Raw genomic sequence first — 71,811 nt, 5'->3', positions numbered from 1 at the left:
TTTCTATATCAGTGGTTCTCAATATTTCATGTTAAGGACCCCAAAAATGATATGTATTTGGCCGCCGACCCCAATCTGAAAATATGTAGTTCCAAAAGCAGACCTACAAGCTACGAGCTTGTAGATCAATAGCTAAAGCAGAACAGAATGCTTAAAACACAAAATGGGTTAACAATGAATGGACAATTTTGAGTGTTTGTGTAAACACAAACATTGCCTAACACAGACATTGACGACGAGGGTGAGGGCGCAAATTCTGATTGGCCGAGAATGAGATGATGTACAATGATAAGAGCGCCCCTCACTTCACACGGGTGTGATTTTTGAGAGGCGCTAGCCCCTCCTATGTCCAGCTTTTTGTGTGTGTTCACAAACTTTGTCCTAACACAAGCATTAAATCCCATTGACAATGAATGGACAATTGTACATCATAGTGTAAACACAAACATTGCATAACACAAACGTTGATGACGAAGGTGAGGACGCACATTGTGATTGGCCAGAATTAGATTATGTATGATGATGTACATTACGATGATAAGAGCGCCCCTCACTTCACACAGGTGTGATTGACTGAATTTGAATCATTGGATGCATTGACTGTTATGCAAGGGTTTGTTTTTATGAGTTGACTGATATTTAATCAGTCAAATATTAGTAATAGTGCCCCATTGGCAATGTAATAGAACACAGCAAAATTACATTAAGACATACCATATAAAAACTGTTCTACCACATACAATTCACATGGTTCACCTGGTCATTATAAAAAATGTATAACAACAAAATAATTTGCAATAGGCCTACATATGAACACTGCAATGGCATCCTCTAACCAAAATATATAATCACCAACTGATTGTTGTAAGGCTTTCTAAAGGAAACAGCAAAAGGGCTGGAAAGTCTCTGAAGAGCAACTCCTAACAGAGGCCTCTTTTTACAAGATCCATAGAAATATCCATAATATGTTTGCTTGTCTATCCAACTCACTGCCAACATACAGTTGTTTCATTTGATCACCCCAGTGAGCTAATTTATCGTGGAGCATTTGTTTTCCACCTGTGAATGCACTGATGTCTTTTCAGAGCACTTCACTGACTGAAACTATTTCTCCAGTGTGGACAAGCAGGTGTCTCTTCAAGTCACGTGACTCTATTGTCACAATGTTTACACTGAAATGTTTTTTTCTCCAGTGGACAAGCTGGTGTTTCTCCAGCGAACCTGTTTGAGTGAAGCTCTTGTCACAATGTTTTCACTGAAAAGGTTTTTCTCCAGTGTGGACACGCTGGTGTTGCTTCAGAGTAGTTAGATAAGTGAAACTCTTGTCACAATGTTTACAGTTAAAACGTTTTTCTCCAGTGTGGACAAGTTGGTGTGTCTTCAGCGAACCTGATTGAGTGAAGCTCTTGTGACAATGTTTACACTGAAAAGGTTTTTCTCCTGTGTGGACACGCTGGTGTGCCTTCAGAGTACATAGATCTTTGAAACTCTTGTCACAATGTTTACAGTTAAAAGGTTTTTCTCCAGTGTGGACAAGCTGGTGTTTCTTCAGTGAACTAGATTGAGTGAAGCTCTTGTCACAATGTTTACACTGGAAAGGTTTTTCTCCTGTGTGGACACGCTGGTGTTTCTTCAGTGAACTAGATTGAGTGAAGCTCTTGTCACAATGTTTACACTGGAAAGGTTTTTCTCCAGTGTGGACAAGCTGGTGTTTCTTCAGCGAACGTGATTGAGTGAAGCTCTTGTCACAATGTTTACACTGAAAAGGTTGTTCTCCTGTGTGGACATGCTGGTGTGCCTTCAGACTACTTAGATAAGTGAAACTCTTGTCACAATGTTTACAGTTAAAAGGTTTTTCTCCAGTGTGGACAAGTTGGTGTGTCTTCAGCGAACCTGTTTGAGTGAAGCTCTTGTCACAATGTTTACACTGAAAAGGTTTTTCTCCTGTGTCGATATGCTGGTGTTGCTTCAGAGTACTTGGATTACTGAAACTCTTGTCACAATTTTTACAGTTAAACGGTTTTTCTCCAGTGTGGACAAGATGGTGTCTCTTCAGGTGACTTGACTGACTGAAACTCTTGTCACAATTGTTACAGTGGAAAGGTTTTTCTCCAGTGTGGATACGTTGGTGTGTCTTCAGAGTACTTGGATCAGTGAAACTCTTGTCACAATGTTTACAGTTAAAAGGTTTTTCTCCAGTGTGGACAAGTTGGTGTGTCTTCAGCGAACCTATTTGAGTGAAGCTCTTGTCACAATGTTTACACTGAAAAGGTTTTTCTCCTGTGTGGATATGCTGGTGTTGCTTCAGAGTACTTGGATTACTGAAACTCTTGTCACAATTTTTACAGTTAAACGGTTTTTCTCCAGTGTGGACAAGATGGTGTCTCTTCAGGTGACTTGACTGACTGAAACTCTTGTCACAATTGTTACAGTGGAAAGGTTTTTCTCCAGTGTGGATACGTTGGTGTGTCTTCAGAGTACTTGGATCAGTGAAACTCTTGTCACAATATTTACAGTGGAAAGGTTTTTCTCCAGTGTGAACACCTCCACTTGTCTCCCCCCAATCATCACTGACTTCAGTGTCCGATTCAAGTTCAACTTCAACTTCAGAGCAGTGTGAAGAGATGTCTTCATCAACTTCACTTTTCACTGCTAGTAATGTCAACATTGATCCAACAGGATCCTCTGGTCTTTGAAGTAGTTCCTCCTGTTCATCTTTAATGTGTGGAGGCTCTGGTTCCTCCTTGAGCAGACTGGGGCTCCTCTCTTGTTCAGGAGAAACTTCCTCTTTACACACAACCATGTGCAGGATGTCTAGGAGCAGAAAAATAAGGTGATAGTCAACTCTAGGTCCCTAAAATGCAAATCTATTTTCCAACTTCCATGTACACCTACTAAGACTGACCAAACAGTAAATATGTACAAATTGTTACAGGTGGTTCTGGAAACACAAAACCAGTCTTCAAAGTTTCAGTAAGATTTGAGCAAAATATATATTTAAAAAAAATTAATATGGTGGCAGAACAAATATGAAATTTGAATCATTAATTTGAAAATAGCCGATCTACAAGCTCACAATGTGATGCAATATGACGCATTGTGACCTTGTAGAATTGCTATTTCAGAAGATTTATTTATTATTATTTGTTTCACATTTGAAACTTGTGAAATAGGACATTCTGCATTAATGAGTAGCCTACTACTTTTGGTACTCTACGTACATTTTGGTGCCGATGCTTTTGTACTTCTACTCAAATAAATGTAGAATTCCGGAACATGTAACGGTGTACTTGTAATGGAGTATTTCTACATTGCAGTATTGATAAGTAAAAATGTGAGTAATTTTCCACCACTGCATTTTTTGACTGATAAAGTAGCCAATCAATCAATTGATATACAGTATGAGCTCTGATTTGGAAGTAAGTTATAACCCATTCTGGGCGGGAACCCCTTTTGGTGTTATAAGCATTATGTTAAACTTTAGCTATACTTTAGCTTATACTTTAGCTATAGCCGGGTGGAGTCACTGCCGCCCGTTGCCACTGGGCATCAAACATTTCATTCTGCCTTGATGGATTTGTAAAAGTTAATGGGTCGTAGTTTAGAATCTATGTAAATGTTCGATGTTTATGACGTGACTCTGTACTGTATGTCTAGAAAGGAGTATGAATCTGTCTGTGTGTCTGGGGATAATTTCACAAACAACTGTACTGATCAGCTCCAAATGTCTTGTGCATGGTGCCAGTAGGCCAAGCAGGTATTTTTTGAGGGGTGCCAGCCCCTCCAATGTCCTGTCGACATGTAGACAGGAGGAGCCGGGATTCGAACCGCCGACTCATGGATCATTGGACGACCTGCTCTACCTCCTGAGCCACAGCCGCTTTTGAAGTTTACATGATATGGCAGCCAACTCTATGGGATTTCTAAATGTTTGTTTAGAGCACTTATATGTAAGCTGTTTGCCAGCCAAGTCTATGGACTTTATTGTTTATGGCACTAAATAAGAGGTGGGCAACTTTGACGATGGAGAGGGCACTATATTTCCACACTCACACCAGAGGGCCACATGTCATATAGATATACTGTCGTAGCTAAAATAGCCGATCTACAAGCTCAAAACGCGTCGCAGTGCGACGCGTTCTGAACTTGTAGATCAGCTATTTTTGCAATATTTGAATTGAAATCCTGAAAAGTAACCTAAACCTAAACTAAATACAAATACATTGGAAATTAAAAAACGTATTCTTTCCCCTATACACCAACTATTTTGTGATGCATTGTGAGCTTGTAGATTTTTTATTTTATTTTTTCAATATGCATTTGTTCAAGATGTTTATAAAAAGCCTGTGTCTGTCAAGTCACACAGATCAGACTCACAGACCCATTTCTAGACCTCTCACGGACCTACAGAGACGCCATGAAAATCAGTTTTCATGGTTTTCAACTACTACCAAAATGTAACCAGGCATTTCTGGCTTTCATGGCTGGAGGTGCCTCTGTTTCATGAGCTGTGTGACAGACACACCCTGTTCTAGATGCTTTGGCCTATTGCCAGGAAGGGTTGTTTGATTGAACACTTTATTAGTCAAACAATGTGAATAGCATGCAGGCACAGTGAAACATTCAGGCCAATAAAGTATAACGTATAACTCGTTTCCATTGTGGTCCTATAATGTCCGGATATCATAATTTTCACGATATGTTTTGCCAAGATTATCCTATAGTGAAAATACGTACCGAGTTGTGGGTGGTCTTCAGGTTCCTGTTTAATAGAAATGTCTTCATGTTCCTGTTTAATAGAAATGTCTTCAGCTTCCTGTTTAATAGAAATGTCTTCAGGATCCTGTTTAATAGAAATGTCTTCAGGATCCTCCTGTTTAATAGAAATGTCTTCATGTTCCTGTTTAATAGAAATGTCTTCATGTTCCTGTTTAATAGAAATGTCTTCAGGATCCTCCTGTTTAATAGAAATGTCTTCAGGTTCCTCCTGTTTAATAGAAATGTCTTCAGGTTCCTCCTGTTTAATAGAAATGTCTTCAGGTTCCTCCTGTTTAATAGAAATGTCTTCAGGATCCTCCTGATTAACAGAAATGTCCCTGGCCGAGTCTGGAGAGTTCATCTTCACCTGCAGTACTCTGGACTCCACACACTGGTCTGAAATGAAGTGAATAAGGAAGGACTTTAATAACTGGAGACCTAGTGGTGTTAGCCCAACTCTCCAACATGTGAATCTGGAGATTATGGGATTTATGCATTAGAAGAAATCACACTTAACTACAATGGTGTAAAGTGAATAAGGTGAAACTAAGTAACCCAGAGCTATGGACCAGAGAGTAGCATAGCTCTAATAATGCAGAGGCATTAGAGCTATGGACCAGAGCATACAGCTCTCAGACCAGAGCTAGTGCTTTTCATGGTTTCCTCCTCAAAGTAACAGTTTGTATTGACTTGTGCTTTCGTTTGAAATGTACCCATTCTGCATATTACTGTGAATAACATTTTCAATCAAATTCATCAAAACCCTTCCTCTCTCTCTCCCCCACACCCCGAGTACTATATAAGTACGATTCATGTTCCAAGAGTAAAAACAGAATCAGTTCATCATCTTACCTGCTGTGTTTCAGTGGTTGAGCTGCTAACAAACAAACGTCGACCTCCTGCTGCTTAACGACCACACTGTTTTCAAACGAGACGTTTAAAGTTGTCTTTGTATATTAAAGTGTTGTCAACAGTCAGACCAGATTCACCAGAACACACAGAGGGCTGTGCATACTGTGCACATGCGCACTAGCGCTGCTGGATGTACGGTCCACCTACCATAAACGGTCACTAGGGGGAGCCGTGGTACAGTGTAATTACACTACGAGTGTAATACAGTGGGGAGCAGCTATATACAGTAACTGTGATCTCATAAAAGTCTAACTTCACTTAATTATTGTCTCCACCAGGCCGAAGGCATGGGGAGAGAGTATGTTTTGCACTCCGTCCATGTGTGTGTGTGTGTGTGTGTGTGTGTGTGTGTGTGTGTGTGTGTGTGTGTGTGTGTGTGTGTGTGTGTGTGTGTGTGTGTGTGTGTGTCCTTCCTTCCGTCCTTCCTTCCGTCCGTCCGTTATCAGCTAATTGATTGATTGATTGATTGAAATATGTATTAACAGTTTGCAGAATTACAGTACATTTCAAGCACAAACTCAATACAAAGGCTGTTAACTGTGAGTGGACGACCCAATTAAGCATTACACTTGTTTACAATAGGGTCCACCATGTTCAATTCATCAAAACATTTAGAGACGTACAAATAGACACTTCTATATAGACAAAGAACTGAACAGGAATTCATCATAATGGAGGTAAAAAGGGAAAATAAACATATACAGTGAGGGAAAAAGGGGGGGGGGGGCCGGTGGGGGGGATTCAGATTTTACACTCTTTTTTACTTTTTCATTTATACTGTGTTGTATTGTTGTATTATTTATGTTGCCAAATAATGTTTGATGTTTTATGAACTGAACAGGGGAAGGGATAATACAAAGTAGGGAGATACCTTGACATCACGAGTAGCACCGAACACCAAATCAGCTAGTTGGCCTGTTGTGAGAACACTAAAACCCATACATAAAAATACATACATAAATAATAAATAATACATACATAAAAACCCACATATGATGAGAAAGTCTGGTTGTTTTTGGGAGCCCAAAAACATGTTGAAATTAACGTTGTAGGACCTTTACATTGGATTGAATAATTATATTTATTGGGTAGTGATGTATTTGCTAAGACTTTTATTTGGTACAATCTAATTAAAGTATGGCGAGCAGAGCACTAGAGCAGAGTTAGATGATTAAGAATATAACAAAATTTCAACAAAAGTGGGTTCTGGTTCTAAATTGGAACCTGCATGGTGGTATATATTTGGATGTGATGGATCTGAATCTTCACTGGGAGAGTGTGGAAGTTGGAGTAATCTTCCGTCCGAAAACAGACTGGAGTTGGTCTGTTCAGGTAACAAACAATGACAGTTTGTATGTATGAGGGTTTCAAAATGTGACCATTTGTAGATAATTATGATGTTTCTGTATCTAGATATATTTTTGAGTGGTGTAAACCACTCCTACAACTGGCTTTTGTGTGCAGAAAAAATGAGCATGGTTGCTATGTTCAAAATAATTTCTGACGTAATTAAATCACACCCGGGTGAACTGGATGACCGTAGCAACCATGCTCATTTTTTCTGCACAAAAAAAGCCAGTTGTGAAATCACATCCGGGTGTGATTTCATTACGTCAGATCAGAGCTGATCAGGCTATATAAAACCTTACACCACTCAGTTCACACGGGTGTGATTTTTTATTTAACCCCCACCCTCTCTCTCTCTCTCTCTCTCTCTCTCTCTCTCTCTCTCTCTCTTTCTCCAGGGTCTGTGAGATTGGTGCATGGGCCTAGTTCATGTTCAGGCAGAGTGCAGGTGAAGTCTAATCAGTCGTGGGTCTCAGTGTGTGAAGGTGACTTTGACCAGCAGGATGCAGAGGTGGTCTGTAGGCAGCTTAACTGTGGGACTCCTTCAGTCCTCCAGTTACTCTTCAATGAAGAAGAGGCTGTTTTCTATGGAGACAAGCCTTTTCTCTATGAAGACGAACCTCCAATGTCGACCAAAGACTTCCAGCGTGAAGGTATGGAGTCTGCTCTCCAGGACTGTAGATCCTCAGACTATAGAAACACCTGCTCACCTGACAAGTCTGTTGGACTAACCTGCTCAGGTAAAAGACAAGTTACAGAGTTTGATAATGATTTTATATTCAACGTTCAAGTGTTTCTACTGCTTGTGCTCTTGTCGCTGTACTACAGATCCTGATGTCAGGTTGGTGGGAGGAACCAGTCACTGTGCTGGCAGTGTGGAGATGAGAAGACATGGCGAGTGGAGACTAATTGATTTGAAAAATTGGAACCTGAGGTACACATCTGTAGTGTGTAGGGAGCTAGACTGTGGCTCTGCTGTTTCAACAAAAAAGAGTACTGGTTCAAAGCAATCTGTATGGTCGCTGACATCTGACTGTGTTGGATCTGAATCTTCACTGAGGGATTGTGTTACACATATCAGGCCATCTCAATCTAGCGACGGCAGAGTAGAGGCGATCTGTTGTATTGTTTATTGGATCTTGTTTAGTCGATACACTTAATTGTTTTAGCTCATGCTCATTTGATTTAGCTATTTTGTCTCATCCGGTTAAGGAAATAGGTAGCTGATATATTGCACTTTTACCTTAGCGCTAGGTATACTCTTGGTTGCTTGTTTTTGCAGAAAATGCACTAAAGACTTCTGGTGATTAGTAGTTTTTGTTCCCTACCTATGTTGAATACACTTATTGTAAGTCGCTTTGGATAAAAGCGTCTGCTAAATGACTGTAATGTAATGTAATGTAACCAACAATGACCTCAACAATGACAAATGCAATTGTCTATCTATCTATCTATCTATCTATCTATCTATCTATCTATCTATCTATCTATCTAGCCACATCATGCACTATTCATTGACTTGACCCCCATCTAGTGGTGGCGCACTCGCCATGCATTATATCTCAATGGAGGAGGCTCTCGATTTGAAAGGCGATGTCTCGCGATTGTCATTTAATCCACCCAAAACATACTTTTTGTAAGCAAAATACTATCGTTTAGATAAATCAGCGGCAAAGCCTGAAAAGAAGAATCTGGGATATTCACATTCTATGAATCTGCGTAAATTCTTTATTTTTCTTTCATTATTTGTTTCTTATTTTTATCTGGTGTAATAGGAGACACTTTTTTCTTTACAATTGGAGAATGTAAGAATAATAACCTTGTGCATGCCTACTACAATAATAAAGTACAATTAAAATGTATAAAATAACCTATTTTATTCCTTTGCATACATAACTCTCTCTCTCTCTCTCTCTCTCTCTCTCTCTCTCTCTCTCTCTCTCTCTCTCTCTCTCTCTCTCCAGAGTCTGTACGGTTGGTGAATGGGTCTAGTTCATGTTCAGGCAGAGTGGAGGTAAAGTCTACTCAGTCGTGGGTCTCAGTGTGTGAAGGAGACTTTGACCAGCAGGATCCAGAGGTGGTCTGTCGGGAGCTTGGCTGTGGGGTTCCTTCAGTCCTCCAGGGGGCGCTCTATGGAGAAGGGAAGGCTCTGATGTCGACCAAAGAGTTCCAGTGTGAAGGCAATGAGTCTGCTCTCCTGGACTGTAGAACCTCAGACTCAACTAGAAACACCTGTTCACCTGACAAGACTGTTGGACTCACCTGCTCAGGTAAAAGACAAACTACACACATGTTTGATTTTTTTTTTTTTTACAATACCAGTAATAGTTATCTTTTAACTGCGTATTGTGTTGTCTCTGTACAGCGCCTGACGTCAGGTTGGTGAGAGGAACCAGTCGCTGTAACGGCATATTTGAGATGCACCACCAGGGGGAGTGGAGGACAGTGGATGACCGCCAGTGGGACAGGCAGACAGCGGCTGCAGTGTGTAGACAGCTGGACTGTGGCTCCGTGGATTCAACAAGACGCAAGACGTCCACAACCCGTCTGGCTGATTAGATCCACCTGTGAGGATGACTCCTCACTGAGGGAGTGTTTTCTAAAGGGGAACGATGAATCTAACCACAGGATAAAGGTGGTCTGTTCAGGTGACAAACAATAGAGGCCATGCGTGTGACATCACCATCATACCCGGAAGTTATGCGGTAACGCCTACTGAGTGGCAAAAAATAAATAAATGTGTTAAACAACTCACTTTGCCACTCGATTTTCCACTCGAATTATGCATGGGCATACCCTCTATAACTTGAATAATGACAGTAACCTGTAAAGGATCAAATACAATTCAGATCAACTGCTTTTATCCTTTGCGGTCCTTTGATCGTACCGTTTGGGGCGGGTGGAGGGGGCATAATGGTACTGTATATGGAACCTGCTACTGCTCAACTCTGAATGATATTGACACTACAGTATTATCTTCAGCTTGTATATAGGTCATATAACGTTTTTCTCTTCATTAATGTTGTGTTGCTCATTACCTTTTTAATATTTTTAGAGCAGAGCTCACTCTCCACTGATTTGGGGAATACAAATACAAATGGTTGGTCTGCACCTGACCAACAGGGCACAGTGTCTATGGAGAATTGCCCTGTTGGCCAGATGTAGCTAATCAGTGCTGATTACACCTCAGTAATGGCTGGGCCCCTCTGTGGATTTGTCGATAGGACAACATGACAGCTGAGCGGCCCCAAATGTCTCTGACTCAATATATGTATATGTATATTCTAAAGCTATAAACGTATATGAAAATGTGATGCTAAATCAATCTTTAGGAGAATGTACATGTGCGTAGGAAGGTGTGCTGTTCTTTGGGAAATAAATCATTTGGTCGAACTACAGCTATGTTTTCTTTGCAGCACGACTCCTCAAGAGACCCCTAGAGTTTTAAGATCCAGGCTTTCCCATGCAAAAGTACAGTAGGCCTATATGAAATATCATGGCCATCGAAACTGGCCCCCGTAAAATCTGAATCGCCAACCCCCCCACCCAACCCTTTTCCCCTCACTGTATATGTTTATTTTCCCTTTTTACCTCCTTTATGATGAATTCCTGTTCTGCTCTTTGGCTTTATAGAAGTGTATATTTGTATGTCTCTAAATGTTTTGATGAATTGAACAAGGTGAGAAGAGAGAGAGAGAGAGAGAGAGAGAGAGAGAGATTATGGAAACAAACTAGTCCTCAGTCATTTCATCAATGGAGCACAACATGTCTTTGTTTTTGAGAAGTTTTCTTTTTAACCTAACCTCAAATAAATCCAAAGTCCTTCATTATATTGAGCAATTCTTATCAAAGAAGTCAAAGTCAAAGTGTGTGTGTGTGTGTGTGTGTGTGTTGTGGGGAGGCTATGGAGGGGGCGTGGACCAGACAGTGGGTGTCTGGCATATCTGTGGCGCTTCAGCAGACACAGGAGCAGACAGGGGGTGAAGGTATCTGTGGCGCTTCAGCAGACACAGGAGCAGACAGGCGGTGAAGGTGTCTTCAGGCAGCAGGATGAAGATGGTAACGTGGCTGAGTGTGACCTCTCTCCTCCTTTCCTCCCTAACCATGGAGCTGCACTGTAAGTAGATGTAATCCTTCACCTCCTGATACCACGGTGAGACTGGACCATCTCACACTGATCACATGTTTTAGAGTGTGAGGGCTCCCATGCGACAGATGCTTTTTGCAGCAACAAAGAAACGGTGACGTTTCAACCTCAAAGCTCTTCCTCTGACTTTTTTGTTGTTGCAATAAAGCATCTGTCACGTTGGAGCCCTGAGTGTGTGAGTGTTTATTTGTATACTATGTTTCTCTGCATACTGTACGTCGCTCAGCACCTTCAGTGACGGATCAACCCCTCCTCCTATAAGGCCCTGGCGCTACACCAAATGTGATTTGCGTGTGTGTAACACAATCAAGAATGACACTTTTTGCGTTTGGTAATACGGTTTCAACGGAAGCAACAACTGTACCTATTTGAAATAGTCTCTTGCACAGGGCGCTGCAGACTGCTGCCTGTGGGGCTTAAGCGCCCCTAAATTCCATTGTTAATCCGGGCCTGAGCACCTGCACATGAAGCACATGTCGTTCCCCTTTTTCCATGTTTTAGACTGATGCAAGAGACCAGAGGACCCCCTTTAAGTATACCCCCTTTACCTAAATAGAGCATGTTGTACTAGAATATTGACATCAAAGTCGATGTTTGTTTGTTGTAATGTTACTTTGCACAACTGTTAAACTTTCTGGTTCTAGAAAATATTAGTTTACTACAGGTATATGTTTCATACTATACTGATAACCTCTCTTGTTCTGGAGAATATTAGTTTATAAGATGATGTTAGGTCATGATGTTTGGATTTGTCAACATCACCTCCTATAGATATGATGTGTAGTTCTTGCCTTGTACAGTATTTGTATTTGTTCACCTTTTGTTAGCTTTTCTTTTGCTGAGTTTGTAGAAACGGTAGATTATCGATCTTGTTCAGGTCCTGGATTAATCATTAAGGCCCAAAGTTCACACAAAAACCTGATGAGTTGACTTTTATACTGTCTACGATGCGTCCGTCCGTCCGTCCGTCCGTCCGTCCTATCTTTACAAAAAATAGAAATGGCGCCACCTTAAGTTAGGGCTGGAAAACTGACCCAGTGTTATAATTCAGCACAAACATTCAAATGTGTGTATTGTGTATCAACATAATACAGAGGTTAGGACACCTCTGTGTCCTAATAAATGCAAGTAGCTATAAGGTTGCAGTGTGCGACAGTGCGTGAATAAGTCACCATGACAACCAGTCTGATTGCTTGCAACAACAAATGTGCATTCCATGCATACATTTGTATTAGTGTTAACACAGTCTTGTAGCAAATATGGTTTGCGACATCTAAAGTGAAGAAGCCTTTATCTGTACGATATGTGGAAAAAGCTTCAAAATTCTTCCTGCCTTGATCTCATTGCCCCCCTCCCCCCCGACACGATGGAAACTATGCACAAAAACTAATTTCACCGACTGTTTTACTTGTAAAGACTGTATGATGCATTATAGTTACTAGTGCTAGTTACACTGAAACTCATCGATTTATATAATTTCTCTCTTCAGCTCTCCAGGATCAACCAACAGACAACACAACTGGTAAGCATTAAGCAAACATGAACAAACAACTAAACATTATAGATTGTGGCCTTACACGTTTTGTGTGCTCTCTCTCTCTCTCTCTCTCTCTCTCTCTCTCTCTCTCGCTCTCCCCCCAGAGACAGTGAGACTGTCTGCTCTGCGAGTACAAAGCCTTTGGTCGGGTTTCACAAAGAGAACGTGCGCAGGGAGTTTATGCGTGGTTCTTACGCGCGGTCTTCCACGACATGTCCCTTACGTCGCAGGTGTTTCTGAAAGGCGCACGTAAGCGCCTCTCTCAAAACACACCATGATGTAGCATATACGCACACACGTAACTGGTCAGAGAGCCCTATAGCAATCGATGCCAGACTTAACCGATTGTTCCACGCAACTTCCTAATAAGCTTGCAAATGAAGTGTGGCTGTAATAAGTGAGATTGTACGTGCCAGTCAATAAAATAATGCTGACAATTAACAAGCTTTATAAGCCTGTTGTATTGATAACTGTGACTGCACACTACCCTTGATTACCCCCCTTTTTCCATCATCTAGCTATATATAATCGTTATACTCACAGGGATTCATTCAGGGATAGCAGAGCTGCTCCTTCAAACTAAACTGCAGAAATCTTGTTGAAATGTCATCTCGCTTGTTCTTTTTTGACTGCCTCCTATGTTCAGCTTTGAGGGTTTGTGTAAACACAAACATTGTCCCAAAACAAACATTGAATTCCATTGACAATGACGTTGCCAGTTTAGAGTGTTTGTGCAAACACAAACATTGAATGGCATTGACAATGAATGGCCAGTTGTGATTGTGTGAAACATTGTGTAAACACAAACATTGAAGACAAAATGAGGACGCAAATTGTGATTGGCCGGAATGAGATGATGTATGATGCTGTATGATGATAAGAGCGCCCCTCACTTCACACAGGTTTGATTTTATTTTTATGGTGAGTTGTGCAGCCTGTGCTGCCAAAAGTCCCCTATCTCTCTCTCTCTCTCTCTCTCTCTCTCTCTCTCTCTCTGTCTCAATGCGAGTGAGAGACAACATATGGTCGAGTGACTATCTGTTTGTATTGAGAGAGAGGCCGTATCTGCAATGCGCCGATTATAACCTCTCTAATATGTAGGCCTAGTAACCCACACAGAAGGCAAAGCTCCCTGTTTACCGAGCAATCTTATGCATGTTTATATATATATATATATATATATATATATATATATATATACCCCGTTGTCTCTGTACAGATGGTGACGTCAGATTGGTGGGAGGAACACATCACTGTCGTGGTAAACTGGAGTTGAAAAACGAAGGAGAGTGGAGACCAGTGGACCCTTATCGCTGGACCGCCAATTTATCATCTGTAGTGTGTAGACAGTTGGACTGTGGTACTGTTGTTTCAACAAAAGAGAGTTCCTCTAAAAAGGAACCTTCATGGTATATCAGTGCATCTATTGAATCTAGATGTGATGGATCCGAATCTTCAATGAGGGAGTGTGGACCAAAGACACCAGATACATCCTACAGCAGAGTGAAGTTGGTCTGTTCAGGTAACAAACTGACTTAAAAAATGACAATAATCTCCTGTATGATAACTATGATTTGTATGAGTGTGGAGTGGAGTGAGTAAATATGACAGGACCTGCATTTCTGCCCATGAGTTTGTATTGTTTTAGAGTGTTAGCTGCAAGCTAACTCACTCACGGCCACAATACAACCAGGTGGTCCTTTAAGCAATCACACTGCTATTTACACTGAAACTCATTGATTTTGATAATTTCTCTCTTCAGCTTCAACAGACATCACAATAGGTAAGCAAGCATGAACAAATAACTAAACATTATAGATTGTGGCCGGTTTTGTGCTCTCTCTCTCTCTCTCTCTCTCTCTCTCTCTCTCAATTCAATTCAATTCAATTCAATTCAAAGGAGCTTTATTGGCATGATAAAACATACGTTTACATTGCCAAAGTGGAACAAAACAATAAAGATAAAACAATAAAATAAACGTGTAAACAGAGCTGTGTTACATTAACACTTTGTGTAATACTATCTTGTGAAACTATTAAAAAAAGATTGTGCATTTTCTGCCAGAAATAGTAATACATCCATATAGGAGATGCTTTATACTTTTGAAAGTTGACAGCAGTAATTCAATGTTTTAATTATGTTATAAACATTTGTTGGTTTTCAAACTCTCCTTGGGTGATTGTAATCCGTAGGAAGTACATGTCTCTGATGTCTTGGTACAGACAGCTAGGAAGTGTAGCTCAGTATCTACCTCGTTTTGTGTGCAGTGGGTGCATAGTCTGTCTTCTCTTGGGAGCTAGGTCTGCCTATGGCAGAATTTCTCCATCGTAAGACTGTGTTCACTGAGTCTATAAGGTTTGTAATCCATTTTGGAGTAGTTTTGGACTGGAACCAGTTGGTGTAAAGCACACTGAGCATGTTGATGAACTCATTATGCATGTTGTGCTCATAGGGTGTGATTCTTCCATGTGTGGGTGGTTTCAGAGCTTGGGCATAAGTGTATTGGGGTGTGGTTGGTGGTGCTGGCATGTGCGTGGATGGTGGTGGGTATGTGTAGTATGTGGTGGGCGTGAGGGGGGGTGGGCCTGCCTGTGGTGCGCTGGCATGACCTCCGGGTGGGGCAGGGGGGGCCTTGGCTGTAGGGTGGTGTCCTGTGAATGCAGGCGGGGTCCTTGTTGTAGAGTGGTGTCCTCTGGGTGCTGCTTGGTGTCTTCTTCTCTCTCTCTCTCTCTCTCTCTCTCTAGCACAAAATGAAGCCGACATAATATGAGCCGAAGTTTCCTAAATGGCCTATCAAGCTGATGATCTTAAAAAAAATATGAGAATATGGCAAGTTTTCGGAAATTCTCTAGATGCTGAGATAAAAATATTAATTTAATTTTGACGTTTTTTATTTTTTTATTTAAATGAGATGAAGAAAGTCACCACTCACACCACACATTATTGCTGCGAAGGGTCTTACTAGCGCCCCAGGTCGCTCTGTCAGACTAACTGTAAGACAGGTGTGTGTAGGCTACAAAGGCTTTCGGGAAACGCTTTTGTATCTAAATTAATTCATGCAGGACTGCCTTAGGTGAGGTTTCCCGAAGCCAGTTAATGAGACACGTAAGTCTGTGCTCTAGAGAATCTACGCAATATAGGCATTATATATATATATATATATATATATATATATATATAATTTTATTTTATTTTTATTCCGTTGTCTCTGTACAGATGGTGATGTCAGATTGGTGGGAGGAACAAGTCACTGTTCTGGTAAACTGGAGTTGAAAAACGAAGATGAGTGGAGACAAGTGATCCCTAGTACCTGGGACGGTCATTTATCATCTGTAGTGTGTAGACAGTTGGACTGTGGCAATGTTGTTTCATCAAAACAGAGTCTTGGTTCTAAAAAGGAACCTTTATGGTGGATTATTGGATCTGAATGTGATGGATCCGAATCTTCAATGAGGGAGTGTGGATCAAAGCATTCACAAACTGCCAACAGCAGAGTGGAGTTGGTCTGTTCAGGTAACTTCAATAATGTATGATTTTTACGAGTGTGTGGAGTGGAGTGCGTAAATATGCCTTACTTATACCCTCTCTCTCTCTCTCTAGAGTCTGTAAGGTTGGTGAATGGGTCTAGTTCATGTTCAGGCAGAGTGGAGGTGAAGTCTAATCATTCGTGGGTCTCAGTGTGTGAAGGTGACTTTGACCAGCAGGATGCAGAGGTAATCTGTAGGGAGTTTGGCTGTGAGGCTCCTTCAGTCCTCCAGGGGGCGCTCTATGGAGAAGTGAAGGCTCCAATGTCAACCAAAGAGTTCCAGTGTGAAGGCAGTGAGTCTGCTCTCCAGGACTGTAGGACATCAGACTCAACTAGAAACACCTGCTCACCTGACAAGACTGTTGGACTCACCTGCACAGGTAAAAAAAGAAAAAAAAGAAGAAGAAAACTATACTTCAGGTTTGGATTGTTATTTTACAGTCAATGTAAACTTTCTTTTTTGTACTGCTTATTCTCTTGTCTCTGTACAGAGCCTGTTGTCAGGTTGGTGGGAGGAACCAGTCACTGTGCTGGTAGAGTGGAGACAAAACATGGGGTAGAGTGGCGACCTGTGGGTATGAGCTGGTGGAACTTGAAATCAGCATCTGTAGTGTGTAGAGAGCTGGACTGTGGCTCTGCTGTTTCAATAGAAACAAGTTCTGGTTCAAGTCAAGCTATATGGATGATACGTCCTTCCTGTGTTGGTTCTGAATCTTCACTGACGGAGTGTGGAACAAAGAGGTCTGATTCATCTATAGAAAGAGTACTGGAGGTGATCTGTTCAGGTAACAAACAATGACTATAACAAGGACAGTAATGTTTTTTCATCTCTTATATGTACACTTTACAATTTGAACATTTAGCAAGCACTCTTAATCCAGAGCGATTTACAAAAGTTAAACACTCGGTAATACAACAAATTCATAGAAATGGTCATCTAGGATCGCAGGTAAAACTAGCCGCAATTTGCAACACTAGATTTTTGGTTGAATTTGGAGTTGCAATACCATATATTGACAGCCCATTGATCCAAACAGAAATTTCTGTTCTGCTTGTATTAAACAATGTTAAACATTGCAGCTGTATGGAAAGCATGAATTATCCTTTTTCAATCTGCAAAGCGTTTGTGTCATACAAATCCACCGTAGACATGTTATGAGCTACCTTCTGCTAAGAAACTCTGGGTCGTCATATTTTAGTAGTGTTGGAAGTTGGAAGCACTAGATTGTTTCCATAATGCTCTCTCTCTCTCTCTCTCTCTTTAGAGTCTCTAAGGTTGGTGGATGGGTCTAGTTCATGTTCAGGCAGAGTGGAGGTGAAGTCTAATCAGTCGTGGGTCTCAGTGTGTGAAGGTGACTTTGACCAGGAGGATGCAGAGGTGGTCTGTAGGCAGCTTGGCTGTGGGGCTCCTTCAGTCCTCCAGGGGGCGCTCTATGGAGAAGTACATTCCGCAATGTCGACCAAAGAGTTCCAGTGTGAAGGCAGTGAGTCTGCTCTGCGGGACTGTAGAAGCTCCAACTCAACTAGAAACACCTGCTCACCTGACAAGACTGTTGCACTCACCTGCTCAGGTAAAATACAACCTATGTACAATTTAGGTTTGGATTATTATTTTACCATCAATGTAATCAGGGACGGATTAACCCCATAAGGGTTTGTGTGCGTGCAACGTTTTCATTATTATTATTTTTTTATCATCTCTTTTCACTAAATTGAACCCAATCAACAGCCAATGAAGGTCCTCAGGAGCCCTTTTCAGGGCCTCAAACCCAGTACAGCGCAGTCCAGTTTCCCTGAAGGGCCCCTGAGAGCCAAGGGCCACGGTCCCAACGGCCCAATGGCTAATTTGGCCCTGCTAACGCAATATTTCAGTCGGGACAACTCAAGAATGGATGGAATAAATGTATTGAATATATATGAGCATTATGGTTTGGGACTCCGAATCCCCCGTACCTAAACAGCAGATCCAAAACGACAGGTGGAAGCTGGGGTGGAGGAGGGTTTTAGCATACGGCAGCGCAGCAGAATCAGCAGCAGCAAGCAGGAGGAGGAGTGCAAACCCTTCCAGTTTAAATAGCTGGTATGACGATGGAGTGAGTGTGTGATTGGCTGAGTGAACCATGTGAGTGAGAACGTGATGCTGAGGCGGCCCAATAACGGCCGGCAGCAACTGCACTGAGGTCTCCTGACTGAACTTGCTCTGTGCATGTCTGTGACAGGCGAGATGCTCATAACTTTTTGTACTGTTTTTCTCTTGTCTGTGTGCAGAGCCTGAAGACATCAGGTTGGTAGGAGGAAGCAGTAAGTGTTCTGGTACACTGAAGATGAAACACCAGGGAGAGTGGAGACTAGTGTATAATTATTATGGCTGGAAACTGGAGTCAGCAATTGTAGTGTGTAGACAGCTGAACTGTGGCTCTGCTGTTTCAACACAAATTATTTCTGGTCAGCGACACAATGCTGAACCTGATTGGAGGTTGATATCGAACTGTGATGGATCTGAATCTTCACTGAGGGAGTGTGGAACGGCGTTGTCTGGGTCTGATACTACTCGCTACAGACTGGAAGTGATATGTTCAGGTAACAAACCCCCATTTGATGTAGTTGCATTGTTAACACTTTCCCGCTCATTCATGAGTTACATGAGTTAATTGATTGGAGAACAGCTTCCCTCCTGATAATAAAAGTTACACAAGATACGTTTTCATTGTTTAATTTGCGTTTTTAATACGTTTTAAGCCTTCGCAAAAACTTCTGTCGCACTGGCATGCAAAGGGTTCTTGAAGCCCAATGCATTCCAATGGCGCCGGTGGCGCACAGCGGGCGCGTTTCCTCCTCCGCTCTGTTGTTGTTGATCGCCACTTTATTATTTTTCAACACTACGACAAAGGATCACACCATTTAAAAGCGGATTTTCATGAAAAGGAGCGATGATGTCGGCGCGGTGGTTCTTCAAATGTTAGTGAATTCTAGACAGTCAACGAGGCATTGTGATGTATTCATTCCGCAGTCAAACTGTTAATGTTGATTACCAATTTGTAACAGATCATCTTTACGCTAATCCTCCACTGCATAAATTTGTATTGTATTCTGATACAATCAGATACTGTACAAAGGTTACTCATTCCCAAACAGTGAATGTCAAATAAATAAGTGGAGAAACAAAATATTATCTCCTCGTATTTCAAAAAACTGCTAGAGGATCCATGTACCCAAATGTACAACGGGTAGATTCATTGGTACTCCTGAGGAGGACGGAGTGTGTCTAGTGTGTGATTTGAAAGAAATTGAAAATTAAATTCAGTTTTTGTTTTATGAAGAATTAAGACATGTATTATTTTGTAAAATGACAACCATCTGTGTTAACTGTTGCTGGTTAGAGGACTACGAAAAACTGGAATTTTGTTTTAGGAAAGGTATTTTTGCTTTAGCAGACTTTTTATGCAAAGCATGGGAAAAAAGGCAGAATGTTTTGTTTGTGTAAAAAAGAAAAAGAAAAACTGTTTCTTGTACACAATGCAATATTGAAGCAATGATTTGTATGGTGTGTCCTATAAGTCCATGTGGGCTGGGCGCCTTGGGTGCATGACACAAAAATAAAGAATCTATCTATCTATACGTACTCTGTTAGAATTAAACTAATTTATTTCATCTTCTTTCTCTTCAGCTCTCCATGTTCAACCAACACGCCACAGAACAGGTGAACACATCTTACTCAAACAACTAAACATCAGATTGTACTAGTAGCCTTAAAAAGGGCAAGACCACTTTGGTAGAGGTTTGGGTTGGGTGTTCTTTCCCTGTTTTAACCAAAGTACTTAAAGGGGCATTCCACTCATTTTCAACATTTTACTATGTCATTAATATACCTTAGAGCTGTTGTGTGGAAATAATAAAAAAAAGTCCCCCCATGCTGTGTTTCCTAGAACTGGAGGTCTGAAAAAAATCATTAACATGGTGAAACACATCTTGATGATGTCATCAAGATGTGTTTCACCATGTTAATGATTTCTTTCATACTTTTCATACTAGGAAACACAGCATGGGGGGACCTTTTTATTATTTCCACACAACAGCTCTAAGGTATATTAATGACATGGTAAAATGTTGAAAATGAGTGGAATGCCCCTTTAATGATGTGAACCTAGCTAGTTCAGGCAGACAGCTTGTGAGCGCGCCTACCTGATCAGGTGACTAGTCTCATGCACTCTTTACCTGATCAGAGTGGCTATTTAAACTTCTCTGCCTACCTGCTCATTCCTGGCTTCTCTCCTGCTGTGCGGACGTGCGTCGCTGCTGCTGCTGCTGTCTCCCTGCATCGCTTGCTGCTAAAGTGCTGCTCATGAAGTTTTTGCAAATCCCACCACCTCCCCAGCATCCACCTGTAGTCTTATTCATTCCCTGTAATTCTATTTGGCTTATAACTTAAAGGACCTATAACATAAAATTCAACTTTTTCAATTTATTTTATGTTTTTGGGGCTCCCATATGTGTTTTCTATCCCCACAAATAGCCAATTTTGAACAATCAGGCTTTCATATCATATGGGTGCTTTTAATGGAAATTGCTCTCGGGAACAGCTCAACTGATTTTGTCCTCATCGTGATGTCATCAATGTCACCCTACTTTGTATAATTCCTCCTCTTCTTCAGTCTTCAGTTCCATATTTGCATTTCCACTTTCTTTACAATGTCTGCCATTGTTGATTTTCCAAGCTGGCATGGAATGGAAACAAGCCTGGTTTTATCTAGCATCAGTATTATAATGACTCAAATATTACAATTTAATATTTGAGTGGACATTGTGGTATTGCAGCTAAAACTGCTTTCAAAGTCCAGAAAGAAATGACAAGGACTGGTTATATCAGAGTGGTGATTGAGGCTCAAGCCTCAAACCATTAGAAATACGTTTGAGGGACATAGACAATATGATATTAAATATTAAAAACAGTTTTAAAATGCATGCTATTTCTAAATGTTTATGCTATGGGGAATGAATAGGGACAGAGCCCTGACGCAAATCTATGCTTCATATAGCTATGCTCAATTATGCTCAATATATTCTAAATTCATTCTAAGAGTTGTCTGACTGAATTATGTTTATTTTTGCTTTTATTTATGCTCTCTTGAACATAATTGAGCATAGATATATGAAACATAGGGGTTCGATCCCCGGCCGAGTCATACCAAAGACTGTAAAAATGGGACCCAATGCCTCCCTGCTTGGCACTCAGCATCAATGGTTTGGATTGGGGGGGTCAAATGGGGGGTCAAATTAACTAATCAAATGATTCCCGAGCGCGGTACGGCTGCAGCTCACCACTCCTTGGCTGTGGCTCACCGCTCCAAGAGATGGGTCAAATGCGGAGAACAAATTTCACTGCAGTAACGTGTGTGACAAATCGTTCGACTTTATTTTATGTTCTCTTTACAGAGTCTGGTGATCTCAGGTTGTTGGGAGGAAGCAGAAAGTGTACTGGTACATTGGAGTTGAAACACGCGGCCGAATGGTATCCAATAAATCCTAGCGACTGGGAGCAGAAGTTATCAACTGTAGCGTGTAGACAGCTGGGCTGTGGTACTGCTGTTTCAACTAAAATGATTTCTGGTTCGATTAATGCACCCGCATGGTGGCTTATGGTGAAGCACTGTACTGGATCTGAATCGTTACTGAGGGAGTGTGGAAGTTTGGTTTACCTTTTTGCTGAAAACACCCTGGAGTTGACCTGTTCAGGTAACAAACAATGACCGTGATCTTCTGTATGTTATTAATGATAAAATAAAATACGATCATTTGTCAGCATTGTCTGTAGTCCCTTCCATGCCAAGGCTGCTGCCGTATGTTTTATTCTGAAGACCCGTCTTTTTATAAGTCATCCAAAGTGTTAGACAGTGGCTATCCGTGATCTCTCTCTGATTTTTCTTTTTTTAAGTCATAAAAGTCATCTTTGGCAGGAAATGAGTTTGTGTGGATGGTGTAAATATGACTATCTATGTCTGTATCTAGAAAGTTTATCACCTACCTGAAAATGTTTATTAAAGAGCTGGAAAGACAGGGAGGCCCCTGTTACTGAACAAACACTCTATAGCAATGATTACTATCAGAATATAGTGATTTAACCTTTTTACAAGAATCGTTTTGTTTTATCCCAAAAATATCACTTACACTGACTTAAAATTGTATCCCTCTCTCTCTCTCTGTCTCTCTCTTCAGGGTCTGTAAAATTGGTGCATGGGTCTAATTCGTGTTCAGGCAGAGTGGAGGTGATGTCTAATCAGTCGTGGGTCTCAGTGTGTGAAGGTGACTTTGACCAGCAGGATGCAGAGGTGGTCTGCAGGCAGCTTAACTGTGGGGTTCCTTCAGTCCTCCAGGGGGCGCTATATGGAGAAGGGAAGGCTCCAATGTCGACCAAAGAGTTCCAGTGTGAAGGCAGTGAGTCTGTTCTCCAGGACTGTAGAACCTCAGACTCAACTAGAAGCACCTGCTCACCTGACAAGTCTGTTGGACTCACCTGCTCAGGTAAAAGACAAACTGTGCTTGGATTATTATTTTACATTCAACCTAAGCTTTCTTAGCTGCTTATGCTTATGCTCTTGTCTCTGTACTACAGACCCTGATGTCAGGTTGGTGGGAGGAACCAGTCACTGTGCTGGCACAGTGGAGATGAAAAATAATGGAGAGTGGAGACCAATTGATTTGAACTATTGGAACCTGAGGTTCGCATCTGTACTGTGTAGGGAGCTGGACTGTGGCTCTGCTGTTTCAACAAAAAAGAGTACTAGTTCAATGCAAGCTGTATGGTGGCTGACATCTACCTGTGTTGGATCTGAATCTTCACTGAGGGAGTGTGAGGGATCATATAGGCCATCTGAAGTGAAAGGAGGCAGAGTAAAGGTGATCTGTTCAGGTAACCAACACAGAGTAAAGGTGATCTGTTCAGGTAACAAACAAGGAGGCAGAGTAAAGGTGATCTGTTCAGGTAACCAACAATTACCTCAACAATGACGGTAATAACATGACAACATGGCACTATAACATGACACTGTGAACAGGGTTGCATGACTTACTCGCCTAGTGGGCGTGTGTGTGCACAGTTACTCGCCTAGTGGGCGTGTGTGTGCACAGTTTCACGTTGATTGGGACGGTGCCGGAGGCTGGCTGTCCACAGATGGACCGACACACACGGGAGGACAGGGAGATATAGCTTAAAAGGAATGCTGGCTGATTAACATTTACAACATACAATATCTTCTTCACTTTAAAAAGCATTTCATATTTTAATCCCAAGGGGGGGCCATTTTAAAGATCTTGACGTAGGTATGACGTCATATGGCCACTTCAGTATAGTCCATCTCTATGGAATGTATCAAGCATATTAGTCGTGCATATGAAGAGTTGAATTCATGACGTTCCCACGTAGTAATTTTACCCCGTTCATGGGCAACATTTTATAGCAAGAATCGTTTTGTTTTATCCCAAAAATATCACTTACACTGACTTAAAATTGTATCCCTCTCTCTCTCTCTGTCTCTCTCTCCAGAGTCTGTAAGGTTGGTGAATGGGTCTAGTTTGTGTTCAGGCAGAGTGGAGGTGAAGTCTACTCAGTCGTGGGTCTCAGTGTGTGAAGACGACTTTGACCAGCAGGATGCAGAGGTGGTCTGTAGGCAGCTTGACTGTGGGGCTCATTCAGTCCTCCAGGGGGCGCTCTATGGAGAAGGGAAGGCTCCAATGTCGACCAAAGAGTTCCAGTGTGAAGGCAATGAGACTGCTCTCCAGGACTGTAGAACCTCAGACTCCACTAGAAACACCTGCTCACCTAACAAGACTGTTGGACTCACCTGCTCAGGTAAAATACGAACTATATTTTAGGTTTGGAATATTATTTTAAAATAAAAGTAAGACTTATTTAACTGCATATTCAATTTTCTCTGTACAGCTACTGATGTCAGGTTGGTGGGGGGAACCAGTCGCTGTAATGGTATATTCGAGCTGCTTCACCAGGGAAAGTGGAGAACAGTGGATGATTATCAGTGGAACCAGCGGACAGCAGGCACAGTGTGTAGACATCTGAACTGTGGCTCTCTTGTTTCATCAAAAGAAATAAATTCTGGAGATCTTCAACCTGTATGGTTGATCAGATCGTCTTGTGATTCGTCTGATGCTTCGCTGAGGGAGTGTATATTAAAGTGGGATAGTACATCTATCTCCAGAATAGAGGTGATCTGTTCAGGTGACAAACAATGACTTGAACAATGAAGTCTCTGTGATAGAAAGTATAAAAAGTGCTTGGCCCAACTGGCCCAAAATCTATGGGATGATTTTGGGCCCTATCTGCCCTATCTGTGGGCTGATAACTTTAGGATCTGGTGATTATTCGCTGTTAGAAACATTGAGGGTGGCATGACGTGCTCACAATCTCCGGCACCTAATCATTTACAAATGATTGTCTCAATGTGCATCATGTGTTTGCTGTATCATTCTTTTTTTTCTCCTTCATATATTTTGAAGTAACAGGTACACAGTCTGTAACATAAACCAAATGTACTCTTAACAAAATACATAAATAAATAAACTAATATAAAGTTAAATGACGATTTGCTAAATGCTTACACTTGATGCCGTGTGTGTGTGTGTGTGTGTGTGTGTGTGTGTGTGTGTGTGTGTGTGTGTGTGTGTGTGTGTGTGTGTGTGTGTGTTGATCGATCTTTCTGCAGGGAGCCTTGTCGTGTCAACAGGGCCTGTAGATGATAAGTCACCAAAGAACACCTTTTATGACCCAAAATGAAAAGATTGTTTCTCAACGTATTGAGAAGAGTTAAACAATTATAATCAGTTAATGTTAAAAACAAAGAACATACCTATACAAGCCATGAATCATGCTAGCGGGACATTTTCATATACTGTATTTCTTTACATACAGTAAAAACAGGACCCAACATACAGTCAGTGTTCTTCCACATCAAGCATGTTTGACTGCATCCTGGGAGGTGAAACTATGGCTCTAAAAGCCCATGATCAAGGTGAACAGCAGAGCCAAATTATTGTCCAGAGAAGTTCAGTTTCTGGATACAGTTGGTCTTTGTAGTATGTTGTTTTGACTATATGCCCCCATGGAGGCCTAACCAAAGTCCTAAAAGAGAAGTGGCTGGCAGGTTTATCAGAACAGTCTGGTCAGGGTTGCTTTGGGGCTAGCCATGTTGGTAAACAAGCTTTCCATTTGTACTGGCTCCCTCTGGAAGCTTGTTTGTATAGTTACAGCTATACAAACATAACATCTGTAACAAGTGTCACGGTAAAGTTGTTAACATTGGAAGAGTCCGACAGAAATGCAGATGACACAAAAGTCAAAGTCCTGTTTTATTTAAACACACGTGTGGTGGGAGCAGACATGGAAAACAGGCTGAGGCAGGCCCGCAGATAACAGTGCAGGTGAGAATTTGAATTGAGGCACAGAAGACGAGAGCAAATAAAAGTCACGAGCACAAAACAAAGCTAGGTTTTAAAAAATCGCTAGTTAAGCCCTGTTCATATATAGACAGTGTGGCGCAAAAGATTAACTTAACATTTAATGTAATATCTATGCAAATTAGTGTTTGCAGATTTTCCTCAGAGTCTGGACAGCAAAAGCGTATATAGCGTCAAATCTCCCAAATCCTGAGCTTTCAAGAATGCCAGCTTGAAGCTAGTGCACTAGCATGCCATTCAGCCAATCTGTTTTTATTATTCCTAGAGTGGACTCACCTGTGCCTAGTTGGTCAACGAGCCTCCATCAGACTATTTAAGACTGCCTGTGACTGCTCTCTGTTAACCTCGCCCACCAGGCTTTCCACCACCTCGGAGGAAAGCATGGTCTCTGTTTCATTTCGGTATATGATCCGCTCGGGAGCGGATGATATCGTTACGTCAGTATTGTTTGGTAGTCGACAGGCAGGAACAACAAACACAAACTTCCTTTTCCCTCAAACCGGAAGAATAACAATAAAAGCTCTCGTAGCCTGCAGCTTTTATTGAGAAAAATCGGTTTGAGGGAAAAGGAAGTTCGGGTTTGTTGTTCCTGCCTGTCGACTACAAAACAATACTACAACATGACGTAACGATATCATCCGCTCCCGCCCGGATCATATACCGAAATGAAATGGTGCCCAGGCTAGCTCTCTGTGCTGGATCATTGTAGTGTCATGTTGCTTGTTTCCGGGTCCCTGTGCATTTTCAGTTTCGCCCTCCCTGTGTGGTGCACTTCTGTTGTGATTTATGGAATGAATCACAACAGACGGAATGATCCAGCCATGGATCCAGAGAGAGCCTCAGTCTGAGACAGCTTCTCCCCACCCCGTGTCCTTGAGTTCCCCCTGGGTCCAGCGACGACCAGACGTTGCCAATCAACCAGCTTGTTGGGGTTATGGCTTTACTGGTTCGTCGTTGGATCCCAGGTTAGGGTTAGTCCCAGGATTTATTGGGGACCCAAAGAAAGCAGAGAGAGACAGAAGGAAACAACAGCAACACAGGAAAAGTAATTAAGGAATTTATGCCATTACATAAGGGAGGATGTCACTACATTTCTTTTGCTCCCTATCCGATTCCGATTTGATTTTGAGTATCTGTCAATACTGATTGTTCCCGATCCGATATTAAAATATTTTATGTAACATGTGTGCCATATCACAATAATACAATATCCAAAATCACAGGCAATATCCAGTCTAATATCATGAAATGGATCTAATATTAATACTAGGGATGTCCGGATCATGTTTTTTTTCTCCCCATTTGAAAATGACGTCATTGGCCCCCGATTTCCGATCACGTGATCAGATTGGGACAACCCTACAAGGGAGTCATTAGCACACCTGGGCACAAAGGTGGAAATGCTCCCAATGACAGTCTCTGGAAGGTGGGTGAAGGGAAGGGGCGCAGCTAGGGGAACACGAGGGGGAAAGTCAGGGAGACGACCTCCAGGCATGGCGAGAGACAGCGAGCTCCATCCTCGACTGACGACGACTTCCGCGACGTCATCAATATCGTCGCGTGGCGAGACGTTCGCCGCGACTCGCGGGACTTTCGCTGCGACCTGCGGCTATCGTCGCGCCGAGCCGCGACTCGCGGGACATTTGCCGCGACCCGCGGCTATCGTTGCGCCGAGCCGCGACTCGCGTTACGTTCGCCGCGACCCGCGGACTGTGCGCAATGGGGAAAGGGTGGCTTTTGGTGGTTTTACATGCCGGGGAGAGTCTTTCTAATACTAGCAGAGAAACCTATTCTGGAAGCTGACTTACTGGCCTAGAGGACTCTGCCGCGGACTTCCAAACTATTGGAATTTGGTCACCTGTTTTTAACCGGGCCGGTTACTATAATAATAATAATAATAATAAAAAAAAACAGTGTTGGCAGCGGGGCGCAAACAGGTGACCAAATTCCAAGGCGGCGTAACAGACCACTAGGCTAACGAGGCAGCTGATATAATGGGGTTCTATTTTAATATTAGAAGGTGAAGTTCCACGGCCGTGGGACTTTTATAAACGGTGTCGGTAGCGGGACGCAAACACGTGAACCAATGAACAAAGGATTGGAAGGCGGCGTAACAGACCACTAGGCTAACAAGGCAGCTGATAGAATGGGGTTCTATGTTAGTATTAGAAGGTGAAGGCGGCCGAGGCCGTTCTCCTCGACGAACCTCCTGTGCGCAATGACGCACGGAGTACGGCGCGGCGGAGTACTATTTCGGTGACCTATTAAGTTAAAAGTCACGACGATGGCTTCTTTCGTCGCGACTGCAAATGAGCGACGAACCTCCCGTGCGCGTGACGAAAGCTCATTACCGTCGACGAATTTAACAAATGCCGTGGCTACCGTCGCGGTCGCACTTAGAGCTCGCCCCTCCTGGGCATGGCACAGGACAACATGTCTTTCTTTTTGAGAAGCATGTAAACAAGTAAAAGATTTAAATACATATATTTACTTGTTTTTCAAACTCATTTTTATCCCACGATTTTGTAACCCATTTTTCACCCCTGTGTCAATTATCTAATGTGATCCTGGGCTCTACACACCTTCCGCCAACCTGGGGAGAACGGACTTGAACTCATGCTTCCTTCATGCATGAGTGTCCATGTCACTCCTTTACACCTGACAAGGGGGGGGGGGGGGGGGGTTTCCCTGGTTGGACATAGAGTGTGGAATTAAGGAACACATTATTCCATCAGGCGCCCCGGCTGGCCAGGGGGAGGCAGTTTAGAGACCAGGATTACTGAATGTTTTTTGTAAGGGTTCCTACCCTAGGGTACACGGGGAGAACATGCAAACTCCACACAGCAAGGTCCTTTCGCCAACCCCGCCTCGGGTATGGGCACTGATGCCGCGGAGGAGAGGACATGCCGCAAGCGCCCACAGCGCCCCGAGTGGGAATCGAACCCAGGACCTTCTAGCTGTGAGGCGACAGCACTACTGATTGTGCCACCTTCCTACCTACAGGACTGCCTGTCTATAGATTTGACCCAAACTGTCCCCTCACCTAAACTAACCTCAAATATGTCAAAGTCCTTCATTATATTGAGCTCTTCTTATCAAAGTCAACAGTCAGTCTGAACTGTTGCGTGTGTGTGTGTGTGTGTGTGTGTGTGTGTGTGTGTGTGTGTGTGTGTGTGTGTGTGTGTGTGTGTGTGTGTGTGAGAGACAGTGGGTGTCTGGCATATCTGTGGAGCTTCAGCAGACACAGGAGCAGACGGAGGGTGAAGGTATATCTGTGGAGCTTCAGCAGACACAGGAGCAGACGGAGGGTGAAGGTATATCTGTGGAGCTTCAGCAGACACAGGAGCAGACAGGGGGTGAAGGTATCTGTGGAGCTTCAGCAGTCACAGGAGCAGACAGGGGGTGAAGGTGTCTTCAGGCAGCAGGATGAAGATGGTAACGTGGCTGAGTGTGACCTCTCTCCTCCTTTCCTCCCTAACCATGGAGCTGCACTGTAAGTAGATGTAATCCTTCACCTCCTGATACCATGGTGAGATTGGACCATCTCACACTGATCACATGTGTTTAGAACTTTAGAGTGTAGAGAACGATAAACGCTCGCACACTGTCTGAGGGCTCCATATTGCTCCAAATGCGACAGATGCTTTATTGTGCCACAAAATACTGTGACATTTTGAGCTCAAAGCTCTTCTTGTACAGTTTTATTTTTATTTTTTTGTTGTGGTGCATTAACACTAGCATGACGGGACAGAAGTAGCATGTGCTTAAATTCATATTTAGAAAATGTTTCCAAAAATGTCTGATATGATGATCTGGTCCATAGCTCTAATGCCGTTAGAGCCGTTGCATTTAGAGCCATGTTTTTGGTCTTGCTTAAATGTAAATTGCTCTGGATTGCCTAAATTGTAAATTGTGTTAGAAGTTAATTTCACTATTCCCATGTATTTTCTTTTTTAACTTTTGTTAAATGACAACATAATTGTATCTAAATTATTCTCTCTCTCTCTCTCTCTCTCTCTCTCTCTCTCTCTCTCTCTCTCTCTCTCTCTCTCTCTCTCTCTCTCTCTCTCCAGAGTCTGTAAGGTTGGTGAATGGGTCTAGTTCATGTTCAGGCAGAGTGGAGGTGAAGTCTACACAGTCGTGGGTCTCAGTGTGTGAAGGAGACTTTGACCAGAAGGATGCAGAGGTGGTCTGTAGGGAGCTTGGCTGTGGTGCTCCTTCAGTCCTCCAGGGGGCGATCTATGGGGAAGTGAAGGCTCCAATGTCAACCAAAGAGTTCCAGTGTGAAGGCAGTGAGTCTGCTCTCCTGGACTGTAGAACCTCAGACTCAACTAGAAACACCTGCTCACCTAAGACTGTTGGACTCACCTGCTCAGGTAAAAAAAAAAAACACACTTTAGGTTCGGTTTATTATGTTAGAATCAACATCATATTACTTATTTTGTGCTGTTTTTCTCGTGTCTGTGTGCAGAGCCTGAAGACATCAGGTTGGTGGGAGGAACAAGTAACTGTAATGGTACACTGGAGATGAAACACCAGGGAGAGTGGAGCCCAGTGGATGATCATTATCGGTGGAAACTGGAGTCTGCAATTGCAGTGTGTAGACAGCTGAACTGTGGCTCTGCTGTTTCAACACAAAGGAGTTCTGATGAGCGTATTGAGTGGACACCTGCACGGAAGTTGGTATCGAACTGTGATGGATCTGAATCTTCACTGAGGGAGTGTGGAACATTGTTGTCTGATATGTCTGATACTAACCACAAACTGGAAGTGGTCTGTTCAGGTAACAAACACTTCACCAATGACAGTAATCTTCTAGGCTACTCCTATCTATCACAAGTATTGATGGTATGGTATTAAGTTTTACTGTGCGGTACGGTACCTTACAAAATACCAGTGTACACTGTATGGCCCTCATTTATCAACCGTGCGTACGCCAAAATATGGGTGTATTTACCATTTGCGCCAACGTTTGATTTTGAACTTGAGCCAAGACAATAACCACGTCTGGTCGGGAGCTGTCGTACGCTTTGTCCTCACCTGTTTTTCTGTCGTAGAACAGCGGAGCAGCATTGTTTGACCAGCTGAGAGGCTGTCACAGGCATCGAAACATATGTATTCACTCCTAAAATGTTTATATAAAACTGTATAGGTATGTATATGGGCTAAATGTAAAAAAGTAAAAAAAAGTTAAGGAATACATCAACGATGTGTCTTTGTGTCATATGAAATTAGTAGGAGCTTTCCAACTTTACAAGCAAGCAATTAAAATCGCGCATTTAAAAACAATGTTGCAAGTTAGATGCGTAAGCCATTTAAACAGTGTTTTGCATGATGAGCGCATACATGCGAGGATTTGGGCTGTCTGTGCTGAAATATTTCCATGACGGGACGTTGGAGAGTGCAGCGCTGCAGCTGCGGAGAGTGAGAGTCCCAACTTGGGTAGCCTACTGTAGCCTAATCTACAGCAGGCCGATGTCTTTCTGGAGTTACAGTAGCCTATGTGCAATCTCCTCCTCGTTTAATAAACCCGACGCGTCGCTCGAATGCCAAATGTGCCATGCCGGCGTGCCAGCGCAAAATTGGGGACCGCTGACCGCATCGGAGTTAGGTATAGGCTAAACCACCCAGCCAGGCTGCCAGCCCACCAGTGCCAGTGTGCCACATGAGGCTGGTTTAGGCTGCACATTTATATAATTGTCAGTTGATAGCCCAGCCACTGCACCGACTACTACTGCGACTAGCGAGGTAGGCTAATCTAAATAGATTGTCATAAACGTGCATGGTCGCGGTGTCATGAACAGTGATAGAGACAGACAGGACAGGAGAGGAGGAAAACAGCAGCGTGTGTGTGCGCCGCCTATTTGTTATTTAATTCATTGTTCACATGCAGGTTCAGATTTTCGTTCACTAATATATTGTTGTAGGCTATATTAAATGAATAAATACTTTAATAATTTAATATAGGCTACAACTAACAACACACGGCAGGCGCGTAGCGCGGATCAAATGATTGACTGGGCAAATTAGCATGGGGGGGGGGGTAGCCCCGGCCGATAGTGAAGTGTGAAGTGTGAACGGTTTGGGGAACCATTTTAAAACAAAGGCGGCTTGCATGCTGTGGTTTACTAACCAGAAAGTTGCATGCACAATTTATTTAAGATAGGCTACAACAAACCAGTTGGACTTGCAAGTTGCGTGTGCGTGCGTGCGTCTGTGTGTGTATGAGAGGGGGGTGACTTTTTTATTGACTTTTTTCGTCATGTAACTATGGTTTCCAAGGTCGTACTGCAGTTGTTCATGTCGCAAAAACGAGGGCGAGGCTTGATTTCATAGGGCGTGCCAGATAGATTTCAGCCGTCACATTTATAAACGTCCGAACGAAATTAAGGAAGAAACAGCTGTCTGCGATCACTTTGTAAATGCCGACCCGACGTGGGTGTACTACGAATCCTACACTCGAATTTGGGGCAGATTTTACACTCAATTGATAAATGAGGGCCTAAATGTTACGGTATTTCTGCACCTTCTTTTACTTGATGTTCTTTCTTCTTTCTTTCTTTCTTTCTTTCTTTCTTTCTTTCTTTCTATCCTCTGTAGAGAAGATATCCATGTACTCGGTTACACTGAAACTAATTAATTTAATCTTTTGTCTCTTCAGCTCTCCATGTTCAACCAACACGCCACACAACAGGTGAACAAACACACCTCAAACAACTAAACATCAGATTGTAGCCTTAAACGGTTTTTATCAAAGTACATAGATATTACTTTTCTTGTTGCTGTCTATTTTATTGTCTCTGTACAGAGGTTGATGATCTCAGGTTGGTGGGAGGAAGCAGAAAGTGTACTGGTACATTGGAGGTGAAATACGAGGACGAGTGGTATCCAGTAAATCCTAGTCTCTGGGAGCAGAAGTTATCAACTGTAGCGTGTAGACAGCTGGGCTGTGGTACTCCTGTTTCAACTAAAATGATTCATGGATCTGATTATGAACCTGCATGGTGGCTCATAATAGAGAATAATAGGGAATGTTCTGGATCTGAATCGTTACTGAGGCAGTGTGGAAGTTTGACTTATAATACTGCTGACAACACACTGGAGTTGACCTGTTCAGGTAACAACAAATGACAGTGATTGTCTGTATGTTCTTAATGAGTGTGTCGAAATATGATAATTTGTGCTGATTTTTAAACAAATGTACTGCCAGCATTGATTCAGTCTGTAGTCCGTTCCCTGACACGGCTGCAGCCGGATGTTTTATTCTGAAGACCCCAAAAATGAACCGGAAGCTAAATCGGGTAAAGCCGAGCCGATCGCTACCTAGCGATGGGGACACTGATATACGTTGGCTATCAGCGATCGCTTTCTGAATTGATAAAAACCCCAACAAGTGGTAAAAGTCGTCCTCGGCAGCGAGAGACACTGGGAAAAAAGTTGTCATTGGCAGGCAATGAGTTTGTGTGTGGATAGTGTAAATATGTCAATTCTGTATAGATTAAATTGGATCCCGCCCTCTCTATCTCTCTTCAGGGTCTGTCAAATTGGTGCGTGGGCCTAATTTGTGTTCAGGCAGAGTGGAGGTGAAGTCTAATCAGTCATGGATCCCAGTGTGTGAAGGTGATTTTGACCAGCAGGATGCAGAGGTGGTCTGTCGGCAGCTTGACTGTGGGGTTCCTTCAGTCCTCCAGGGGGCGCTCTATGGAGAAGGGTGGGCTCCAAGGTCGACCAAAGAGTTTCAGTGTGAAGGCAGTGAATCTGATCTCCAGGACTGTAAATCCTCAGACTCAACTAGAAACACCTGCTCACCTGACAAGACCGTTGGACTCACCTGCTCAGGTAAAAGACAAACTGTGATTGGATTATTTTACATTCATCCAATTTAAAATTTATTTTATTTTATTTTATTTTGTATGCTACTGCTTATGCTCTTGTATTTTGTCTCTGTACTACAGACCCTGAAGTCAGGTTGGTGGGAGGAACCAGTCACTGTGCTGGCACAGTGGAGATGAAAAATAATGGAGATTGGAGACCAATTGATTTGAACTATTGGAACATGAGGTTCGCAACTGTACTGTGTAGGGAGCTGGACTGTGGCTCTCCTGTTTCAACAAAAAAGTTTACTCGTTCAAAGCAAGCTGTATAGTGGCTGGAATCTTCCTGTGGTGGATCTGAATCTTCACTGAGGGAGTGTAAGGGATCATATAGGCCAAATGAAGTACAAGAAGGCAGAGTAGAGGTGATCTGTTCAGGTAACCAACAATGACCTCAACAATGACAGTAATCTATACCAGGGTACCTGAACCTTTTTGGCTGGGGATCTCCTGGAAATGCCTAGAATTTAGGTTAGGCTTAGGGGTTGAAAACCTTATGCTTCCTAAATAACTATCTTGTCTGTCTGTCTGTCTGTCTGTCTGTCTGTCTGTCTGTCTGTCTGTCTGTCTGTCTGTCTGTCTGTCTGTCTGTCTGTCTGTCTGTCTGTCTGTCTCTCTCTCTCTCTCTCTCTCTCTCTCTCTCTCTCTCTCTCCAGAGTCTGTAAGGTTGGTGAATGGGTCCAGTTTGTGTTCAGGCAGAGTGGAGGTGAAGTCTACTCAGTCGTGGGTCTCAGTGTGTGAAGACGACTTTGACCAGCAGGATGCAGAGGTGGTCTGTAGGCAGCTTGACTGTTGGCCTCCTTCAGTCCTCCAGGGGGCGCTCTATGGAGAAGGGAAGGCTCCAATGTCGACTAAAGAGTTCCAGTGCGAAGGCAATGAGACTGCTCTCCAGGACTGTAGAACCTCAGACTCAACTAGAAACACCTGCTCACCTGACAAGACAGTTGGACTCACCTGCTCTAGTACTCTGCCATGGACATTACAGTGGACATTACAGTATATCTTCAGCTTGTGGTCCATATAAGCTTTTCCTCTTCATTGCTCATTGTCCTTTATAATATGACCACTGACCTACAGTATGATATGAGGCATTCCAACTGTCAGATTTGAGGAAGCCAATGGTTGACTCATTATATTCTAAAGCTATAAGTATATCTGAAAATGTGATGTTCCTCCTCTTCCGAAAGCTTTGGAAAATAAATAATTTGATTGAACCACAGCTATGTTTTCTTTGTGTATGTGTACAGATCAGCGGTACATTTCTTGCAAACTAAGCCATGTATCTCCCACTAATGTTTTTCTTTTTTTCCCCCACATAATGTCTTACTTTTTTTGAAAATTAAATGAAGGGTAAGTGATTTTCTGGTTAAAATAACTGTTAAAAAGCTCTATTGTGATAGTACTCTGTGCTATAAAGCTCTATTGTGATAGTACTCTGTGCTATAAAGTGTTTGGTCAGTAAAAGGAGTCTCCATGTCTCTCCAGCTCTTTATTAATCAATTGCTTAAGGAAACACATAAAAACACTGCAGTGTAACAAAAAATGGAAAATGAAAAATGGGTTACAAAATCGTGGATATATACAAAAAAAACAACACTGCAGTGTAGCCTAGAATATTCTGTCTGTCTGTCTGTCTGTCTGTCTGTCTGTCTGTCTGTCTGTCTGCGTGCCGTAAACATGGAGTGCTGTCACTGTGTGGGGAGTAGGGACTTTGTCTGTCTGCGCTGAGCTGCCTCTATGCCCAAAGGAACAGTGCGTGCGGAGAGAGAGAGAGAGAGGTCCGACACATGCACGTTATGAGTATAATTTTAACACCATAGATTTCACTGTGTAGGGTAGGCTATACTAGTTTATGAATTGAACACATTGATAAGGTCCCTGCTGCGTTTCCAATTGCTGCGGTTATACAGCACAGTGTGAAGGCAAACCGCAGCAAATTAAATATGCAAGAATCCCAACTTCTCCGCCCATTCGCATCGAGTCTACCGAAGTATTAGGTGGGAATGTGACCTTAGACATACATTCAGTGTGCTTCCACTTAAAGTGTGGAGGTGAAACTATGGCATTAAAAGCCCATGAGCAAGGTGAATAGAATACTACAAATTAAAAAAATACAAATAATAATCAGCATGAATAGAAGCCATGAATCATCTTAAGCAGGGTTAGCAGGTTAAATGCCCATGATCAAGGTGAACAGCTGGACCAAATTATTGTCTAGCGAAGTTAACAGTTTCTGGATACAGTTAATTGGTCTTTGTGGTATGTTGTTTTGACTATACTGTATGCTCTGCCAAAGTCCTAAAAGAGAAGTGTCTGGCAGGTTTATCAGAACAGTCTGGTCAGGGTTGCTTTGGGGCTAGCCATGTTGGTAAACAAGCTTTCCATTTGTACTGGCTCCCTCTGGAAGATAGGTCAGTACAATTACAGCTATACAAACACAACATCTGTCACTGTTTGTTAAAAGTCCAATAGTGTCGCAGTCCCGCCCCCTTTCATGACGACGCCAGACCCAGGAAATAATTCCCAATGCATTTTTCCCATAGACATTTCAAAACGTATTTATTTAAAGACCTTATAGGCCTAAGCGTCGTACAAAGCCAACTCGAGTTGTGACAAATCATGACAACAAACACAATATTTTGGACCAAACAAATAATTACAAAGAAGAAAAACAACAAAAAAGTGTTGTAACCTGCCGTTTTCTTCTTTTTAATTATTTGTTCGGCCCGAAAAATTGTGTTTGTTGTCATGATTTGTCACAACTCGAGTTGGCTTTGTACGAGGCTTAAAATGTCTTTAAATAAATACGTTTTGAAATGTCTATGAGGAAAATGAACGGGGAATAATTTCCTGGGCCCTGGTAGGGGGCGGGACTGCGACGCTCTATAGAAATGCAGACAAAACAAAGTCCTGTTTTATTTTAAAGGGGACAGGAGGTGGTGGAGACATGGAAAACAGGCCTAGGCCTGACTCACACGTGCACAACAGATTGATGTATGCTTGTTGTATGAGACTTGTTTACTGATGCAAGCTCTCAATTCATTTCCAATGGGAGTCACATGGTTTGACACAACATTTTTGTTGTATGAAACACAGCCGAAAGCCATACAAATTTATTTTGTGTCAAACCATGTGACTCCCATTGGAAGTCACATGGTTTGACACAACATTTGTGTTGTACGGCTTTCGGCTGTGTTTCGACTGCCCCCCACCCCCTCATACAACACAAATATTGTGTCAAACCATGTGACTCCCATTGGAAATGCATTGTGAGCTTGCATCAGTCAATAAGTCTCATGCATCAGGTATACATCAATCTGTTGTGAAGGTGAGTCAGGCCTGACTCACACATGCACAACAGGGGGGCAGTCAAAACACAGTACGCACGCCACGCACACGCATGTACAACTACATACAGTACACACACACACACACACACACACACACACACACACACACACACACACACACACACACACACACACACTCACACTCTTAATGGGACATGCTCATTCTTGGTGTGTTAGTATGATATGTAATTGCATAAATGGACAAAAAATAAATAAAAATGACTGCAACTGCATGAAAAATCAGACAAGCAAGCAGGTCTTCATTCCCCAGCCTCAGTAAGGCCTCAGACACTGCATGGTGGTACAGTATGTGCATTTCCATTGAATTGGGCATTGAATTACCCTACAATAATATTATATTGCAATACAATTCAATAGAGTCAATAGGTGTATTGTTTATCATTTCATGTTTTTGTTTATATTGTACGTCAGTGTAATGACAGTGAAAAGCCAAGACAAGAAAAGGAAATTCCAGTTATAGGCAATGTGATGAATGAGAACTAAATATGTCATGAGGTGAAGTGTATAGCCTGATTTATTCACTGTGTCGCACACTGAAAATATCAGGTCTGCTAGCTCACAACGTGTCGCAGATGAGCATATTACTTTGCTTGTACAGCAAGACAATCCTGTTATACCATAAAATAGTTTGTGTTGAATCTTGTATGTCATGTGTTCTCATTGGAAGAAAGCGCTTTGCAATGGTTCATTCATTCATACATTGGGAGGTGAAGCGGCGAACAGTTGACGCCAGCGTCCTCACTTCCCACATGCAGACACCAATGGTGGCAAGCTCACACCAAACAAATCATTGGAGGCAATGTAGGGTTCAGTGTCTTGCCCAAGGACACTTCGACATGTGAACATGAGGAGCCGGGATTCGAACCGCCAACCCAGGGATCATTGGACGACCTGCTCTACCTCCTGAGCCACAGAAAAATAAATCTTGTTTGGGATAACCTTTTACGATGTAATGTCTGGTTATTTGTTCTCAGGGGCTGTTGGAGATCAATAATAGGGGGTTGAAAACTTTAATGAATGTCTTGGGTGCTTTATTATTGGTTCAATAATATGTGTAGATATTATGAAACATAAATCATCAGAACATGTTACCTTCAAAGTTCAAATACACGTGCCCTGTGTTTTCCATGAATGTATGTGGTAGGCTATTGGTTTTCTCCTAGTTTTCTGAATGGAATGGAATGGATTTCTTCTTCTTTTTTTTTTTACTGTACAGAATGTGAATGTCACACCAGGTATTTCTGAAATAACCTTTCAAATGTGTTACGTGATGTGATTATAATAGACTCCATTTGTGTCCTCAAATCAGGGTGCCCCTAACTGCGGAGGGGCAATCTGTTATCAGGCTTTGAGAATGTAGCCTATTGTAATATCCATAATCCATACATGGGATACGTTTTCCGTACTGCCTTCTAACTGCTCTTAACGTCTCTCTTGTCCATAACTATGCATTGTTTTTTTATTGTATTGTTTCACTGATGTATTGTATTGCACTGTATCGTATTGTTTTTCTTTGACCTGTGAAGCACTTTGGTTGATGAGAGTCGGTTTTAAATGTGCTATACAAATAAAATTGATTTGATTTGATTTGATAATACATTTTCAAAAAAAGAAAACTGTCTACAACAATATTTAAAATGTAAAATACATTGGATAATTGGTTGCACCTCCTTAGGGTACTCTGATTTGAGGACTCCAAATGGAACTCACCTGTGTGAGTCCCTATATAAGTGAGGTTCACGCTTCTTGATGTTGTCGATCCCTGAAGAAGACCTCTTTTGTTAGGTAGAAACCTAACATGGGTTTTTAATCATTTGTTTAATTAATAATACATTACTCTGCTGCATTGTGAGACCTATTCTTTCATTTGTATGCTTTTGCACCGTGGTCAGCACCTCTGCACTATTTGAGTGTGCCCTTCGAACTTGTTTTCTAACTACAGTAACATCTTTCTTTGAAATGAGATGTAAAACAACAGCCTCAGTCTCTGAATATAGCCTTTAATTCGAACAAACAGACAGTGACATCTAACAGCTATAAAGTGATGTACTCAATGGGTGGTTCTTGAACAAGGTCCGTCAGTCACGTCACTCACGCCGGATCCCGCAATGTTTGCGTCTATATGCACTCTCCTCCCCTCTTCCGCTCTCTTTCATTTGGATTGGAGACAAAATGGTGAGCATGTCTTAGATTAAGGATAGCCATCTACTTGTTATCTAAACCATCCTCTGTATTCATGCTTCTTACCATTTTAAAGTATCCGTGCTTAGGAGCTAAACACGCCTGTGTAGATATTGATGCCACGAACATTTGAAGTTGCATATATTTTCCTATTAATGCATGTCTAGCCCTACTCTGGTCTAGCCATATCGGCTATTCAGAGGTGGCTGCTGGGAGTAGGCCACTACTTGTCGGTTTAATTCGTTGACCGTTATCTACAGCTAGTCACAAGAGATGTAACATCGTTTGAAAATCAACATTTGGTGCTATCAAAATCGCGGCCCAGTAGGCTTGCTAATGCTAACGTCAGGTTGAATGACGTCTCTAGTCTCTACACGAGGCTGCACTGCGGATATTTGACAGTGCAGTAGTGACAACAATAACTGTTTTTAACTGTTGACTGAATGGTAGCTGTTGACTAATGTCATAATGGATGTGTGGGGCATTGGATTGTTAAAGGCACCGCCATGTGTGCTCCCCACCCGACCCACAAGCCTTGTTGCTAACCACTGGTCTTGTCCACTCTCCACAGTCCCACCGTAAGTTCTCAACTCCACGACACGGATCCTTGGGCTTCCTGCCCCGGAAGAGGTGCAAGCGTCACCATGGCAAGGTCAAGAGCTTCCCCAAGGATGATGCCAGCAAGCCCGTCCACCTGACCGCCTTCCTTGGCTACAATGCTGGCATGATCCACATTGTCCGTGAGGTCGACAGACCTGGCTCAAGTGAGTGCAGGACTTTAAACGTGATGCAGTAAATGTGATGAGGTAGCTGAAGTAAAATTTTCTATAACATGGTAGTCTGTCTGTGATGAGGCTTCTCGACGGGCGGACTGAATGGGTTTATAGCCCTTGCTGAATGTCGAGTACTGAGTTCAGTCTATCTTAATGGTTGAAATGAGGGTGAATTTCAGAACAAACTGATAGTGTATATGACTCAAGACTAATGTGTTTTACGGAGGTGGTTGAGGCTGTGACCATAGTGGAGACTCCTCCCATGATGATGGTTGGTGTTGTGGGCTATGTTCAGACTCCCTGTGGCCTGCGATCCTTCAAGACCATCTTCGCTGAGCACATCAGTAACGAGTGCAAGCGTCGCTTCTATAAGAACCCCCCCCCCCCCCCCCCAAATACATATATAAAGTAATACCTGAAGCAAATGTTAAGTATATTAACATTACGGTGGCCCCTCGCTGCAGCTCCGCTCAGGTGCCTCGTGCCCTGATGAGCTCCGGGCTCCTCTGGCCTTCTTAGAAACCGAGCCATGAGCCAAAACCTCCCGGTTTAAAAGCTGTGGCTGCCCTTCTCCTCCTCCCAAGGAGGAAAGGGTGAACAGCTGTGCATTGTGTTCTTCCTCTGGCCCACTGTGGTGTATGAAGGACCTGTGCCGACCTGTGCTTCTCTCTGCAGTCGCGCTGCATGCTCATACAAGTCCAAGAAGAAGGCCTTCACCAAGTATTGCAAAAAGTGGCAGGACGACAACGGCAAGAAGCAGCTGGAGAAGGACTTTGCATCCATGAAGAAGTACTGCCAGGTCATCCGTGTCCTAGCCCACACTCAGGTTTGTGTATTGAAGCTTTACCTTAAGGCCTAATGTCCCCCTTGTGTGTATGTGATGAGACAATGGAAACTGCGTCAGGCATGGCGCCCGAACCGCATGAGGACACTTTCTACTGCCTTCCTTCTGACACCACACGTATTTGCATTTACAGAGAGCGGTGACATTTTTATGCAACATGTATTGACTGTGTTTTGATCAATGCAGATGCGCCTACTGCCCCATAGGCAGAAGAAGTCTCACCTCATGGAGGTGCAGCTCAACGGAGGCTCCATCGCTGACAAGGTTGATTGGGCTCGTGAGAAGCTGGAACAGGCCGTGCCGATCAACAGTCTTCACACAGGACGAGATGATTGATGTCATTGGAGTCACAAAGGGTCACGGATACAAGGGTATGACATGATTATCCTCAAGCGTAATCTTTGTTTAACAAGGTGGTTGGCAGCACTCGTGCCTCCCTAGGGCTGCATCTCACATTTTCTTTGACAATATAAGAATCATGATCTCTTATTGCATTCTCGATGGCCATTTACTTAAACATGATGCAGTAAATGGGAGTGTGAATACCTGAGAGGTAGCTGAAATTATGCCTTCTATAACATGGTAGTCTGTCTGTGATGAGGCTTCTCGACGGGCGGACTGAATGGGTTTATAGCCCTTGCTGAATGTCGAGTACTGAGTGCAGTCTATCTTAGCATTTGAGGATGCATGTATGACTCAAGGTTCTACGTTTGTGAAGACTTAACGTTTCCTTTTACCTCTGCTGTGTAGGTGTTACCAGCCTTTGGCACACGAAGAAGCTTCCTCGCAAGACTCATCGTGGTCTGCGCAAGGTTGCCTGTATTGGTGCCTGGCATCCTGCTCGTGTGGTCTTCTCTGTGGCCCGTGCTGGTCAGAAGGGCTACCACCACCGCACAAATCAACAAGAAGGTGGGTAATGCCATTCGTCATAGTGTTTTAATTCTAAATTGCACTTGACGTATGAGAGTTGTAAGGCGTTAACCACCTCTTCTTTGTAGATCTACAAGATCGGCCAAGGCTACCACACCAAGGATGGAAAGGTTGTGAAGAACAATGCCTCTAGTATGATCTGTCCAATAAGAGCATCAACCCCATGGCGAGTGTACATTTGTGTCTGCAAGTATGTAGCATTCCTGTTTTGACTTTTATAATGTATGTAATGTTTTTTTTCTCAGGGAGGCTTTGTCCATTATGGAGAGGTGACCAACGACTTCATCATGCTGAAGGGCTGTGTGATCGGGACCAAAAAGAGGGTGCTCACTCTGCGCAAGGTGAGATCAGATGCAAGCACATTTTAACTTGGACATCTGGCTAGCCACCTAACATGCACTGAAATGTGCCAGCAGTCCATCCATGTAAAATTGTTTCATAAAATCATGGCATAGCCAGTACTGTTCTATTATTTATAGACATCTAGTATCATATTTCAGATACATTCAACCCCTGCACTGTACGTAACCTGGTTCACACCCCATTATGAACTTGGGTTCCATTCCAGTGCCAGATTGAACTCCAGTGAGGCAGGGGAGCAGTTCCCTTTAGTGCTAGCTCCCTGTTCACTCTCTGGGAACAAACTCTTGGTGCAGAAACCCAGAGGATCTAAGTTAACTATGCTTTGGCTTGAACTACTTCTGCTGGGTAAATGCATTAAAAAAAAAAAAGTTGTATCTCCTCCCCCCCCCCCCCCCCCCCCCCCTTCAGTCTCTGCTGGTGCAGACGAGCCGTCGTGCCCTGGAGAAGATCGACCTAAAGTTCACCGATACCACTTCCAAATTTGGACATGGTCGCTTCCAAACTGCAGAGGAGAAGAAGGCGTTTATGGTAAGGGACATTTCTCATTGCACCACAGCAGCTTTCGAGACCTCTGACTCGTTTCCACCGCATAGTACCAGCTCAACTTCATATTTTTGGGGGCGTTTCTGTTGTGGAGAGTGCCTCGTGCGTATTGCCTCGGGCTCAGAGGTTCCATTGGTGAGCTAAGGTGACGCTAAAAGGTCTGCACACTACTTTTCGTCACTGGCTTCAACTGTCTGCTTAACTGCATGATTATTGAATGTGAATATTGATTTTCCTCCACAAGAATTGAGATCATGATTCTCGTCTTTACCATAAATATTTAAAAATAAAATGGACACCCAAATAGTACTGCACGGTTCTTCACAAAATGAAATTGCATAAGTGTCTGGATCTTTTTTTTCCTCTTGATTGTGCAGCACTACAGGTGTGTTTATAAATGCCATGGCCTATCCATGTTATGGGAAACATTTTCGTTGACTAGATATAGGTGTAATGGAAATGGTTTCCATAAAAGTTGTTCTTTAGCAACTCCTACACAGAGGGTTGGATGTCGCTATGACTACCACGTTGAGGGGGGGGGGGGGGGGGTAGTATTATGCAGTGAGTATTTGGGCCTATACCATGCAGTGGAAAGCCACTGCTAGTGCCTGTACAAATGTAACTTTATCCTGGGTATTATCTAGTATATTTCTGATATACATGGGCAACCCCTGCACTGTACGTAACCTGGTTCACATCCCATTATGAACTTTGGTTCCATTCCAGTGCCAGATTGAACTCCAGTGAGGCAGGGGAGCAGTGCCCTTTTGTGCTAGCTCCCTGTTCACTCTCTGGGAACAAACTCTTGACCGACGAATATTATGTCTGTGTGGACTGACTGTGACTTTTCTTTCTACAGGGACCACTCAAGAAGGACCGCTTGGTCAAGGAAGAGACTGCTTGAAGCCCCTGTCCTTTTGTGCTGGTTTTATCTAATCATGCAGTACAACTCTATTAAAAAAAAAAAAAAAAACTTACAAAGACTGTTTTGATTATTTTGTCAAATCAATTTGATGAGTTGTGTACAATCAATTTACCAGTAGATGGGTGGTCAGGAATATGACATCTTGTGGCTGACTCAAACCATGTGATTGTAGATGGAAATGGTAGTTTGGTCAATATAGAGCAAGTAGAGGGTGTAAATCCACAGGTTCGTCTACTTTTTATTTGCATTGTAATCTCCATGGGGGGATTTTAGATCGCCTCATATAAGAACTGTTTGAAAAATAAACCAATCGCCCCGGCCTTTTCACTCGTCTGGATATGAAGCATCGACTGAAGGTGGAAATGTACAAATATACCCAAAGGGTAACAAAATAAGCGTAAACGAGCCAAACAACCCAGAGACTACATTTCCGGGTGGCTGCATCTGCCCGTCGCACAACAGACTGAATGTTAATTACGTTTATTTTTATTTTATTGATATCTAATGTTTCGTGGTTAGTACGAGTCGAGTCACCACCAGCTGAGCCATGTGTCCTGAGGATTTGGCTGACGTGAGAACTTAATCACTCACTGTACAGTAATAAGTCTAACCCCCTGACTCATCATTGCCAAAATATTAGTATCCACTTCAGCAGGTAATGAGAGAAACCCTGAGAGGGGTCACGAGAGCCATTCTGATCTGTCTCTCAAAATGCCTTTGCAAGACAACTCTGCATAATATTCTGCAATCTTTGCAGAAAAGTGGATTTTCATGAAGACTTTCAACTTAAGGTCTCGCTCACCATTAACCCAATGCCTCAGAAGCTCGGACAGTTCTCCAAGCAGCATTTTTGAGATTTTCTGTCTATCCTCATTCCCCAACCAAAGCAGTTCCAGAAGTGAGAAAAGAAAAGTGCCTCAATGGGACTATATAATATATGATGCTTTATCCCATCCCCTGGAGTGTAAGACTGCACAATATTGTGGGAGATATCTATTGGGTTGCAATGTAGAATGGTTATGCAATTGAGTAAGTGTTTTACTTGTGTGATTTCTATAATATAAAAATCATACTGAACATGATTATCAGCAAATTCAGGGTGAAAATGTGTTAAAAGCATTCACCTTAAAGGGCCACTTAACCCCTTTTGCAACCAGATCTTATTTTTAATAATGTTTGGGAGAGCAACACTTTCGGGTTTTTTTTTTTTTTATATGGGTAATTTGAAGTGTCTGTGATGTCATGGAAACAGGGCTGTCTTACTGAGACACCATGTAGTCCAGGAAGGAGGTGAGACCAGTGTCCAGGAAAATGTTTCTTGTCTCCCAAACATCATTAAAAATAAGATTTGGTTGAAAAAGTGGCCCTTAAAGAGTAGCCTGGCACGGCCAGACTCATAGTGAGGGTTCACTGATGAAATGTCAGTGAATCCTCGCTATGAGTCTGGCCGCGCTAGGCTACCTAAAGAGCAGACCAGCGTGCCCTTTAAACAACTGCCTGAAGAAGGCCATGTTTTGGTCAAAACATGTTGTTGGTTTCTGTGACTAAAGGGACAAAATGTGTTTAGACTTTCCTCACTTTGATTGTTTAAACATGTCTTATCAATTATCAGGAATTAATACATTGGGTTGGGGTTGCTTCAAGCATGGACTTATACATTATTTCTGGGTTTATTACTGAAAACATTTGGTCTGGTTGTGTGACAACACATTGGTGACCAGGTCTAGAAAAATGGTCCTCATCTCGCCTATAATGAAAAGGCAGAAAATCTAAAATAAACTAGATTTTTTTGTTTTGTTGTGATTTTCGTTTTTTTCATATTAACACAGTTTGAATGTTGAAGGTTTTCATTCCAACAGATTATTGATTTGGGCAAATGAAATGTATACATTTATAAGTCAAAGTAGGCTAGCCAGCTCTAGGTGTTGAAATGTTGTTGAACATTCAAAGGGGATTTTCTCAGCTTTGGGTAAAACGGCACAATCATTTTAAAATGGTCATATCTCCTTCAAATATTTTCCAATGTCATTGAATGATACATCATATGAAAGCTTACATTCTGTACTTTAATAATCTGTAAAACTGAAAAATGACTGGTCGAGATGAGGGCCTATTTGCCAGACCCGGTCACATTAGCATAAATCATGCATTAAACTTAATTCATAGTATAGTGGCCTATATCAGTGGTTCCCAAAGCGGGGTCTGGGGACCCCCAGGGGTCCTTGAGGGAGTTCCAGGGGGTACCCAGCTAAGTGGATAGTTATAAGGAACCAAATGGATCTTATGGAACTGTAACTCTGAGAGTGTACAAATGGGATCCATTTGTACACTCTCAGAGTTACATTAACATTGATTTAAATTGCAATGTGTGCATCCCCATGTGCCTAGCTGGCTGGGACTGCTCTCCGTGCTGGAATGGATCATCGTAGTGTCATGTTGCTTGGTGCTGTGTAAAGGTAAGCCTGTATCTTGAGTTTTGCCCTGTGTGGTGCACTTCGGTTGGTATTATTGTTGTTTATTTTCTGAGTAAAGTCATCGTTAAACTGTCCTCCTGGGTTTCCTGATTCTGCATTTGGGTCCAAAACGCATCCCGGGGGCGTAGTGGAACACAAGGGGAAACAGAAACACCCAGGCAGGCCCGGCGCCACAGGGGTGCAAGAGGGGGTCTGGCACCCTCAGTTGCAAATTGTGCCCCCTCAGTTTACGTGTTATGTACATATTGTTTTACTATGCCATTAAGAACTGCCTCCTCAGTAATTTCATCAATGGAGCAGCACATGTCTTTCTTTTTGAGAAGCATGTGCATGCATGTGTTTTTTTTTTAACCTAACCTCAAATAAATCCATATCAAAAAGTCCTCCATTATATTGAGCTCTTCTTATCAAAGTCAAGTGTGTGTGTGTGTGTGTGTGTGTGTGTGTGTGTGTGTGTGTGTGTGTGTGTGTGTGTGTGTGTGTGTGTGTGTGTGTGTGTGTGTGTGTGTGTGTGTGTGTGTGTGTGTGTGTGTGTGTGTGTGTGTGTGTGTGTGTGTGTGTGTGTGTGTGTGTGTGTGTGTGTGTGTGTGTGTGTGTGTGTGTGTTGTGGGGAGGCTATGGAGGGGGTGTGGAGTAGTGTGGACCAGACAGTGGGTGTCTGGCATATCTGGAGCTTCAGCAGACACAGGAGCAGACAGGGGGTGAAGGTATCTGTGGAGCTTCAGCAGTCACAGGAGCAGACAGGGGGTGAAGGTGTCTGTGGAGCTTCAGCAGACACAGGAGCAGACAGGGGGTGAAGGTGTCTGTGGAGCTTCAGCAGACACAGGAGCAGACAGGGGGTGAAGGTGTCTGTGGAGCTTCAGCAGACACAGGAGCAGACAGGGGGTGAAGGTGTCTGTGGAGCTTCAGCAGTCACAGGAGCAGACAGGGGGTGAAGGTGTCTTCAGGCAGCAGGATGAAGATGGTAACGTGGCTGAGTGTGACCTCTCTCCTCCTTTCCTCCCTAACCATGCTGCACTGTAAGTAGATGTAATCCTTCACCTCCTGATACCATGGTGAAACTGGACCATCTCACACTGATCACATCGCCACCATCAGGACTGATTGTCCCAATACTATAGTCTTGCCCCGTCAAAATGAGATATAGTGTGTATATCGCGGATTTTTCTATTGGCATTAAAATGACAAATTAAACATATGAATAATGCTGGCAGAAGGCACAATCCACTGTTAATTAGGCTTGGCCACAAGAGGGTTAATAAGAAAAGTTAAACAACTATTGATGTTAAAAACAAAGAACATGCCTATAGTAGCCATAAATCATGTTAAGCTCGACATTTTCATATATTTTATTACATACATTAAATACAGGCCCCAACACATGAATTTAGATATTTTTAGACATATATTCAGTGTTCTTCCACAGCAAGCATGTTTGACTGCATCCTGGGAGGTGAAACTATGGCACTGAAAGCCCATGAGCAAGGTGAATAGCAGTGCCAAATTATTGTCCAGAGAAGTTTAGTTTCTGGATACAGTTGGTCTTCTTTGGCAAGTATGTTGTATTGACTATAATAAGCCCCCATGGTGTGGTATGGAGGTCTAACCAAAGTCCTAAAAGAGAAGTGTCTGGCAGGTTTGTCAGAACAGTCTGGTCAGGGTTGCTTTGGGGCTAGCCATGTTGGTAAACAAGCTTCCCATTTGTACGGGCTCCCTCTGGAAGATAGGTCAGTACAATTACAGCACAAACAACATCTGTAAGTGTCACGGTTTGTTAAAATTGGCAGAGTCTGACAGAAATGCAGATGACACAAAAGTCAATGTTTTATTTAAACACACGTGTGGTGGGAGCAGACGTGGAAAACAGGCTGAGGCAGGCAGGCCCGCAGATAACAGTGCAGGTGAGAATGCTAATTGAGGCACAGAAGACGAGAGCAAATCAAAGTCACGATGAGCAAAACATTTTTTTTTTTTAATTGCTAGTTAAGCCCTGTTCACATGGACAGTGTGGTGCAAAAGACTAACTTAACATTTTAATGTTATCTATGCAAATGAGTGTTTGCAAAATTTCCTCAGAGCCTCATGAAGCTGGACAGCAAAAGCGACGCGTATAGCTTCAAATCTCTAAACCCCTGTGCTTTCAAGAATGCCTGCTTGGAGCTAGTGCACTAGCATTCAGCCAATCTGTTTTTATTATTCACATGTGTCACACTCTGCCCTAACCTGACTCCGCCAGATGGAGTCAGGTTAACTCTGCCCCTGCGCTGCCTGTGATTTTTCCCAGTGTGGATTACTCCTGTTCACCCCAGTCCCTCCCCTCCCTTCTCCTCCTGGGCCTCTGATTCCTAGAGTGGAGTCACCTGTACCTAGTTGGTCAACAAGCCTCCATCAGACTATTTAAGACTGCCTGTGACTGCTCTCTGTGCTGGATCATTGTAGCGTCATGTTGCTTGTTTCCGGGTCCCTGTGCATTCTCAGTTTCGCCCTGTCACTGTGTGGTGCACTTCTGTTGTGATTAATGTTGGTTATTTCCTAAGTAAAGTTGTCGTTAAACTGTCCTCCTCAGTTTCCTGATTCTACTTTGAAATGAGTATGAGCAAATTGGGTCCAATTAAACACATCCCGGGTCCTGACCAGTGTTGTTCAAGTTACTTTTAAAAAGTAAAGAGTTATAGTTATAGTTACTTATCTAAAAAAGTAACTAGTTACTTTACTAGTTATTCAATTATGAAAGTAACTACTTTAAGTTACTTTACTTTAAAAAATAATAATATAAAAAACGATTTAAAAGAAGGTTTTTTGTTCTGTCGCACAGTAAGAGAAAAGACAACTCCCTCCTAACATTATGAAATGTAGTGGAACAATAAAACATGTTCAGAAATTTTGACAGGCATCTTTATTGTAGCCTCAACTTGCCTTCAAAACAAATGGTGCTGTGCAAATTTGCAATATGAAAAAAATAATAATAATCAAATAAAAAATGAGTCCATATAGGCCTATCTGCAGTGGTAGAGAGATATTCTAATTCATCAAATGTATTTTTGAGCTCATCTTCCATTTTAGAATATTCACTGTTCAGGTATTTGGAAAATGTATTTCTGCACATTGGCCCTGCTTTCACTAGTATTTTGCTGACCAGTGCTCTGAAAGGAACATACTCCACCGTTGAGGGGAAGCATTTCCTCAACAACATACTGGCAATCATTTTGTCAAGTTGACTCTTGGTGACATGCCTCTGTGGCGATTTAAAATCGATCTTTGTCTGTTTTGGTGATATGAGGCAGCCTAGCTCATGAACTGATTTAAGATGCTTTCTTAGATTTGCATTGCTCTTGGCAGTGGACAATGCTTTCTGTCCGCCACATAATTAGCATTTTCACCTCAATGTTTTTCTGGGGGGGGGGGGTATATATATATAGTGGCCTATATCAGTGGTTCCCAAAGTGGGGTCTGGGGACCCCCAGGGGTCCTTGAGGGAGTTCCAGGGGGTACCCAGCTAAGTGGATAGTTAGGAACCAAATGGATCTTATGGAACTGTAACTCTGAGAGTGTACAAATGGGATCCATTTGTACACTCTCAGAGTTAAATTAACATTGATTTTAATTGCAATGTGTGCATCCCCATGTGCCTAGCTGGCTGGGACTGCTCTCCGTGCTGGAATGGATCATCGTAGTGTCATGTTGCTTGGTGCTGTGTAAAGGTAAGCCTGTATCTTGAGTTTTGCCCTGTGTGGTGCACTTCGGTTGGTATTATTGTTGTTTATTTTCTGAGTAAAGTCATCGTTAAACTGTCCTCCTGGGTTTCCTGATTCTGCATTTGGGTCCAAAACGCATCCCGGGGGCGTAGTGGAACACAAGGGGAAACAGAAACACCCAGGCAGGCCCGGCGCCACAGGGGTGCCAGAGGGCGTCTGGCACCCTCAGTTGCAAATTGTGCCCCCTCAGTTTACGTGTTATGTACATATTGTTTTACTATGCCATTAAGAACTGCCTCCTCAGTAATTTCATCAATGGAGCAGCACATGTCTTTCTTTTTGAGAAGCATGTGCATGCATGTGTTTTTTTTTTAACCTAACCTCAAATAAATCCATATCAAAAAGTCCTCCATTATATTGAGCTCTTCTTATCAAAGTCAACTGTGTGTGTGTGTGTGTGTGTGTGTGTGTGTGTGTGTGTGTGTGTGTGTGTGTGTGTGTGTGTGTGCACTGGTTTTTCTATCTTTGTGGGGACACAAATCTGTTTACACAGTCACGTCATGGGGACCAGTTACGGTATGGGGACAAAAAAGCTAGTCCCCATGAGGGAAACCGTTAAAAAACCAACCCAGGAGATGCTTTATATGTGCCTGTGAGGTTTTTAGCCTTGGCCCATAAGGGACGTTTTTTGATCATCGTGTGTGTGTAAGTGGTGCTCAGTATCTCCCCCTAAGGGTTTTAGCTGCTATTGCACTCATTACATTCTCACACACACTTTTGTGGCCGCACCCACATCATTATGTGGCCCCACCCACCCTGTTCCCCACAAGGAGGGATTATACCATCAAATTGAGTGTTAACAGGTGTAACAGAACAGGAGATTCCAGTGAAGATGGCAGCAAAAGCAAAACACAAGGTAAGCTATTTTTTTCTGAATGAACAATTAATAAAAACAGTGCTCAACCACAGATATTTGAAAAATCACTATAACCAGTATTTGACCATAACATTTTGTGAATTAGCTCTGATTATTAAGATAGCTCAGTTAGCTAAGTTAGCTCATAACATTTTGTGAATTAGCTCTGATTATTAAGATAGCTCAGTTAGCTAAGTTAGCTCAAATGGCTCACATGGGCTGAAGACAGTTTAGATCAGTTAGAGGGATTGCTTTTCCTGTACTTTCAGGTTAGTAATGACCTTAAAACTACTGTTTTGTAACACAAATAGTTTTGTGATGAAGTTAAGACACTTAGCTTCAGTTTAGCTTCAGATATAAGGATGATGTTGTTTGGTGGTAATTTCATGTAATGTAATCCAATGTGGGCTCCTGAAACGTTTATTTTGCTATTATTTTCTGTGAAAATAGTCAGAATGGGTATACAATTTCGTTTTTGTGTTAGGACTTTCTACTGTATAAAGTATATATGTTGAGTTTGGTCCAGTTTGTAGTGTTGTAGCATTAGCTTCCTTTAGCTGCTGTCCTTCTGTGTAGCACTGTAGCAGTGCAGCCAGTGACTCTGCAATGATGTGATATTAAAGAAAATGGTAATAATATAATAATTGAAACATCAGAAGACGTCCCCATGATGCACATTAGCACGGGGTCCCCAATATGCATGTTTTAAGATGTGTGTGTGTGTGTGTGTATTTATGCAAGCTTGAAGGCAAAATATTGAAACTTCAGAAGACGTCCCCATGATGCACATTTAGCACAGAGTCCCCAAGATGCATGTTTTAAGATGTGTGTTTGTGTTTGTTTGTGTGTGTATTTATATGTCCCCGTGATGCACATTAGCTTAAAGTGTGTTAAATGTCCCCATATATCACAGAACTGAAAGTGTGTTCTAAATACCTACTATGTAACAAAATGGTATATTGGACTACATCAGGATGTTGTAATACTAGTAACATTATCTTACATGAGTTATTTCGAACTCGCTTTTATCCAAAGCAACTTCCAATAAGTGCATTCAACATTGATAGTCAAGTGCACTACTTTCACATGCCTAACTCTTTTAAATATTCAATGAATCTTATTCTAAACAGATGTTGAATGACATGCCTGCAACAGGCCGGGGGTGGAGACTCCCCCACAGACACACATGGCTCCAGCAGTTGCCAAGACATCCACTTCAATTGAAAAGGTAAATGGGGAGAGCACACCTTACAAGGTTGTTGTGTAATGTCCTAATGTCTAGTATGACTGTCCGTTCTCTCACACACTCACTCGGTATAATGATGTAAATTTAACAACATAGCCGCAGCCAACTGGTGGTGTTTTTTCCTTTACTGGGGCTTATCAGACTTAACATTATGGTAATGTTTCGGGCCGGGCCAAGTCTTGGGTTGGACCAGTTCGGGTCCAGGCTTTATTGTCAGGCCCGTTAAGAACTCTAACAGCATGTATGACCCTGTGACGCACATTAGCCTAAAGTAAAGGGCATTAAAAGTCTAAATATTGTAGATCACATAATAGGAAGAATAATTGAAACATCAGAAGACGACCCCATGATGCACATTAGCACGGGGTCCCAAATATGCATGTTTTAAGATGTGAGTGTGTGTGTATTTATGCAAGCTTGAAGGCAAAATAATTGAAACTTCAGAAGACGTCCCCGTGATGCACATTTAGCACGGAGTCCCCAAGATGCATGTTTTAAGATGTGTGTGTGTGTTTGTTTTTGTGTGTATTTATATGTCCCCGTGATGCACATTAGCTTAAAGTGTGTTAAATGTCCCCATATATCACAAAACTGAAAGTGTGTTCTAAATACCTACTATCTATCTACTATTTAGTATGACTGTCCGTTCTCTCACACACTCACTCGGTATAATTATGTCAATTTAACAACATAGCCGCAGCCAACTGGTGGTGTTTTTGCCTTTACTGGGGCTTATCAGACTTAACATTATAGTAATGTTTCGGGCCGGGCTAAGCCTTGGGTTTGACCAGTTCGGGTCCAGGCTTTAATTGTCAGGCCCGTTGAGAACTCTAACAGCATGTATGTCCCCGTGACGCACATTAGCCTAAAGTAAAGGGCATTAAAAGTCTAAATATTGTAGATCACATAATAGGCAGAATAATTGAAACATCAGAAGACGACCCCATGATGCACATTAGCACGGGGTCCCCAATATGCATGTTTTAAGATGTGTGTGTGTGTGTGTGTATTTATGCAAGCTTGAAGGCAAAATATTGAAACTTCAGAAGACGTCCCCATGATGCACATTTAGCACGGAGTCCCCAAGATGCATGTTTTAAGATGTGTGTGTGTTTGTTTGTGTGTGTGTATTTATATGTCCCCGTGATGCACATTAGCTTAAAGTGTGTTAAATGTCCCCATATATCACAGAACTGAAAGTGTGTTCTAAATACCTACTATGTAACAAAATGGTATATTGGACTACATCAGGATGTTGTAATACTAGTAACATTATCTTACATGAGTTATTTCGAACTCGCTTTTATCCAAAGCAACTTCCAATAAGTGCATTCAACATTGATAGTCAAGTGCACTACTTTCACATGCCTAACTCTTCTAAATATTCAATGAATCTTATTCTAAACAGATGTTGAATGACATGCCTGCAACAGGGGGTGGAGACTCCCCCACAGACACACATGGCTCCAGCAGTTGCCAAGACATCCACTTCAATTGAAAAGGTAAATGGGGAGAGCACACCTTACAAGGTTGTTGTGTAATGTCCTAATGTCTAGTATGACTGTCCGTTCTCTCACACACTCACTCGGTATAATGATGTAAATTTAACAACATAGCCGCAGCCAACTGGTGGTGTTTTTTCCTTTACTGGGGCTTATCAGACTTAACATTATGGTAATGTTTCGGGCCGGGCCAAGTCTTGGGTTGGACCAGTTCGGGTCCAGGCTTTATTGTCAGGCCCGTTAAGAACTCTAACAGCATGTATGTCCCTGTGACGCACATTAGCCTAAAGTAAAGGGCATTAAAAGTCTAAATATTGTAGATCACATAATAGGCAGAATAATTGAAACATCAGAAGACGACCCCATGATGCACATTAGCACGGGGTCCCAAATATGCATGTTTTAAGATGTGTGTGTGTGTGTGTATTTATGCAAGCTTGAAGGCAAAATAATTTAAACTTCAGAAGACGTCCCCGTGATGCACATTTAGCACGGAGTCCCCAAGATGCATGTTTTAAGATGTGTGTGTGTGTTTGTTTGTGTGTGTATTTATATGTCCCCATGATGCACATTAGCTTAAAGTGTGTTAAATGTCCCCATATATCACAAAACTGAAAGTGTGTTCTAAATACCTACTATCTATCTACTATTTAGTATGACTGTCCGTTCTCTCACACACTCACTCGGTATAATTATGTCAATTTAACAACATAGCCGCAGCCAACTGGTGGTGTTTTTTCCTTTACTGGGGCTTATCAGACTTAACATTATAGTAATGTTTCGGGCCGGGCTAAGCCTTGGGTTTGACCAGTTCGGGTCCAGGCTTTAATTGTCAGGCCCGTTGAGAACTCTAACAGCATGTATGTCCCCGTGACGCACATTAGCCTAAAGTAAAGGGCATTAAAAGTCTAAATATTGTAGATCACATAATAGGCAGAATAATTGAAACATCAGAAGACGACCCCATGATGCACATTAGCACGGGGTCCCAAATATGCATGTTTTAAGATGTGTGTGTGTGTGTGTATTTATGCAAGCTTGAAGGCAAAATAATTGAAACTTCAGAAGACGTCCCCGTGATGCACATTTAGCACGGAGTCCCCAAGATGCATGTTTTAAGATGTGTGTGTGTGTGTTTGTTTTTGTGTGTATTTATATGTCCCCGTGATGCACATTAGCTTAAAGTGTGTTAAATGTCCCCATATATCACAAAACTGAAAGTGTGTTCTAAATACCTACTATCTATCTACTATTTAGTATGACTGTCCGTTCTCTCACACACTCACTCGGTATAATTATGTCAATTTAACAACATAGCCGCAGCCAACTGGTGGTGTTTTTTCCTTTACTGGGGCTTATCAGACTTAACATTATAGTAATGTTTCGGGCCGGGCTAAGCCTTGGGTTTGACCAGTTCGGGTCCAGGCTTTAATTGTCAGGCCCGTTGAGAACTCTAACAGCATGTATGTCCCCGTGACGCACATTAGCCTAAAGTAAAGGGCATTAAAAGTCTAAATATTGTAGATCACATAATAGGCAGAATAATTGAAACATCAGAAGACGACCCCATGATGCACATTAGCACGGGGTCCCCAATATGCATGTTTTAAGATGTGTGTGTGTGTGTATTTATGCAAGCTTGAAGGCAAAATATTGAAACTTCAGAAGACGTCCCCATGATGCACATTTAGCACGGAGTCCCCAAGATGCATGTTTTAAGATGTGTGTGTGTTTGTTTGTGTGTGTGTATTTATATGTCCCCGTGATGCACATTAGCTTAAAGTGTGTTAAATGTCCCCATATATCACAGAACTGAAAGTGTGTTCTAAATACCTACTATGTAACAAAATGGTATATTGGACTACATCAGGATGTTGTAATACTAGTAACATTATCTTACATGAGTTATTTCGAACTCGCTTTTATCCAAAGCAACTTCCAATAAGTGCATTCAACATTGATAGTCAAGTGCACTACTTTCACATGCCTAACTCTTTTAAATATTCAATGAATCTTATTCTAAACAGATGTTGAATGACATGCCTGCAACAGGGGGTGGAGACTCCCCCACAGACACACATGGCTCCAGCAGTTGCCAAGACATCCACTTCAATTGAAAAGGTAAATGGGGAGAGCACACCTTACAAGGTTGTTGTGTAATGTCCTAATGTCTAGTATGACTGTCCGTTCTCTCACACACTCACTCGGTATAATGATGTAAATTTAACAACATAGCCGCAGCCAACTGGTGGTGTTTTTTCCTTTACTGGGGCTTATCAGACTTAACATTATGGTAATGTTTCGGGCCGGGCCAAGTCTTGGGTTGGACCAGTTCGGGTCCAGGCTTTATTGTCAGGCCCGTTAAGAACTCTAACAGCATGTATGTCCCTGTGACGCACATTAGCCTAAAGTAAAGGGCATTAAAAGTCTAAATATTGTAGATCACATAATAGGCAGAATAATTGAAACATCAGAAGACGACCCCATGATGCACATTAGCACGGGGTCCCAAATATGCATGTTTTAAGATGTGTGTGTGTGTGTATTTATGCAAGCTTGAAGGCAAAATAATTGAAACTTCAGAAGACGTCCCCGTGATGCACATTTAGCACGGAGTCCCCAAGATGCATGTTTTAAGATGTGTGTGTGTATGTTTGTGTGTGTATTTATATGTCCCCATGATGCACATTAGCTTAAAGTGTGTTAAATGTCCCCATATATCACAAAACTGAAAGTGTGTTCTAAATACCTACTATCTATCTACTATTTAGTATGACTGTCCGTTCTCTCACACACTCACTCGGTATAATTATGTCAATTTAACAACATAGCCGCAGCCAACTGGTGGTGTTTTTTCCTTTACTGGGGCTTATCAGACTTAACATTATAGTAATGTTTCGGGCCGGGCTAAGCCTTGGGTTTGACCAGTTCGGGTCCAGGCTTTAATTGTCAGGCCCGTTGAGAACTCTAACAGCATGTATGTCCCCGTGACGCACATTAGCCTAAAGTAAAGGGCATTAAAAGTCTAAATATTGTAGATCACATAATAGGAAGAATAATTGAAACATCAGAAGACGACCCCATGATGCACATTAGCACGGGGTCCCCAATATGCATGTTTTAAGATGTGTGTGTGTGTATTTATGCAAGCTTGAAGGCAAAATATTGAAACTTCAGAAGACGTCCCCATGATGCACATTTAGCACGGAGTCCCCAAGATGCATGTTTTAAGATGTGTGTGTGTTTGTTTGTGTGTGTGTGTGTGTATTTATATGTCCCCGTGATGCACATTAGCTTAAAGTGTGTTAAATGTCCCCATATATCACAGAACTGAAAGTGTGTTCTAAATACCTACTATGTAACAAAATGGTATATTGGACTACATCAGGATGTTGTAATACTAGTAACATTATCTTACATGAGTTATTTCGAACTCGCTTTTATCCAAAGCAACTTCCAATAAGTGCATTCAACATTGATAGTCAAGTGCACTACTTTCACATGCCTAACTCTTTTAAATATTCAATGAATCTTATTCTAAACAGATGTTGAATGACATGCCTGCAACAGGGGGTGGAGACTCCCCCACAGACACACATGGCTCCAGCAGTTGCCAAGACATCCACTTCAATTGAAAAGGTAAATGGGGAGAGCACACCTTACAAGGTTGTTGTGTAATGTCCTAATGTCTAGTATGACTGTCCGTTCTCTCACACACTCACTCGGTATAATGATGTAAATTTAACAACATAGCCGCAGCCAACTGGTGGTGTTTTTTCCTTTACTGGGGCTTATCAGACTTAACATTATGGTAATGTTTCGGGCCGGGCCAAGTCTTGGGTTGGACCAGTTCGGGTCCAGGCTTTATTGTCAGGCCCGTTAAGAACTCTAACAGCATGTATGTCCCTGTGACGCACATTAGCCTAAAGTAAAGGGCATTAAAAGTCTAAATATTGTAGATCACATAATAGGCAGAATAATTGAAACATCAGAAGACGACCCCATGATGCACATTAGCACGGGGTCCCAAATATGCATGTTTTAAGATGTGTGTGTGTGTGTATTTATGCAAGCTTGAAGGCAAAATAATTGAAACTTCAGAAGACGTCCCCGTGATGCACATTTAGCACGGAGTCCCCAAGATGCATGTTTTAAGATGTGTGTGTGTGTTTGTTTGTGTGTGTATTTATATGTCCCCATGATGCACATTAGCTTAAAGTGTGTTAAATGTCCCCATATATCACAAAACTGAAAGTGTGTTCTAAATACCTACTATCTATCTACTATTTAGTATGACTGTCCGTTCTCTCACACACTCACTCGGTATAATTATGTCAATTTAACAACATAGCCGCAGCCAACTGGTGGTGTTTTTTCCTTTACTGGGGCTTATCAGACTTAACATTATAGTAATGTTTCGGGCCGGGCTAAGCCTTGGGTTTGACCAGTTCGGGTCCAGGCTTTAATTGTCAGGCCCGTTGAGAACTCTAACAGCATGTATGTCCCCGTGACGCACATTAGCCTAAAGTAAAGGGCATTAAAAGTCTAAATATTGTAGATCACATAATAGGAAGAATAATTGAAACATCAGAAGACGACCCCATGATGCACATTAGCACGGGGTCCCCAATATGCATGTTTTAAGATGTGTGTGTGTGTGTGTGTGTGTATTTATGCAAGCTTGAAGGCAAAATATTGAAACTTCAGAAGACGTCCCCATGATGCACATTTAGCACGGAGTCCCCAAGATGCATGTTTTAAGATGTGTGTGTGTTTGTTTGTGTGTGTATTTATATGTCCCCGTGATGCACATTAGCTTAAAGTGTGTTAAATGTCCCCATATATCACAGAACTGAAAGTGTGTTCTAAATACCTACTATGTAACAAAATGGTATATTGGACTACATCAGGATGTTGTAATACTAGTAACATTATCTTACATGAGTTATTTCGAACTCGCTTTTATCCAAAGCAACTTCCAATAAGTGCATTCAACATTGATAGTCAAGTGCACTACTTTCACATGCCTAACTCTTTTAAATATTCAATGAATCTTATTCTAAACAGATGTTGAATGACATGCCTGCAACAGGGGGTGGAGACTCCTCCACAGACACACATGGCTCCAGCAGTTGCCAAGACATCCACTTCAATTGAAAAGGTAAATGGGGAGAGCACACCTTACAAGGTTGTTGTGTAATGTCCTAATGTCTAGTATGACTGTCCGTTCTCTCACACACTCACTCGGTATAATGATGTAAATTTAACAACATAGCCGCAGCCAACTGGTGGTGTTTTTTCCTTTACTGGGGCTTATCAGACTTAACATTATGGTAATGTTTCGGGCCGGGCCAAGTCTTGGGTTGGACCAGTTCGGGTCCAGGCTTTATTGTCAGGCCCGTTAAGAACTCTAACAGCATGTATGTCCCTGTGACGCACATTAGCCTAAAGTAAAGGGCATTAAAAGTCTAAATATTGTAGATCACATAATAGGCAGAATAATTGAAACATCAGAAGACGACCCCATGATGCACATTAGCACGGGGTCCCAAATATGCATGTTTTAAGATGTGAGTGTGTGTGTATTTATGCAAGCTTGAAGGCAAAATAATTGAAACTTCAGAAGACGTCCCCGTGATGCACATTTAGCACGGAGTCCCCAAGATGCATGTTTTAAGATGTGTGTGTGTGTTTGTTTTTGTGTGTATTTATATGTCCCCGTGATGCACATTAGCTTAAAGTGTGTTAAATGTCCCCATATATCACAAAACTGAAAGTGTGTTCTAAATACCTACTATCTATCTACTATTTAGTATGACTGTCCGTTCTCTCACACACTCACTCGGTATAATTATGTCAATTTAACAACATAGCCGCAGCCAACTGGTGGTGTTTTTTCCTTTACTGGGGCTTATCAGACTTAACATTATAGTAATGTTTCGGGCCGGGCTAAGCCTTGGGTTTGACCAGTTCGGGTCCAGGCTTTAATTGTCAGGCCCGTTGAGAACTCTAACAGCATGTATGTCCCCGTGACGCACATTAGCCTAAAGTAAAGGGCATTAAAAGTCTAAATATTGTAGATCACATAATAGGCAGAATAATTGAAACATCAGAAGACGACCCCATGATGCACATTAGCACGGGGTCCCCAATATGCATGTTTTAAGATGTGTGTGTGTGTGTGTATTTATGCAAGCTTGAAGGCAAAATATTGAAACTTCAGAAGACGTCCCCATGATGCACATTTAGCACGGAGTCCCCAAGATGCATGTTTTAAGATGTGTGTGTGTTTGTGTGTGTGTATTTATATGTCCCCGTGATGCACATTAGCTTAAAGTGTGTTAAATGTCCCCATATATCACAGAACTGAAAGTGTGTTCTATATACCTACTATGTAACAAAATGGTATATTGGACTACATCAGGATGTTGTAATACTAGTAACATTATCTTACATGAGTTATTTCGAACTCGCTTTTATCCAAAGCAACTTCCAATAAGTGCATTCAACATTGATAGTCAAGTGCACTACTTTCACATGCCTAACTCTTTTAAATATTCAATGAATCTTATTCTAAACAGATGTTGAATGACATGCCTGCAACAGGGGGTGGAGACTCCCCCACAGACACACATGGCTCCAGCAGTTGCCAAGACATCCACTTCAATTGAAAAGGTAAATGGGGAGAGCACACCTTACAAGGTTGTTGTGTAATGTCCTAATGTCTAGTATGACTGTCCGTTCTCTCACACACTCACTCGGTATAATGATGTAAATTTAACAACATAGCCGCAGCCAACTGGTGGTGTTTTTTCCTTTACTGGGGCTTATCAGACTTAACATTATGGTAATGTTTCGGGCCGGGCCAAGTCTTGGGTTGGACCAGTTCGGGTCCAGGCTTTATTGTCAGGCCCGTTAAGAACTCTAACAGCATGTATGTCCCCGTGACGCACATTAGCCTAATGTAAAGGGCATTAAAAGTCTAAATATTGTAGATCACATAATAGGCAGAATAATTGAAACATCAGAAGACGTCCCCATGATGCACATTAGCAAGGGGTACCCAATATGCATGTTTTAAGATGTGTGTGTGTATTTATGCAAGCTTGAAGGCAAAATAATTGAAACTTCAGAAGACGTCCCCATGATGCACATTTAGCACGGAGTCCCCAAGATGCATGTTTTAAGATATGTGTGTGTTTGTTCGTGTGTGTGTATTTATATGTCCCCGTGATGCACATTAGCTTAAAGTGTGTTAAATGTCCCCATATATCACAGAACTGAAAGTGTGTTCTAAATACCTACTATGTAACAAAATGGTATATTGGACTACATCAGGATGTTGTAATACTAGTAACATTATCTTACATGAGTTATTTCGAACTCGCTTTTATCCAAAGCAACTTCCAATAAGTGCATTCAACATTGATAGTTAAGTGCACTACTTTCACATGCCTAACTCTTTTAAATATTCAATGAATCTTATTCTAAACAGATGTTGAATGACATGCCTGCAACAGGGGGTGGAGACTCCCCCACAGACACACATGGCTCCAGCAGTTGCCAAGACATCCACTTCCATTGAAAAGGTAAATGGGGAGAGCACACCTTACAAGGATGTTGTGTAATGTCCTAATGTCTAGTATGACTGTCCGTTCTCTCACACACTCACTCGGTATAATGATGTAAATTTAACAACATAGCCGCAGCCAACTGGTGGTGTTTTTTCCTTTACTGGGGCTTATCAGACTTAACATTATGGTAATGTTTCGGGCCGGGCCAAGCCTTGGGTTGGACCAGTTCGGGTCCAGGCTTTATTGTCAGGCCCGTTGAGAACTCTAACAGCATGTATGTCCCCGTGACGCACATTAGCCTAATGTAAAGGGCATTAAAAGTCTAAATATTGTAGATCACATAATAGGCAGAATAATTGAAACATCAGAAGACGACCCCATGATGCACATTAGCACGGGGTACCCAATATGCATGTTTTAAGATGTGTGTGTGTATTTATGCAAGCTTGAAGGCAAAATAATTGAAACTTCAGAAGACGTCCCCATGATGCACATTTAGCACGGAGTCCCCAAGATGCATGTTTTAAGATGTGTGTTTGTTTGTGTGTGTGTGTGTATTTATATGTCCCCGTGATGCACATTAGCTTAAAGTGTGTTAAATGTCCCCATATATCACAGAACTGAAAGTGTGTTCTAAATACCTACTATCTATCTACTATTTAGTATGACTGTCTTTTATTGGTTTGGGTTTTATTGGTGTGTATTTGTTAACCCCCTGCACTGCATGTTTTGTATTGATTTTATTGTTGTATTGCACAAGTTGTTTTTCGTGCTAGGCCTGTCCCCCTTCTTTCCCCAAATGTATTTGAGCTAATTATATACTTGTCACTCTATTATCTTATCTGCCTCACTGATGTATTGCCCTAACCTTTTAATATATACTGTGTAGTTATATATAAATAAAGTTGTTACATTTTCCACAAATGCCTCTCGTACATTGTTCCTGTTAAAGGGGAAGTTGGTCAAAGTTTACACTCTAGGGGTTCCTCCTGCCCCCTCAACAAGCGGGAGGTGGCGTAGTCAGGATATTAGTACCAATTTGTTCGCTTGTACAATTAAATAGCAAAAATAGCAGTCTACAAGCTCAAAATGTGTTGTGCTTTGACGCGTTTTGAGCTTGTAGATTGGCTATTTTTTAATTGGAAAACTGAATTATGTTTTAGCTATTTTTAAATTGGTTATGGTTTTGAATTATTATTATTATTATTATTTTCCCAAATGGATTCATATGGTATGTTACCTTAATAACTTAATTACAAATTCATTGGACATGAAAGAAGGAAATAACATTTTAATACTAGTCATAGACTGAAGTTGCCCGTTTGGAATTAAAGCTGAATGATATATCAGTATTTTGATTAAGCCCATATCTGGGAATGCCCATATATGGACATATTGTATTCATAAATCCATATGACATCAGACATCTATGCATGTCAGACGTCAGTCATCTACATAATGTATGTAGCAATACAGCCCATATATGGAGATACCATATATGGAGATAGAGGCATCAGTAATTGTAGGACTCCCCTTTATGCCCATACTGTATATGGAGATCCCTGATGCCATCCCAAGTCCATGTCAACAATATTAAGCCCATATCTGGGAATGCCCATATATGGACCTATTGTAGTCATCAATCCAGATGACCTAATCAAACACTGGAGATCCATACATAAAAACGACTCGAGGTTGCCTCTCGCCCCAGGGCGTTTTACTAGTTAGTAATTACACTTGTTGCAAGGTCCCCATTAATCACATTAGAGCGGACCTTGTGTGAATTATTTAAATGATATTCAAATGAGGTCCCCATCAACCATGTTAACCAGATTTTTCACAAGTCCCCATATGGCATGGTCCAGATATTACTTCATCAATTCTGATATTTAAAGTCGTGTATAAGCTTACAAAGCCATAGTTGTTATACCTGATTTTTTTCATAGCTGTATAACCTTTAGAAAGGGTGGTCCCCACGAGGGATGAAAAAAATGTTGGTCCCCACAAACCACAAAAACCAGTGTGTGTGTGTGTGTGTGTGTGTGTGTGTGTGTGTGTGTGTGTGTGTGTGTGTGTGTGTGTGTGTGTGTGTGTGTGTGTGTGTGTGTGTGTGTGTGTGTGTGTGTGTGTGTGTGTGTGTGTGTGTGTGTGTGTGTGTGTGTGTGTGTGTGTGTGTGTGTGTGTGTGTGTGTGTGTGTGTGTGTGTGTGTGTGTGTGTGTGTGTGTGTGTGTGTGTGTGTGTGTGTGTGTGTGTGTGTGTTGTGGGGAGGCTATGGAGGGGGTGTGGACCAGACAGTGGGTGTCTGGCATATCTGGAGCTTCAGCAGACACAGGAGCAGATAGGGGGTGAAGGTGTCTGTGGAGCTTCAGCAGACACAGGAGCAGACAGGGGGTGAAGGTATATCTGTGGAGCTTCAGCAGTCACAGGAGCAGACAGGCGGTGAAGGTGTCTTCAGGCAGCAGGATGAAGATGGTAACGTGGCTGAGTGTGACCTCTCTCCTCCTTTCCTCCCTAACCATGGAGCTGCACTGTAAGTAGATGTAATCCTTCACCTCCTGATACCATGGTGAAACTGGACCATCTCACACTGATCACATCGCCACCATCAGGACTGATTGTCCCAATACTATAGTCTTGCCCCGTCAAAATGAGATATAGTGTGTATATCGCGGGTTTTTCTATTGGCATTAAAATGACAAATTAAACATATGAATAATGCTGGCAGAAGGCACAATCCACTGTTAATTAGGCTTGGCCACAAGAGGGTTAATAAGAAAAGTTAAACAACTATTGATGTTAAAAACAAAGAACATGCCTATAGTAGCCATAAATCATGTTAAGCTCGACATTTTCATATATTTTATTACATACATTAAATACGTGCATTTAGATATTTTTAGACATATATTCAGTGTTCTTCCACAGCAAGCATGTTTGACTGCATCCTGGGAGGTGAAACTATGGCACTAAAAGCCCATGAGCAAGGTGAATAGCAGTGCCAAATTATTGTCCAGAGAAGTTTAGTTTCTGGATACAGTTGGTCTTCTTTGGCAAGTATGTTGTATTGACTATAATAAGCCCCCATGGTGTGGTATGGAGGTCTAACCAAAGTCCTAAAAGAGAAGTGTCTGGCAGGTTTGCTTTGGGGCGAGCCATGTTGGTAAACAAGCTTTCCATTTGTACTGGCTCCCTCTGGAAGATAGGTCAGTACAATTACAGCACAAACAACATCTGTAAGTGTCACGGATTGTTAAAATTGGCAGAGTCTGACAGAAATGCAGATGACACAAAAGTCAACGTTTTATTTAAACACACGTGTGGTGGGAGCAGACGTGGAAAACAGGCTGAGGCAGGCATAGCAGGCCTGCAGATAACAGTGCAGGTGAGAATGCTAATTGAGGCACAGAAGACGAGAGCAAATCAAAGTCACGATGAGCAAAAAACAAAGGTTTTAAAAATTGCTAGTTAAGCCCTGTTCACATGGACAGTGTGGTGCAAAAGACTAACTTAACATTTTAATGTTATCTATGCAAATGAGTGTTTGCAAAATTTCCTCAGAGCCTCATGAAGCTGGACAGCATAAGCATATAGCTTCAAATCTCCAAACCCCTGTGCTTTCAAGAATGCCTGCTTGGAGCTAGTGCACTAGCATTCAGCCAATCTGTTTTTATTATTCACATGTGTCACACTCTGCCCTAACCTGACTCCGCCAGATGGAGTCAGGTTAACTCTGCCCCTGCGCTGCCTGTGACTTTTCCCAGTGTGGATTACTCCTGTTCACCCCAGTCCCTCCCCTCACCTCTCCTCCTGGGCCTCTGATTCCTAGAGTGGAGTCACCTGTCCCTAGTTGGTCAACGAGCCTCCATCAGACTATTTAAGACTGCCTGTGACTGCTCTCTGTGCTGGATCAATCATGTAGCTTGTTTCCGGGTCCCTGTGCATTCTCAGTTTCGCCCTGTCACTGTGTGGTGCACTTCTGTTGTGATTAATGTTGGTTATTTCCTAAGTAAAGTTGTCGTTAAACTGTCCTCCTTGGTTTCCTGATTCTACTTTGAAATGAGTATGAGCAAATTGGGTCCAATTAAACACATCCCGGGTCCTGACGGAATGATCCAGCCATCCAGCGGAACTCCCAGCCAGAGAGAGCCTCTAGTTTGAGACAGCTTTTCCCCACGCTGTGTCCTTGAGTTCCCCCTGGGTCCAGCGACTGATCCGATTCCGATCATTTGATTTTGAGTATATGTCAATACTGATTTTTCCCGATCGAATATTTATATTTTTATATAACATGATTTCCGATCACGTGATCAGATTGGGACAACCATACACGGGAGTCATTAGCACACCTGGGCACAAAGGTGGAAATGCTCCCAATCACAGTCTCAGGTGGGAGAAGGGAAGGGGCGCATGGGGACACGAGGGGTTAAAGTCAGGGAGGCGACTCCCAGGCATGGCACAGGACAACATGTCTTTCTTTTTGAGAAGCAAGATTTAAAAAAGAATATATTTTACTTGTTTCTAAAGCTATCAATGGTCTCGCACCTTCCTACCTACAGCCTGTCTAGATATGTCCCAAACCTCCCCCGCACCGTCCTACACTGCTGGACTGCTCGATGTGCCTAAAAAATGGCAACTAAAAAACACGGTGAAGCAGCTTTCTGCTTCTACGGGCCGACGCCGTGGAACAAATTCCCACTTTGACAGGCAGCCTCTGTAGACATGTTTAAAGCACAGCTGAAGACCTACCTCTACACTTGCTTTTAGTTGAAATCCTTGTTATTCATGTCCTCCTCACTGTATTGCATTACTGCTATTATGTTAAAGGACCACTTCACCACTTTTCAACATCTCTTCATATAATTGGTCCTCACTAATGTTCATGATAAAACACCACAATTTTTTTCCTACTCAGTCTGTGTCTCATAGGAGGGCTTTGGGCAGTTCGGACACCCGTCCACCAGTGACATCATCATTAGGCAGATTTTCTTTTAAACAAGATTTGTTTTAAAATATATTTAGATTTGTATTATCGTGAGAACGATGGCTTCAACTTTTGCATTGCAACTTTTCAGGAAAAGAAAGCCTGCCGTTTCTATTAGCTTGGATTCACCATCGATGATGTCACTGGTGGACGGGTTTCTGAACTGCCCACAGCCTTCCTGTCTTGTTATTTATGGGTGTGCGAGATTTATTCTCAGACATTAGAGTAAAATATGTTGGGTCAGATTGAGTGATCAATGTGTACCACTCTCTACTCTAGCTGTAGGTCCTGGGACCACATTCCAATGCACTCCAGTTGCATTGATAACCGGTGAATGGGGGTTTTACGGCCTTCCTGTTGTGAGACAGGCCATTTTGACTCCTTCTCACAGGAGAAGTCAACTCAGCTAGAACATGCAAATATTGAAGTAACCAATCTAATTCCTCTTCAATTGTTTAAATGTGTTCTAATAACCTATTATATATTGGGTTGGTAAAAAGTCTAAATGATAAATACATGTAATAGTCTGACAGTTTCATCTAACCTAAAGTCAGATCTCCACACTGTCCTCTCACAGAGAGGGCAGAAAGGATGCATGGGTCAGTGGCTTCTGATTGGCCGAAAGTGTTTAGCATGGAGGGGTGATTTCAGTCAGAGCCCACTGTGACTATGCTGTGTAGCCCAATATTAGAATTAGATTCACCAAGACCAACGAACGTGATACATGTAGTCAGGCAGACGCCAGTGGTATGTATTATTATATATATAATTGTGCATTATTCATAATCGATGTAATATGATGTTTAGATTGTAACCAAGTGTTATTTGTGTTAATTTTCTCCCGATTGATTAATGGCAATTCATGGTAATTGACTGAATGATAACGTAGATTTAAAACCACATAATTAGTGATACACTTATCACTGAACTAAGTCTGAAAGTCATCAAGGACAAGCTAAGCTTTACCATGATCTGGGACAGTTTTAGAGTGTTAAATGATAGCTAGAATTCCTACCGACAGAGCAGGATAGAACTACAGACCAATAGGACTGTGAGCCAGGGTACTGAGATCATCTTGTGTTGGGGGAAGTGTGAACAGAACGTGTGAATGTATGATTGTAAGTGTTTATGATTAATATGAATTAATAAAAACCCTATAAAATGCACGTTTGAGTTCATCAAATATAAGCTATTATTGGAACTTTTAGTTCACCCTGTGCGTGTTAGTCACTGTTACTCTGCCTATTGCATGGGCTGGTCGGAGCCAGGCACAACATCGCCAAATAACCGAACACTTCCTATGAGACACAGACCGGGTAAGAAAAAATGGTGGTATTTTATCATGAACATTAGTTAGGACCAATTATAGGAAGATAAGTTGAAAAGTGGTGAAGTGGTCCTTTAATGCAGTTTTATGCCTTTGCTTTTCTTTCATTCTCTATTGCTCTGTAAAGCACTTCGAGTTGCATTGCATGTCATGAAGGTGCTATACAATAGTTGAATATGTATATGTATATGTTTTCCCTTTGAACTATAACCTCAAATATATCCAAATCCAATGTCAACGCCCTGCATATATTGAGCTCTTCTTATCAAAGTCAACAGTCAGTCTGAACTGTTACATGGTGTGTGTGTGTGTGTGTGTGTGTGCGTGTGGGGGGGGGGGGGGGGGGGGGCTATGGAGGGGGCGTGGACCAGACAGTGGGTGTCTGGCATACCTCCATATCTGTGGAGCCTCAGCAGACACAGGAGCAGACAGGGGGTGAAGGTGTCTTCAGGCAGCAGGATGAAGATGGTAACGTGGCTGAGTGTGACCTCTCTCCTCCTTTCCTCCCTAACCATGGAGCTGCACTGTAAGTAGATGTAATCCTTCACCTCCTGATACCATGGTGAGACTGGACCATCTCACACTGATCACATGTGTTTAGAACTTTAGAGTGTAGAGAACGATAAACGCTTGCACACTGTCTGAGGGCTCCATTATTGCTCCAAATGCGACAGATGCTTTATTGTGTCACAAAATACTGTGACATTTTGAGCTCAAACCTCTTCTCGTACAGTTTTATTTTATTTTTTTTGTTGTGGTGCATTAACACTAGCATGACGGGACAGAAGTAGCATGTGCTTAAATTCATATTTAGAAAATGTTTCCGATGTCAAAAATGTCTGATATGATGATCTGGTCCATAGCTCTAATGCCGTTAGAGTCGTTGCATTTAGAGCTATGTTACCGATGACTTCCGGGGCTCGCCTAAATGCAGACCATCCTCTCGTCTTTAACATAAATAAAAATAAAGTTTTTGCTTCTCACAAATACAAAGGCAGGTTGCGTCATTAGAAAGCATACTTTCCTTAGTGGAAGCGCTCTGAGCCACGTATAAAAGGTACTTTTTGGCCAGAAAGGGTTTTGTTTTCACCAGAGGAACAATATTCTCTGAGGGTTTTCTCTGGGCAATATCGGTAGAGGGCGCAGTGGAGTAACTAAAAGTATTTTTTCCCAGTGGAATAATAATCTATTTTTGGCCAAAAATGTACTGACTTGAGTAAATGTACATTACATGTTACTTTGCATCACTGCACATATAACTGTTAAACTTTCTGGTTCTAGATAGTTTACTAAAGGTTATGTGTCTCATAGTATACTGATAACCTCTCTTGTTCTGGAGAATATTAATTTATAACAGGTTATGATAGTGAAGTGTCAACCTCATCTCCTATAGATACCATGTGTTGTTGCCTTGTATTTGTATTTTGTGGTGCCCCACACATACACACACTATGCCTCGTTACGCAGTACCTGCCTAATTGACTCCCTCCATACCATGTCCTGTTATGTTTGATGCTATGCTTTCCATCCACACACACAGTACTATACTACTGTTTGACACATCCACCATTACACCAGTGATTACTGACTCCACACCTCACAGGATCCGTGCCGTTCTGTTCTGTTGCTCTTCAGTTTATCCTTTAGTTTATTGTTTGTGCATACGCCGAAATTAATAAATCCCATTTTATTACACATTTACCTCGTCTCCTGCTCCAGTATTTGCCAGAGCCAGCTAGGACAATTTGTTTGTATACACTGTATGTTATTGATCTTGTTCAGGTCCTGGATTAATCACTAAGGCCCAAAGTCTGTCTGTCTGTCTGTCTGTCTGTCTGTCTGTCTGTCTGTCTGTCTGTCTGTCTGTCTGTCTGTCTGTCTGTCTGTCTGTCTGTCTGTCTGTCTGTCTGTCTGTCTGTCTGTCTGTCTGTCTGTCTGTCTGTCTGTCCTTTCTCTCTCTCTCTCTCTCTCTCTCTCTCTCTCTCTCTCTATCTCTCTATCTCTCTCTCTCTATCTCTCACTCTGACTATCTTTACAAAAAAGATAACTGGCGCCACCTTAAGTCAGCAATGGAAAACTGACCATGTGTTGCGGTTCATCAGAATCATTCAAATGTCTGAATGTTGTTGGAAACACAACATAATACAGAGGTCATGAGTCATGACCTCTGTATCCTAAATGTATCTACAAGGTTGCAGAGTGAATTAGTCACCAGGACAACCTGGTCTGATAGCTGCAACAACAAACCACTGATTGTCTTATATTCATTCCTCCATACATTTTTATTATTAGTGTGTGTTCTGAGGTAGACCTACTTTGTGTAAATATGTCTTCATGTGAAAAATCAGTTGCGCAGTTTTGTAGCAAAGCTTTGCCACATCTAACATTCAGATCTAAGATTCAGATTGCCCAGGAGGGCAACGTTGGTTAGTTACTCGCACTAGTTACCCTGAAACTACTTGATTTCTATCATTTCTGTCTTCAGCTCGCCGGGTCCAACCAACAGACAACACAACAGGTAAGCGAACATGAACAAACATTATAGATTGTTTGGCCTTACATGTTTTGTGTTCTCTCTCTCTAAATGGTGCATTTATATAGCGCCTTTATCCAAGGCGCTTTACATAGTGCATTACATTCACCCATTCACTGATTGTGGCGGAAGCCATGCAAGGTCACAACCAGCACATCGGGAGAAATTTGGGGTTCAGTGTCTTGCCCAAGGACACTTCGACATGTAGACAGAAGGAGCTGGGATTCGAACCGCCGACCCACGGATCATTGGACGACCTGCTCTACCTCCTGAGCCTCAGTCGCCTCTCTCTCTCTCTCTCTCTCTCTCTCTCTCTCTCTCTCTCTCTCTCTCTCTCTCTCTCTCTCCCCTCTCTCTCTCTCTCTCTCTCTCTCTCTCATATAGTATGCCTACACACACACACACACTGGAGATGCACAATTTTGATGATAATAATTATATATGTATGTATGTATGTATGTATGTATGTATGTATGTATGTGTGTAAAAACAAAATATTATTATTATTTTTTTGCCTTTTTTTGTTGTCTGTACAGATGGTGATGTCAGATTGGTGGGAGGAAGCAGTCACTGTGATGGTAAACTGGAGTTGAAAAACGAAGGAGAGTGGAGACAAGTGGACCCTTATGAATGGATCTTTCATTTATCAACTGTAGTGTGCAGACAGTTGAACTGTGGCAGTGCTGTTTCAACAAAAAAGAGTCCTGGTGCTAAAGGGAAACCTACATGGTTGATTAGAGATAATGAATGTGACGGAACTGAATCTTCAATGAGTGAGTGTGGATCAAAGGGGAGATCAAAGTCCGACAACAGACTGAAGTTGGTCTGTTCAGGTAACAAACTGACTTCAACAGTGACAGTAATCTCCTATACGATTTGTATGAGCGTGTGGAGTGGAGTGAGTAAATATGACAGGAACTGAGATCTGCTCATGAATTTGTATTGTTTTAGAGAGTGTTAGTTTATTGCAGGTTATGTATCCTAATAGAGCAGTGCACAAACTCCAGCACAGCGATTGTTCATTAGGACATGGAAGGCAGGAGGTTATACTTCCAATTATTATCTCTGCCCGGACACTCCATTCATTCACTAAGAGTTAATTATTATAACTAATCCCACTAATCAGGCTCTTTCACATTCGCTGCAAGCTAACTCACTCACGGCCACAATACAGTCAGGTCCTTTTAAGAAGTCACTACTCTGTGTTCACTCTACATGCTAGCTGACACAGTGGTTGTTCAGATGTCAGTGAACAACCACTGACATCTGAACACTGAACACTGACATCTGATTTGTGGCAAGAGTTTCAAATGTAAACCTTTTCTCCCCCCCCCCCCCCCTTCCATGCACAAGAAATAAGTTAGTTACTAGTGCTAGTTACACTGAAACTCATCAGTTTTATCATTTCTCTCTTCAGATGAGGTTCAACCAACAGACAACACAACAGGTAACTAAACATGATAGATTATGGCCTTACATGTTTTGCTCTCTCTCTCTCTCTTATGACCAATTCCGATTGCTGGTGAAAGTATATGGTAAAGCCCTCCTCCCCACTGACAGCAGAGACAGTGAGATAGTCTGCTCTGCGAGTACAAAGCCATTGACGGTCACATTATTATTGCGTCATCAATATTGGTGAAAATAGTCGGGTTCATTTTTAGATTGTTTTGATACTGATATGGCATTTCTATGGACGATTTTGATACGCTACCGATTATGTCATGCATCTATATATATATTCTGTTTATTCTATTGTCTCTGCACAGATGGTGATGTCAGATTGGTGGGAGGAAGCAGTCACTGTGCTGGTAAACTGGAGTTGAAAAACGGAGGAGAGTGGAGAGCAGTCAAACCTTTTGCCTGGAACATTAGGTTATCATCTGTAGTGTGTAGACAGTTGGACTGTGGCAATGTTGTTTCAGCAAAACAGAGTCCTGGTTCTCAAACCGAACCTTTATGGTGGATTGTTGGTGGCTCTAATTGTGATGGATCCGAATCGTCAATGAGGGAGTGTGGAAGAAAGAAGGACGATACTGATGGCGACAGAGTGGAGCTGGTCTGTTCA

The 71,811-nt window shown here is 42.1% G+C and overlaps 3 protein-coding genes, 1 long non-coding RNA gene and 1 pseudogene across 7 annotated transcripts; 3 read left to right on the top strand and 2 right to left on the bottom strand.

Moving 5' to 3' along the window:
- Positions 1 to 607: 607 nt before the first annotated feature.
- On the bottom strand, positions 608 to 5,742 carry LOC306937730 (uncharacterized protein). Its single transcript, XM_079521645.1, has 3 exons — positions 5,611 to 5,742; positions 4,738 to 5,154; positions 608 to 2,814 (listed from the first exon to the last, which is right to left on the bottom strand). The coding sequence occupies exons 2-3, from the start codon at positions 5,117 to 5,119 to the stop codon at positions 1,253 to 1,255; spliced, it is 1,944 nt and encodes a 647-aa protein (XP_079377771.1). The 5' UTR covers positions 5,120 to 5,154; positions 5,611 to 5,742; the 3' UTR covers positions 608 to 1,252.
- Positions 5,743 to 16,490: 10,748 nt separating this feature from the next.
- On the top strand, positions 16,491 to 24,744 carry LOC306937224 (scavenger receptor cysteine-rich type 1 protein M130-like; the record flags this gene model as incomplete). Its single annotated transcript, XM_079520889.1, has 9 exons — positions 16,491 to 16,608; positions 16,720 to 17,013; positions 17,494 to 17,799; positions 18,497 to 18,808; positions 19,896 to 19,928; positions 22,442 to 22,747; positions 22,839 to 23,135; positions 23,769 to 24,074; positions 24,165 to 24,744. 9 exons carry the CDS (start codon positions 16,491 to 16,493, stop codon positions 24,470 to 24,472), a joined length of 2,280 nt encoding a protein of 759 aa, XP_079377015.1. The 3' UTR covers positions 24,473 to 24,744.
- A 5,198-nt stretch (positions 24,745 to 29,942) lies between these two features.
- LOC306937733 (CD5 antigen-like) lies at positions 29,943 to 34,677 on the top strand. 3 transcript variants are annotated; one of them, XR_013791645.1, is made up of 7 exons: positions 29,943 to 30,069; positions 30,165 to 30,476; positions 32,355 to 32,387; positions 32,502 to 32,810; positions 33,227 to 33,532; positions 33,649 to 33,945; positions 34,224 to 34,677. XR_013791645.1 is itself a non-coding variant. In XM_079521650.1 (5 exons), exons 1-5 carry the CDS (start codon positions 29,955 to 29,957, stop codon positions 34,306 to 34,308), a joined length of 561 nt encoding a protein of 186 aa, XP_079377776.1. In that variant the 5' UTR covers positions 29,943 to 29,954; the 3' UTR covers positions 34,309 to 34,677. The 3 variants fall into 3 exon arrangements, 1 of the variants encoding a protein (XP_079377776.1); XR_013791644.1 differs by lacking the exon at positions 32,502 to 32,810; XM_079521650.1 differs by lacking the exons at positions 33,227 to 33,532; positions 33,649 to 33,945 and having other exon boundaries at positions 32,502 to 32,517.
- A 4,028-nt stretch (positions 34,678 to 38,705) lies between these two features.
- Positions 38,706 to 43,572, top strand: LOC306937734 (large ribosomal subunit protein uL3-like; annotated as a pseudogene). Its single transcript, XR_013792559.1, has 9 exons — positions 38,706 to 39,113; positions 39,691 to 39,883; positions 40,537 to 40,718; positions 40,923 to 41,107; positions 41,487 to 41,645; positions 41,735 to 41,832; positions 41,912 to 42,007; positions 42,438 to 42,557; positions 43,432 to 43,572. The product of XR_013792559.1 is annotated as a large ribosomal subunit protein uL3-like (transcript).
- Positions 39,694 to 40,262, bottom strand: LOC306937738. The gene is made up of 2 exons (XR_013791647.1): positions 40,115 to 40,262; positions 39,694 to 39,895 (listed from the first exon to the last, which is right to left on the bottom strand). It is a non-coding gene; the product is annotated as an uncharacterized lncRNA (long non-coding RNA).
- Positions 43,573 to 71,811: the final 28,239 nt, after the last annotated feature.

Source organism: Electrona antarctica (assembly GCF_951216825.1).
Source record: "Electrona antarctica genome assembly, chromosome: 14".
Lineage (NCBI taxonomy): Eukaryota > Metazoa > Chordata > Actinopteri > Myctophiformes > Myctophidae > Electrona > Electrona antarctica.
Note: the sequence above shows the minus strand (reverse complement) of the source record. Positions and strands in the feature narration are given on the sequence as shown.

Excerpts from the sequence above, each read along its gene's own strand:
- LOC306937730 (XM_079521645.1), bottom strand. The coding sequence starts at position 5,119 with ATGAACTCTCCAGACTCGGCCAGGGACATTTCTGTTAATCAGGAGGAT. Across the intron at positions 2,815-4,737 it reads TGAAGACCACCCACAACTCG|ACATCCTGCACATGGTTGTG; the intron begins GTACGTATTTTC and ends TTCTGCTCCTAG.
- LOC306937733 (XM_079521650.1), top strand. The coding sequence starts at position 29,955 with ATGTCAACCAAAGAGTTCCAGTGTGAAGGCAGTGAGTCTGCTCTCCTG. Across the intron at positions 30,070-30,164 it reads TGTTGGACTCACCTGCTCAG|AGCCTGAAGACATCAGGTTG; the intron begins GTAAAAAAAAAA and ends GTCTGTGTGCAG. Across the intron at positions 30,477-32,354 it reads ACTGGAAGTGGTCTGTTCAG|CTCTCCATGTTCAACCAACA; the intron begins GTAACAAACACT and ends TTGTCTCTTCAG.